At 32.4% G+C, this 72,089-nt stretch overlaps 4 protein-coding genes and 2 long non-coding RNA genes across 8 annotated transcripts in view; 3 read left to right on the top strand and 3 right to left on the bottom strand.

Moving 5' to 3' along the window:
• Positions 1 to 13,554: 13,554 nt before the first annotated feature.
• Positions 13,555 to 17,234, top strand: LOC136273501 (uncharacterized). Its single transcript, XR_010711664.1, has 3 exons — positions 13,555 to 13,702; positions 14,423 to 14,494; positions 16,887 to 17,234. It is a non-coding gene; the product is annotated as an uncharacterized lncRNA (long non-coding RNA).
• Positions 17,235 to 22,882: 5,648 nt separating this feature from the next.
• LOC105346871 (uncharacterized) lies at positions 22,883 to 32,235 on the top strand. Of its 2 annotated transcripts, none has more exons than XR_010714994.1 (3): positions 22,883 to 23,063; positions 29,925 to 30,114; positions 31,896 to 32,235. It is a non-coding gene; the product is annotated as an uncharacterized lncRNA (long non-coding RNA). The 2 variants fall into 2 exon arrangements; XR_010714995.1 differs by lacking the exon at positions 22,883 to 23,063 and adding an exon at positions 27,641 to 27,847.
• Positions 32,236 to 39,640: 7,405 nt separating this feature from the next.
• On the bottom strand, positions 39,641 to 42,757 carry LOC117688243 (uncharacterized). The gene is made up of 4 exons (XM_034466099.2): positions 41,934 to 42,757; positions 40,814 to 40,946; positions 40,516 to 40,682; positions 39,641 to 39,781 (listed from the first exon to the last, which is right to left on the bottom strand). The coding sequence occupies exons 1-4, from the start codon at positions 42,628 to 42,630 to the stop codon at positions 39,777 to 39,779; spliced, it is 1,002 nt and encodes a 333-aa protein (XP_034321990.2). The 5' UTR covers positions 42,631 to 42,757; the 3' UTR covers positions 39,641 to 39,776.
• A 10,838-nt stretch (positions 42,758 to 53,595) lies between these two features.
• On the top strand, positions 53,596 to 65,792 carry LOC105329193 (uncharacterized). 2 transcript variants are annotated; one of them, XM_066088721.1, is made up of 10 exons: positions 53,596 to 53,710; positions 54,138 to 54,214; positions 54,334 to 54,483; positions 54,655 to 54,776; positions 56,016 to 56,175; positions 56,319 to 56,429; positions 56,586 to 56,774; positions 63,000 to 63,299; positions 63,396 to 63,492; positions 64,444 to 65,792. In XM_066088721.1, the coding sequence occupies exons 2-10, from the start codon at positions 54,157 to 54,159 to the stop codon at positions 64,889 to 64,891; spliced, it is 1,635 nt and encodes a 544-aa protein (XP_065944793.1). In that variant the 5' UTR covers positions 53,596 to 53,710; positions 54,138 to 54,156; the 3' UTR covers positions 64,892 to 65,792. The 2 variants fall into 2 exon arrangements, with proteins under 2 accessions (XP_065944793.1, XP_065944798.1); XM_066088726.1 differs by having other exon boundaries at positions 64,450 to 65,792.
• Positions 65,793 to 65,880: 88 nt separating this feature from the next.
• On the bottom strand, positions 65,881 to 68,640 carry LOC105329171 (deleted in malignant brain tumors 1 protein). Its single transcript, XM_034466104.2, has 4 exons — positions 67,955 to 68,640; positions 67,430 to 67,565; positions 66,916 to 67,082; positions 65,881 to 65,990 (listed from the first exon to the last, which is right to left on the bottom strand). The coding sequence occupies exons 1-4, from the start codon at positions 68,556 to 68,558 to the stop codon at positions 65,986 to 65,988; spliced, it is 912 nt and encodes a 303-aa protein (XP_034321995.2). The 5' UTR covers positions 68,559 to 68,640; the 3' UTR covers positions 65,881 to 65,985.
• A 1,564-nt stretch (positions 68,641 to 70,204) lies between these two features.
• Positions 70,205 to 72,089, bottom strand: part of LOC136275727 (uncharacterized) — a 2,440-nt gene continuing 555 nt past the window's right edge. The window contains exons 1-3 of the mRNA XM_066085583.1: positions 71,962 to 72,089; positions 70,888 to 71,023; positions 70,205 to 70,394 (exon numbers count right to left, since the gene is read on the bottom strand). The exon at positions 71,962 to 72,089 is cut by the window's right edge and continues 555 nt beyond it. Coding sequence (XP_065941655.1) covers positions 70,205 to 70,394; positions 70,888 to 71,023; positions 71,962 to 72,089 — 454 coding nt within the window. The remainder of the gene's footprint in view (positions 70,395 to 70,887; positions 71,024 to 71,961) is intronic.

Genomic DNA, 72,089 nt, shown 5'->3' on the forward strand with positions numbered 1-72,089 from the left:
ATTGAAATAACATCATGTATTTTAATTGAATTTGCTTTCTGATTACTATTTGAAAATACCAAAGACGTTTTTTTCTCCTACTTTCGTTTTTTAGGTTTCATCTCAAATCGTAGCCTGACTTACTCATACCCAGGTCATTTCGTACCCAGAATTCAAATTAATTATTTAAAAAAAGACTTACCACCAATAACTAATTCAATAAAAACAAAGGATAATCAAAACTCAATTTTGTGGACATCATAATCTTTGACAGACACATTGTAAAATATTTCCCCATTCTAATTCTCCCCCTCCCCCCCCCCCCTCCCCAAAAAAGTAAAATAAAATAAAATGTGTAAACCATTCATATATGATTAAAAATATAATAAATGTTCAAATTCCTCCCAATCTGCCATGAAAATGAAAGCAAATAAGGAGATTATTTGGAGCAATATGCATTATAAATACTTAAAAATTATGCACAATAGGAACTACTGATTTGCATTTACAATCATGAATTTTAATATGCAATGCACACTAAATGTAAGACATTTGTCAGACAAACTAAGATTAAATTATATACCCGGTATGTACAATATACATTAAGGACGTAATTTGTACCTTATGATGTGAATAAGCTAGGATATATCTCAATTTTTTAGTTTTAATGCACAAATCAATCATTGAATAATTCAGTGTTTGGATGACAAATTTTAGTGAATTTAGGGACCAAAAAAATCTCAATATCTGTTCATACAAGTGAAATATTCTTGAGATAAATTGATTTTCCTGTTTTAAAAAAAATATACGTCAGTCATTACTCTTTAACGAGGCCGGGTCTAATTTGTTCTGCCCTAGATTTTTTTATGAAACTTTTTACATGAATTTCTACCGATATAATTATCATTTTAAGATTAAAAAATAAGACATTTACCACACCGTTTGTTTAGGGGGTCATTTCAAAGTTTGTAAATCTTTAACATAGGACCCTATGGGATTTTGCTTGAAATGTATCAATTTTGCATATTTTTTACATTTTTTCAAAACTTCTGCCCTAGGGATTTCTTTTTCTGTTCTACATATTAAAGTTATTGCTAAAGGGCATCAAATGGTCAAATGAAAAAAACATTTTACCTCCTGGTTTGTTCCAGGGGTCTTATCAAAGTTGATTTTTGTATGCCCAATTTCCCAGATTTGTCAGATAATGGCTATTTTTTATTTGACAAAGGCGAAAAAGGTGATCTATATAGTATTATTAAAACATTCAGACATATTTAGGTAATAATAAATATATAACATCACATTTTAATGGTCATTAATATAAAATACATGGTTACAGTCTTGAAATGTATGAATTAAGCTATATTTAGGCGGGTTAAGAAAACGTGACAGAGGGCTAGGCTTGCTGAACCCTCTTCACGTTTTCGACCCGAGCCCAAATATAGCTTATACTTCGAGACATTTATGTTTATTTCACAAAATAACATTATTTTTACGCATCAAACGAGATATTTTCAACAATTTTCGCTGAATATCTGCAGTTGAAACTATCACGCCATGACGTCAACCAAGCAAAAAGATGACGTCACAATACAAATGAAACGCTGCGCGAAAGCGTGCGTACTCGTTCTGTACTCGGCCTCGTTAATTCATGTTTTATGCACACATTTAACATGTTTAAAATAAGGGAGTAAAAAGTTAAAATACTTCATGCTGAGAAATTATCCAGATATCTGCGATGTAGATACTACATGTAGCTGCAGCCAGGTTGTAGTATTCCGGAATTGTCTTTGTCTAATCATGTTGGTTTTATCTGTTATTTGTCATTGTATGTTTTCCGCCCTAATAAACTACATGTGTTTTGTGTGACTGAATTCTGACTAACTTTTTGGACAGAACAGTGGCGACGAGGATTAAAGTGTCAAGAAGACAGCAGTTTTCGGGAAAATAGATTCTTTCGAGGAGGGCAAAGAGACATGGGAACATTACTGTGAGCGTCTGGGACATTATTTCATAGCAAATGGAATCGGTGACACCGAAGAGGCGGATAAAAAAAAGAGGCGGTCTATTTTGCTCAGTGTGTGTAGCAGTAAAATATATAACTGATGAGTGACCTATTAGCACCAAATAAACCAGGTACGAAAACTTTTAATGAACTTGTAAAATTAGTGCAAGATCATTATGCACCCAAACCCTCGGAAATAGTCCAAAGATTCAAATTCCATAATCGTTTTCGCAGACCAGTAGAGCCTGTGTCCTCGTTTGTGGCCGAATTACGTCATTTAACGGAACATTGCAATTTTGGTGCGGCTATTGAAGTGATGATTAGGGACCGTCTGGTTTGCTGGATCATGGACGATAAGATACAGAGACGCCTGCTAGCGGAGAAGGATTTGACTTTAAAGAAAGCATATGAAACTGCAATATCAATGGAAACTGCAGCGAAGGGAGTACTTGATCTACAGAGTGGAACTCCACATGCTGAAACTGTAAACAAAGTGAGTGATGGTGAAAACCCACAAAAAGACAAAAGTAGCATAAAGTGTTATTATTGTCACTTGTGTGGACACTTTGCCGCAGAGTGTAGGAAAAAGAAGGCCGACCAAGTCGCTAATCGGGAAAAAGGAAGAGGAAACTCGAGAGGCAATTTTTGGAGTAACAAACCAAGGGATCAGTTCAGAAGAGAAAATGTGCACAATGTATGTGATACACCTGATGAAGAAGAAGACCCCACTGAGTATACCTTGTATCATATGATGGAGCCGGGCAAGCAGCCACCATATCGTGTGTTTTTAGCATTGAATGGAGTAGATCAGTCTATGGAGTTGGATACGGGAGCCAGTAAGACCGTGATTAGTGAAGAAGTATACAAGACTTTATGTAAATCTGACTCTCGGTTGAACTTAGAACCTTCATGCACAAAATTGCGTACTTACACTGGGGAACTTATTCCCATCCTAGGAACAGTACAGTTGATTGTGAAGTACAAAGATAAACAGTATGATCTGAAAGCAGAAGTGGTAAAAGGGAAGACACCGTGTTTACTTGGCCGTGATTGGCTTGATGTCATTAAACTGTGCTGGGATGAAGTATTTCAGATTAAAACAGAAGTACAGTCTGATGTGGAACAGATTCTGAAAAAATATGAAGTTGTGTTTAAGAAAGAATTGGGGACAGTCCAAGGAGTGAAAGCAAAAATATATGTTGACTCTCAGGAAAAACCGAATTACTTTAAAAGTCGTTCACCACCTTTGGCCTTGAAAGAGAAAATTGAACATGAGTTGGACAGATTAGTTCGTGAAGGAACTGTTACACCTGTAGAGTTTTCAGAGTGGGCAACGCCAATCGTACCAATAGTAAAGAGCGACAAGACCGTACGTATTTGCGGTGATTATAAAGTCACAGTGAATAGAGTTTCGAAGCTGGACAACTATCCTATTCCAAAAACGGAGGATCTATTTGCAATATTAGGGGGTGGCGAACATTTTTCCAAACTCGACCTGAGTCAAGCCTATCAGCAGTTAGAGTTAGATGAGGAATCCAAGAAATACACCACTATTAACACACATAAGGGGCTTTTTCAGTATAATCGTCTACCTTTCGGAATCTCATCTGCTCCTGGCATATTTCAGAGAACTATTGAAAACCTGCTCCAGGGCATATCCAGTGTTATTGTTCGATTAGATGATATACTTGTGACTGGAAAAACCCGTGGTGAACATTTACAAAATCTTGCGGAAGTGTTAAAGAAGTTGGAAGCAGCGGGAGTTCGACTGAAAAGAGAGAAGTGTGTTTTCTTGGCAGATGAAGTTACATACCTTGGACATCGCATAAATAAGCATGGAAGACCAGCCAACTGAAGACAAGGTGCAAGCGATCAAGAACTTACCTGAACCAAATAACGTTAAAGAATTACAGGCTTTTCTTGGAATGCTTAACTACTATGGTTGCTACTTACCAAATCTGTCAACTGTATTAGCACCATTACATGAACTCTTAGGAAAAGATGATGCATGGTCTTGGGGTCCTAAACAGTCAAACGCAATGCAGGAGTCAAAAAACCTTTTGAGATCTTCATCTATACTAGTTCATTTTGATTCAGCCAAGAGGCTTGTCATGTCCTGTGATGCCTCGCCAACTGGGTTGGGTGTTGTGTTGTCACACATTACAGAAGAAGGAGAGAAGCCAATAGCTTATGTGTCACGAACCCTGGCACCAGCAGAAAAGAACTACTCTCAGTTGGAAAAGGAGGGACTTGCAATTATATTCGGAGTGAAAAAACTTCATCAGTACCTGTTTGGTCATCATTTTGTTATCTATACTGACCACAAACCATTATTGGGCCTGTTTAAACCTGACCGAGCCATTCCAACCATGGCTGCCGCTCGAATTCAGAGATGGGCTCTGATCCTGGCCGGATACGAGTATGAAATATTGTACAAGGAGGGTAAGAAGAATGGTAATGCAGATTGTTTGAGTCGTCTTCCACTCAAGGAGAGTGTGGATGTACCTGTACCGGGGGAGACTATTTTAATCATTGAACACTTAAACAGTACACCAGTACATGCTGAAGAAATTGAAGAATGGACACAGTTGGACCCACTCCTGCGTCAAGTAACCTTTTGTATAAAGAATGGATGGAAAGAGAAAAATAAGGATGAGGAACTTCGTCCTTATTTTAGCAGACGAAACGAACTAAGTGCTCATGAAGGGTGTATTCTATGGGGAAGTCGTGTGCTGATCCCAGAACCAGGAAGAGAAAAATTATTGGATTTGTTGCATGAAGGACATCCTGAAAAACCTGGCAAGGAGCTACTTGTGGTGGCCAGGAATTGATGAAGCTATTGAGACCAAAGTACGAGGATGTGAAGATTGCCAGGCACAAAGCGCCATGCCGGCAGTGGCGCCCTTGCATCCCTGGGAATGGCCAGATCGTCCCTGGTCTAGAGTACATGCAGATTATGCAGGACCTTTTATGGGATCCATGTTTTTGATCCTAATTGACGCTTATAGCAAGTGGATTGAGGTCTATAAGTCATCTACTTCTACATCTGAAGTGACCATCGAAAAATTCAGACAGGCATTTGCAACACATGGAATCCCTGATGTACTTGTTACGGACAATGGGACCTGTTTTACAAGTCATGAATTTTCCTGTTTTACATCGGAGAATGGTATTCTACATGTGAAGACCTCACCATACTACCCCGCATCCAATGGGTTGGCTGAGCGGGCTGTTCGAATTTTTAAAGAAGGGATGAAGAAGATGGATAAAGGCCCTGGATCATTGATGACCAAGTTGCAAAGGTTTTTGTTAAACTACCGAACAACTCCACATACTACGACTGGTGTAACTCCAGCAGAACTCCTCATGAATAGGAAATTACGAACAAAGCTAGACTTCGTCAAACCTGAAATTCGAGAACGAGTAGAAAATCGACAGAAGAAATTCAAGCACTACCATGATGCACATGCAAAAGGACGAACCTTTATGGAAGGAGATGCCGTTATTGTGAAAAGTTTTCCAAGTTGACAGTGGAAATGTGGGGAAATAACACAAATGACAGGACCAGTATCATACAGAGTCGCACTACCAGACGGAGGAATCGCACGCAGACATGTCGATCATATCAAGCAGCGACATTTTAAACCATCTATGGAACTGGACAATCCTGATGGAAGCGACTATACTCATACCCCAGTAACCATAGAAGAGAGTCCTACACCCAAAGCATCCGACTGCGAGTCCGTGACCGATACGACTTTACAATTATCCACTACATGTACTTCAACATCGTCCAGCGCTCCAAGCGTAACCAGTCCACGCAGATCTCGTTCTGTTAAAAAACCAGCCTATCTGGACGACTACGTAACTCCATAAATAAACTGTTGAAATGGAAGGGACAGATTTGTGCCTTTATGTTGTGTGTACCCACCTTTTGAACTGTTAAAGTTAACGATATAATAACTATAATTTTGAAGATATTGCATATACTGATATATATGTAAGTAGTTTTAATATGTTTTATTTACAGTTGATGATCTAGTCAAAATCATTATGAAATTAACTTAAAGGGGGAGGAATGTAGTATTCCGGAATTGTCTTTTTCTTAACATGTTGGTTTTGTCTGTTATTTGTCATCGTATGTTTTCCGCCCTAATAAACTACATGTGTTTTGTGTGACTGATTTCTGACTAACTTTTTGGACAGAACACAGGTATTATCCAATATATGTATAAATTACTTCAGACTAGTCATTAAGACATCAAAATAATACACATGTGTATTGATAGAATCAAAATAATTTTTAACTGTCCCAAGATTTTTTGCTTCATCATTAGTTTTTCATAAATATCCCTACCTTTGCTAGCCAAGGGTTTGTGATCTCCAGGAGCGGCGCGGATAAGAAACACTTGGCTTACGTAGATGAAATATTTTAGGGTTCAAACAATATTTATTTACATACCAGAATGAAAATTCGTTTACAGGTTTTTGAATTTGAATTTCTCTCTTTCTCTCTCTCTCTCTCTCTCTCTCTCTCTCTCTCTCTCTCTCTCTCTCTCTGACTTGTTCAGCTGAAAAAGCGACTGTTAAATAAAAATCTATGGAGATTTGTATTGCAAATGATATAAATAAGATCTGGATGATAGCATTTGAAAAGTGCGTGAGGTGTTCCAAGAAACTTCCGAATGGAAAAAAGATAAATCTCCATAAGAAATCTGTTTTTCTCTCCTGTGAAAATCTCTGTTTAAAAAATAAAAGATGTTTTAATGAAGGATTTCAATTGTATTTCTTTAAGCTGTGTACATTTCTATAACATTGTCAAAATGTGATGGAAACAGTACATAGAATTGAATGTTTTCGCTATTTTGTAGGTTAATAAAGGGAGAAATATGTGCAAATAACATTTGATTAGATAATTTTGTAGAATTAAAATAAATAACATGATTAATGATAAGTTATACTGTCATAGTACCTTGTAGCTGAGCATTTATTGTGAGTCAATATCCCTTTCAGGAGTACACATACAAAGAAAAGAGTAGGTCAAACACCTGCTTCTTGATCAACGTGTCAGTTGTGTCCAAAGCTTAAAATAGGTTAGTTTTAAACATGTTTATTGTTACCTCTCTCAACAATTACATATGTAATTAGGGAAGGCATCGAATTATAGTAAAAGACCGCATATTTACGCAATTCTAGTTTTCTGAATTACAAATACACAAATAAATGCATCAAATTCGTTAAAGGATCTATTTTTGAGGATAGTGTTAACAAAACTAAATCATAACGAACAATTAAACAGCAGTAAGAACCAGCAAAAAAAATAAAAAAATTAACGCACGAGTTTAAATGATGCATGTACCACAGTGCAGTGTATATAATCAGCCCTGGTAAAATATTGAAAGCCCAATGCTTGACAACAATGTGACTATCATGTTGTATCAGAAACGACAACCCAAGCTTTGAGTTCATCAATCTCTCTTTGCATAAGACGCATTCTAGTAGCATCAAAGCTTCGGAAAAGTTCGTGACTCTCCGATTTTGAAGTTTCTGAGTAAGCACATATATCTTTCCGATACGTTCCTGTCCGTCTGACGGTGAATAACTCTTAAAAGAAGTTGCCTGACGTCTGTCGATTTTGGAGATGTTTTATCCATATTACTACATGTACATGTACATATTCAAATGATTAAACGGTTTTCGTCATGTATAGCTTTTCTCAAATAATGAAAGGGTCGATTTTAAACTTCTGTTATGACAATCCCTGTTTGGCACTTACATCCGCATCGTTCTTAAATGTTCAACTATATAACCTCTGAATGAAAAACAGGGCATAAACTGGTTATTCAGAATATATGAATAAAATATTTTACGTCTAAATACAAATGTAATGTCTAATTTCAGCATAAAAATAGGATAACAAATTGCAGGATATTTTTGTGACCCCATGCAATTTTAACATTTTGTTTTCCCCTCACTTGTTTCTTCTTCAATAAGTATATATCATTATTATTATACCCGCACTTTCTAAAGAAAGTTCGGGTATATTGTTGTTACCCTGTTCCGTCCGTCCGTCCGTCTGTCCGTCCGTCCGTCCGTCCGTCCGTCCGTCTGTCACGTTTTACTTTCTCAAAATGCTCCTACATCTTATAAACCAGCAAACTGAACTCTTGGAGTTTGATTGTTTTGTAAAAAGGTTTCAAAAATTCTCTGTTAGTCCTGGGGGTCAAATAATTGGTAAAAAATGACGTTTTTTTTCACAAAAAACCTTCTTCATCGAACTCCTCCTACATTTTCAACAGTAGACATATCATCTTTTGGAATATGTTTTAGGGTATCCTATAGATGCGCAATAAGGTTTCGGAATTTTCAATTTTGTCCTGGGGGTCATTTAATGGTTAAAAAATGACGTTTTTTACCCACAGTAACTGGTTTTAAAAACGTCATTTTTTTTTGGCAGTAGCCAAATGATCTTCTAGAATATGATTGGGGGTGTCATATTGAGGCGTGATCAGGTTCCAGAATTCTTTTTTTATAAAGGGGATCAGTGGGCAACAAAAAATGACGTTTTTTGGCAAAAAAAAATATGGTTTCCAGAACTCCTTTTACAACTTTTGGAGTAGCTACGTTATCTCTTTGGATATAATTGGGGCTGTCCTATAGATGTGCAATAAGGTTTTAAAAATTTAAATTTCATCCAGGGAGTCAAATAGTAGCAGAAAATTGACGTTTACCACTAAAAAAACCAACATTGATCCAAGAGCTCCTCTTATGATTTAATGGATAAACAATCATATCTTGGGATATGATAGGGACTGTTCTATAGATGTGCAGTAAGGTTTTCAAAATTTAAATTTCATCCATGGAGTCAAAAAATAGCAGAAAATTGACGTTTATCACTTAAAAAAAAACATAGATCCTAGAACTCCTTTTATGATTTAATGGATAGACACATCATATCTTGGGATATGATAGGAACTGTTCCATAGATGTGCATTACGGTTTTGAAAAATTAAATTTAACCCTGAGGCCCATTACCTAACGGTATATACCTTTAGATGCCCTTTAAGGATCAAGAATATATATGGTTAAGGGGTGGGGATCTCAACCGTTTTCGAGATATTAGTGCACTTCCTGTTCAAGGGGGGTCATGACCACCCACAGGGCCCATGACCTACATAACATTTGATGCCCCTTGACATCAGAAACATGAATATATATGGTTTAGGGGTCATGATTATAACAGTTTCTGAGATATATGGTAATTTCAAATTCCTTGGGGGTGGGGATGACCCCAGGGGTCAGATCTAATAAACCCTATATATTGCCAGTAACAGCCAATATATGGTTAATATGAAAACCCTTTATTATTATCTTTGTCCGTTTTCAAGTTACCATTTACAATACAGTCTACGATTCAATGTTATACCCCTCACCCTTTTGACACCCCCCCCCTCTCCCCCGAAAAGTGGTTGTCTAACCCAAAATGAGAGAAATCAAACCAGGGTGCACAACTAGATGTGCAGGCCTATTATATCCTAGAGTTTTGTACAATTCTGTTTAGCCATTTCTGATAACCAAGTTCAGAGCAGGAAAGAAGAAAAAGAAGATGAAGAATAATAATACATGTATTAAGAACCGTACAAAAACAATAAGTCTCCAAATTTCATTTGGGAGACTTAATAATAAAGATTAAATAGAGATAGGATCATCAAACATCAATGACTTAAAGATAATTGACAATTTCTGATTCTAAGGGGGTCAGGATGACCCCTTAGGGTCATAACTTACATGCCATAATGATCTGATGCGCCTGCATGACCTAAGGGGGAATAATATCTTTGGATTAAGGTGGGGATCTCAATGGTTTTTATGATATTTAATAATTTCAGGAAGAGCACTTGGGATTATGACCTACATACCAATCTTAAATGCATTGAACAAAGAAACAATAATATGATACATGTATGTACATGATATATGATTCAATTTAAGAACCTAGATATAGATCATCTGCTTTGTAATACTTCCTATGTATATATACATGTATATGTATTAGTTTGTGTTTTGTTCTATACTATTCATGTTCATGACTGTAGTATGGCTTAGTCTTATTTTAAATTACATTAAAAAATTGTCAAATATATGACTTGGAACCCCCACTCCCAAACAAACTCAAATATAAACAGTTCTCACCCCCCCCTCCCTTGTCGAATAATCTATTAAAATCAAAATATAATTTGGGTGTCTAAAAACTTTTATAAACTGGTAAAAAATGTTATTCTTAAAATAAATTATATTACACTTTGCATAATTGACAAATGATCTATTGAGATATGATCAGAGGTCATATTTCTACCTTGGGATCAAAGTTAAAGACAACACCTGGGGGTCATTAATGTACTATTCACCATTTGATGCATCATAATGACATTAGAAGATATTTTGTATTTTCCTGTTTCGTGGGGTCAGAACAGTCCCATAAGGTCATGACCTACATTGTATTTGATGCATTTTAATACATTAAGAAAGAAATACTCCTTCCTTCCTATTATAACTCATATAAAAATGATAAGTGTCTACACCTACTTACATGTAATACACAAATTTAATAAAAATTGTTTATACAGGGTCAATATGTGGTCAACTCAATAGTGCATGCAGTCTGACAAATGAAAAAAATAACTTTTGCAACTAAAATGACAGAAACTTTACAAATGCAATAGGGTAGGTAACGATGATAAGCTTATTTAGATATTAAAAGATGATGATACAGTATGCTGTCAAAGGGAGATCACATTTAGAAAGTAAAAGTAGAACTTATTTATGTATGCTGGCATCTCATTATATTATGCTACTGCTACTACATGTATTATGCTTACCTAAATTGGTCAACATCATAATGATAATCCAATTAAAACACAATAATGAATTCCTTTAGCTGATCTTAACTAATCCTTTTCTGCATACGGAAAACACAGACATGTATGTATGGGTGTTGCTAAAACGCCGAACGGAAAACGGAACGGAATGGAAAATATCATCACGTTTATCGCTTAAAAACGGTATAGACTGGCCAGAAACAATTTACTTTGTATCTTTTATTTATATCTAATGAATGATTATCAACATGTTGTTATCATATTAATATTCATATGAACGTCTATCAACTATAGCATTGTATTCATTCGGCTTTAGTTGAGTATGGAAACGGAAAAGTCAAATGTATACGAATTGTGAAACATTATCATGATTAAACGAGCAAATTAGCTACAACTTTTTACTTATTTTTCTTATATGGTATTGCTAGCATATCAGCGTAACGTACGCAGTTAGTGAAAGCGTTTTATGCAGTATCAGAAGCAGACGATACAGTATCATTGAGATGGAAGAAAAAAAAACCGTAGGACTGACGACATTAAAAATTAAAACAGTAAACATTAAAATACCCGGTAATTTGTGAAACTAGTAATTTGGGAAACAAGTATTTTTAGAAATGCAATTTTGTTTACGTTTGCATTACTAAGCAGTTGTTTATTCCAGCAGTTATATACATATGATCCGAATAGAGAGCTCTAGACGTCGCCTGGTTTGATTTTCCGATTATATAGTGGGACTATAGTCTGTCGATCCCAAAATATTCATGCAGCACATTTGGACGATTTATAATGGAAAATGTTGACATCTTTTCTCCATTTGTAAGTCACTCAGAAGACCTTGCACAATTTTTCAACACTATCATCCGGGTCCGTTGAAATGCAAAACCCCGTAGACTTCTTTATTTTTAGCCGTGTATTTATACCAGCTGATAAGCTAGAGAGGACGTTTTAAAGAAAGAATAATGAGAATGTTTAATGCTTCTAAAAGAGAATTGCTTGAACCCTGAGGTATATATAAATATACAGCAAAAAGTGAATCGAGGATATTTTGGGACAGAATATAGTGGTCAATGCATGTACTGTTAATTTTGAGGAATTAAATATTCTTGAATAAATAATCTAATATTGCCAATCTTTAAAAAAAAATTAAAAAGGTACCTAAAGTATATCGATTTAGCATGATTAACAAATCTATGAGGTAAATAACATTAGATAAGATTTTCTGTTTTCCCTTCCGATCCGTTTTTCGTTCCGCGTTTTAGCAACACCCATGTATATATACACGTGAACCCATCTAATCGAAGAGCTGGGTAAAACTAGTACCCGCTAATGAGACATGCAGACCTGTGTTGTGTACGTAACTTCAGACAAAGATCATTCATTTGTAACATGCATGTATTTTTATGACCTATTCTTCAAATCCACTTGCACTATTTTATTAGGTAAATAAAAGTTTTAAGGTGGTGCAGGACACCTGCATATTGTGATGTACATGTATACTTTCTATTTAGATAAACAATAAAGTATATTAAATATTGATTAAATATCTACCCCCAAAATATTGTTACCTAACATTGAAGCGCAATGGGTTTGAGCGTTTACATGTCTGTAAGAGCATTGGGGTCCAAGGTGTATTTTTGGTAATTTTACAATTGATATAAATGAATTTTCATGGGGAGGGGGGGGGGGGGGGGGTCTGGACCCCTCACTCCCACCCCTTCTCTAAATCTGTGCACACGATGATGTTCATGTAGGCACACAGAAGCAAATCTAAAACCCGCAACCGCCACGGGGAGGGGGCATAATTTAATTTTTAATTTTGTTTGTAATAATTATGTAGACCATTATACTTTCTATGACATATAGTGTTAAGTTTATTGATTAACTGAAAATTCACTGCAAACAGTTCTACCCCAAATTGCACATAAAGTGCTGCTCATGTCACGATGTGTATTATCATATGGGAAGGGATCTCATCCTTCAGTTATGAAAATTATAAATTTTAATTGTATTACCGGAGCTTGCATATAGCCTTCATTTTTAATTAAACTGGTACAAAACAGTGTTATTTAGGGGCAAACACATGGTGCGGGTATTACTGTCTAATGACAGCATCTAGTTAATATTTAATTTGATATAATAATTTTTAGAATTTTTATTGTTTCAACAAAAAAAAAAACATGTACACGTATATTAATTTAACAACGATAACAACACATACATGTACCAATATAACCAGTTAACAGACATTCGATTTACCTTCAGTTTGTATATATTTCATTCATCAGGATTTTTTGTGCAGGTTATTTGAGTTTAACATAAAACCTTTGTATAACCCTCCCAATAATGATGACATAATTTTTGTAGCTGTCGCAGTTACTTTAATATTTGAAGAGGCAAGATTTGAAATCAGTTTGGTTTAATAACAACAATGTGCACAATTTGATAATTTGATAGTTCTATATCACAAAACAAATCCAACTTCGAATATATGTTTCTTTTTATTATCACGCACTGCATTCAAATTATATAATGATTTTGATAGAAACATATCTCGTAACAAGTGTGGTCTATTTATATTTACCATGTGTGCAATTTGACAAAACAATTTCAGATATGAATCGTATTCCAATTCAACAAATGGAGTTTGACTATGAAACATATCCAAACATGAACACAAGTTTCTCTCTCTAATGCACAAAAAAGCAAAAACGATCTCTGGTGTAAATCTTGATGATGACAAGTATAGTTATATAACCGTCAATATATTCTGTTGTGTCATAAGTTCTCTTGAGTGGTGAAGTCCTTAGCGTTTATGGTTACTGTATTCACAATAGTAAAGGTACGATATTTTCAGAAGTAATTGTTGTGTAAATTGCATTTTAAAAATTACCTTCGAATAGTGTGAACTTTGTTTTCGTATGTCATTTGGTACATCATTCTTCACGAATGTATTCAAATAGCAGTTAATGTATCGGTTTTTATGTTTCCAAAAACATTAAGTAAATTTTAGCATCTTCTGGAAGTCTTTCATCAAAGCAGTTTTTGTTTAGGAAATATCAAAATGTAGTCCCAATAAAAAACTGTTTTGTTTCAAAAATACCTTTCATTATTGTCATTTTTTATATTACTGCTTTCCTCGATTTTTTTAAACTCTTTTCTTTGAAATTAATTATAAAGACAAATTTTATGCATAGTAAACTATACTTTTATACTAATTATTTCATCATGAATTGTGTATGAAATTCTTCAAAATATGCAGTATCCTATTTTTCTTTATAAATATTGGCCAAACGAATTTATGCACTGGTTAGCGTTGAGTTTTACCTTATGTGCTTCTTATTCAAATCACGAAAGTATTTGCTTTAAAAATTGACAGTAAAGAACCCAACAGATGTATCTATTTTTTCGTATGTTTTTTTATTCGTCATACTTTTTTTATACTATTATTTAGCAAAGACAATTTCCATAAAGCAACAATCTATGTGCTTTTTCTATGTAGAGGATGTTAAGGTAAGACGCAAAATCAATAAAGAAAAAATATTTCTTTGTGTAATTTTAGAGGAAGTTCGTGCTCTTGCTTCTCATTTCCTCTGTCATACCCAGCGTCGCAGTCGTTATTAAGGCGCCCCCAGTACGTATATGTTCATAAATCTCATTATTCAAAAATTCCTTAACACTATAAGTTCAGATACTAAAAAAGTTTGTATATTTTCTTTACTAAGAGAGTTTAAAGCTAATAATTTGAATCCAAAAATGTAAGTATCTTGATTCAGTTCAATATTTATATATTTTTTTGAACAGCTGAACAGCAAAGCAACTAAAAGATAAGGTCGCCGTGACACATCATAACGAAATTAACATAGTACATGTATTTACTCAACTTTTAGTCTTTTGAACATAATACTTATATAGGAAGTAAATCTTCAAATTTAATGTGTGGGTGTATGGATGTATCGATGCTGCAGTTTAGATTTTGGGCTAATTTATTTTATGATAACTAAATAAAAAGACTGGCTTGGATTTTTTTCGTGTTAAAGCTAAATTTGAACAATGCAATAGTGTATACCCATAGTATATATATATATATATATATATATATATATATATATATATATATATATATATATATATATATATATATATATATATATAGGAAAAATAGGATACTGCATATTTTGAAGAATATATATATATATATATACACACACACAGGTTATATACATCAACTCTACTAGCTTCAAGAAAATACACCATCTGGTTCTAATGGGGGATATCTAAAAATAGAGATACGTGTTCATTTACAGTCGAAATATATAGACAATTGTAATTTCATTACCTCTCAAAGTCAATGAGTTAAATTTCAGACAAGACCGACGAAATATAGTTGGCTAACGATTACGCCGTCTAGTGAGGGTTCTCATTTTAAACTTCCGTGACCTATTGTTCTGACCAATTAGAGAATGCGTTTTAAACATAAACATTAAAGCAATATAGCTGATCCCATGGGTAAGTTGTTAATAGAGATATGATGGGTTCACTTGGATTACAAATCAATAGCAGTTAGTTAATTACTTTATAGTTTGTCTCAAAATTATTTGAGAGCGGTTCAACGTTAATCAATGCACAGTTTAAATTATTCTTTTACGATGTTCTTTATTGGATCATGCAAACTGTTTTGACACCAACAAGCGAGCGAGGTTTCTAAGTCATACTCTGCCTACTGGGTCAAATGTTTACATGTGTATAGAGCGGAGCGGATCAGAAATTCTTGACTTAGAAAGATGGATTTCCTCACTTTAAAGCAGATTTAGAAATAATAAAATAACGATTATTTCCAACTTTTAATTGTGTAAAATATACTAGGTCTAACATTTGGTTTCATGCTGGTATCTGTTTTTTACTTTATTTTTTTTTCTTAAATGACACACTTGCATGTTTTTAATTTTTTTTTTTTTTTTTGGCAATATTTTTGGGAAAAACCGTTAAGAAGCCTTAATTGAAGCAAATTTGAATTACTGTAATTCTGAATAAAATTAATATGCTGGATTAATTAAAGCCGTATTTATTTAAAAAGGAACATTTTACTTTTGTTTGCTTTTCATGTTTTTATATAAATTACTCACAACACTTTGTTTGCTGTAAACAAGCAATATTTAGCCATAATGTCAATTTCAAATTTACAAACGTGTTTAACACGTATTGAGAATTTCACCAGAAAACAATTTGGTAACAAACGTATACATGTATTTATTTAATAAAACTCTACAATAATTTTGGGTTTTTGGCGTTTTCTAATGAATCGGGATGTCGTGGAAAACTAAGGCAAACACGTTGGTCAGCTTGTTTCTTCGGCCGTACGTGCTAACAACTTTCCACGGTTCTTTCTTTTACTTCACATTGTAATAACTACAGTGTCTTGTTTGGAAAGAAATAAAAAAAAAACATGTTTTTCTTAATAAATGTTTCCTCTGCAAGTGCCCATCTCCTGCATAAATCTGTAAACGTCTACATGTATATTGACTTACTTTTGTCTTGTTTCTCGCTTATTACACCGAAATCAGCAACCATTTTGCTTTTCCACAAACCTCTGATATCTTGGCTTATCCAGCAACTAACGTTAGGTAAATGACAGAGATCATACATACTGTACTTATGTTTTCTGCGTAGGTGAGCTATTGAAGAAATCATTTATATAAAATATTTTTTTTTTGTCTAGTAAATCAATTGATGATGAATACTAGATGAAGCGAGGCGGTATAAAAAATAATGATGATTTTTCTTGTTTTTCCCTCCGAGGTGCATTTTTGTATACACGTACTTGTGCGTGTTGACTTCTTGTTTTCTCTTTGAAAAATAAATAAGATTTTTATGGAACTGAAATAACAACTAAAGGCGTTCAAACTAATAAACAAGACATATAATGTTGTTTAAAAGATGAAGTTAGTTTTTAATGAGTGAAAAATTATTTATCTAATTTTTTTTTTAATTGTGTGGTTTGCTTATTCAATTTTCATGTATTTCAGGCATATTTAAGTGATTCTGTTGGATTTGATTGGTTTGATAGTTGTGGTTGGTATGGAGGAAAAAGAAATACTGATGATGTCACAACGCTAAACAAGCATGAGAACATTGATAAATAAAAATACGGAATCGGTCAATAGGCAAGTGTCTTATAAAAAAACGAAATGGAAATTAATTATTGCTTATAATTGTACATTGTAAAAGCTGGCATTTCATTTGTCACAAACTTGTTAAGAAATTCCCCCTAAAAACATTGCTGTATTCGTGATTTATTTTTCAGAAGCTAGAAGAGTTTATGTTTCTCTCGTAATTAGATCACAATAAGATCTTAAATAAAATTTCATAAATCATCAAGTTGTTGTCAATATCAATGTGTATAAATCAACACCAATTTATGATATTTCTCGCGTAAGAGGAATGACGTGACAATTATTACGCTATATTTACCTTTACAACAAACGTTGATTTAAGTTACAAGAAAAGAATCTGAATATAAAGCAAATATAAATAATCATAACTGAATAAAATATTATGGCCTAAAATAACTTATCTTAAAGATTATGGCAGTTCCGAAATGTTATTTATTGGTCACCTAGCCTCGTTATTTTGAATAAATGCAAATCATTACAATAAATCTGCCAGTAATGTTTTTGCACAAATAGGTCAAAATCATTTTATAATGTTATCTGTACATACTGATGTTAGGCTTTAATTTTTGCGAATAACCTTTATCAGAATAAGCACATGACATGAGATTTTTAATAATTGAGAAAAAGGAAATTTATAATCAGCTAAACGATCGTTCAAAATTACAAAACAAAATTGCAATAAATGCAAGAATTAACACTTAGCTACCTCAGTTAAAAAAAGCTGTGTTGTACCTTTAATTCAATCATGACGTTTCTGTAAAACCAACACCAACATGACCAAAGAGGGTCGATTTAGCAAGCTCTCGTTCAGTCATACTGCGTTAATGAAATAACAAAAAAGGCACGCCATATTTGATCAGAAATGTCCATATAGAACAACAAGTCCTGCTTCACAGATATTCTTGTACCAAAAAGCATAACCAAATAAGAAAACACGCTTTTCAATTTAAAGCACAAAATAGTGAAAGTGATTCCATGTCCAAATACGAATGATTGTATCATTACACGTAGTCATATAACACACATATAGCTCTGTTGAATCATTCTCGTTTACAACAAGAAAGTCCTCAGCGCTATCGCTGTATGGAAAGTGCTTATCGAAAATGTGGTTGATTTGGGTGACTAGCTATATTAATTTGGGAACTCTTGTATATATTTGAAAGTGCAGAACTTCGAATGGGACAAAACAGGCTAAATAGTTAAGAAAAGTTAGTTTTGAGTAATGTTTTTGTTGAATTGTTACTCGATTTTACTCGAAAAGCATAACAGAACTTAAATGAAATGTGTTTTTGTAAGAAAAAGAGCTACTATTTGTTTGGGTCAATGCTAAAATTTGTTTGCAACATTTTTTGCGATTGCTATACATTTGCCCATCCTTTCAAAACACATTACCTGAAGTTTTATTCATTGGTATGATATTTTAAGAATTCTAACATTTACGTATATATGATATAGTTATTGATAATTAATAGCGAGACATTATTAGTTGGAAAATGATAAAACAGTATTAACAATCGTATAATTTGATTTTATGGCCTCTCATTATTAGTGTTCTTGCGATGCTTGATTTGCATTCTTGCTATTATTGCGTTTTGTTGAATGAAAAAAGGTTTTGCTGAATTGGGTATGTATCAGTTAGTGTTATATTATACTTACTTAAATCTTAAACAGTGTAAGGGATATTTTCAAATGTACCTATTGTAACATTTTTACTTCAGCAACACATTGTATCCCTATTGATATTATCTTAACTTATTTTTATTAAGGACAAATTACATTTTAATTAAACAATAAGATGCTCTCTTTGGTGATTCATGCAAGACATGAAAGTGGCGACATTGCATTGTGCAATGATCGAATCCTTTATAACCCGCATAAATCATCAGAAAAACATTTAATTGTTTACATTTTCATCTTTCTTTTAACACAAATTAACAAGCTGAATGTAAAATTTTTAATAAAAAGTTAACTAAACTATTATTAAAGTACATCCGTGTGTTACAAAAAATGTACATAAAAGAAACAGCTAAATAAACTTTTTGGAAACTTGTGTCTTACATCATCATTATCATTTATAGCAGTCCGTGATTTTTATAGGTTTTTGAATGTTTCAACCAGTCGACAAACGGGGTGTGTAGATTTTTTCAGGTTAATTTGTAGATTTCTACAAAGCTTTGAATATACATATGTTTCTGTACGAGATATAGATGTACTGAATATAAATATTAATAAATAGACGTAAAATATAACGTGTCTCTATTTGTGTTAAAAAGTATCACAAATTTGATTTTATTATAGCGAGTGCGGCAAGCTTAATTTCGAGCGCAGCGAGGCGGTCCGAAGCGCCGCTCGCGTAGCAAGCTCCATAGACAACGTGAACGAACGGAGGAAATTCAAGTCGAAATCTGCACATTGTTCAAAGAAAATTTTGTGGACCCGCGTGAAAAGGTTCTACATATCCCAATAATCATTTGCGGTGCATAGCAACATGGTGGAACAGGAAGAGTTTCTACTGAAAATTCTTACCTCTAAATCGCATACATCATTTTCTTTTTAACAATAAAAAACCCTTTTGAAAACATTAAAGTAAACAACACATACGCTTACGTAAAAAAAACTGTACCTATCTGAACTTTTGCTGACATATGACGTAATTTCCTTCATCGGATATGTCCGACAACCTACGTTATCTATGACGTCACAGTGATCTCGCGTTTTAATTTCCTGCGAATCATTTAGAGGTGGATCAAGCATCTGTATTGGATGTTAAGTGTAGGAAGTACTCAGTATCAGTGTTAACAGTGACTCTTTGGCTGATTAGTTTTCTTTTTGTACTTAGTAAATACACATGCAAGTTCCATGCTAAATTTACCGTCTTATGGATCCAATCATATATGCATACGTTAGGTAGGTGACAAAAAGTTAAAAAAGAAAAGTCCAATCATTATTAGAACTACGTGCAGCCACGTCATTTTGTAATGAATAAATAAAAGAAAAAAAATAAACTGTTAAAATATCAACATGTATTTGTTATAGTTGCTTATGTGGTCAAACCTTTCAATAACATTGGATAACACAGACTAAAAAAGGGTGAGGGCACATGTCTACAACTCTTATATAGCGTGCAAAAATTAAACAGATTAAAAACAGATTAAAAACAAAATTGATGTCACAGAGGAAAATAAAACACAGGTAACAACTATGAACAAAATGAGAAATAACACAGACACACTGTTTACTGATTTGAATGATCATTATTGGACATTTTCGGTTGGGTGAACATTACTACAACTTGCAATTATCGATAATCTGTATGGAACCCAAAATACACTAAAATTCTGCATGTATTTTGTATAAATGTTTTTGAAATGCTGTATTTTTTTAATATGGCAAATAAATAAGTTTTTCATGTCAAAGTTCATAATCATACACTAAAAGACAATTGAATTTAGATAAAAATTACAACACTAAAATATTTAATTCTATTGAAAGCGGGAGGTAGCAAGGCGAACGACTTTCTTCATTAGAACTAACTCCCAGTGGAGTGAAGTGGAAGAGATGTTTGTCATTAATTCTGTACATCCATGTATTCATTTTATGAAATAACTGGCGAAATTCCCGATTCGTTCGTCGATATTGCTCGTGATATGTTTGAGTTTCGAAGCGATGCAATCCCAGCACATCACCTGATTACGTCAAACAACAGAGCACTGCTCTTCTTAATTTGGTTGAGATGTTACTCTACATATCATATGCGATCATCTTTATTTAACATTTATTTAGCGTAACAACATTGAAAGAGGAACTATCATATCTTATCGAGTTATTTCAAGTGTATTGTTTTCAATTTGCATCTTGGCCAACCATAAACAAATGGGGGCAGATGTTAATTGTTTGGCAAAATTGTCATCTGCAGTAGGTGCAGTAGATGGAAGATCCTTTAAAATATACAGACCAAAGAGAGACCCTAAGAACTTTATCATTCGGGTTATAGACGTTTACATGCTATTTACGCACAGGTTGTACATGTATTGACAATTTGTGTAAAATACGGCATATTCGGTTTGGATTTCCAGGTCCAAATGATTCCAAGCAGTACGCCCTCCTCTCTAACTTTGTCGGGAAAGAACTCCCCTTTCCTGGGGAGTGCGTTTTACTTGCTGAGAAAATTTGCTCAAATCGTTATCCAATTAGGACTTCCTTCACTGATCATGAACAGCAAATAAATAGAGAAACACCACAGGGTTAGACGAAAATACAACAGAATTATATCATCAAACAGAGATCAACCGCAAAACTGAAAGCCTATGAAACAATATATTGTTACTACTCCCTTGTTTTATGGGGGGGGGGGGGTTGCTGTCTATGTGTGTGCACAATACTTAAGGTACCAGTTTATAAGGTTGTCATAGAATCTAAATGATCCATTTTATATACATGTACCTGTAGCAAGGCCAGAGTTTATACATTTTTTGCGGTTTAACAACGAGCACATTGTAAGTGTAAGTCATTATAATGTTATCGCAATATATTTTGTGAAACTTTTGTCATATTGTAAATTTTGAATTTACCGGATGGCAGTAAATACAAAATTTACAAGTTGTCATGTTTTAAATTTTGTATAAACCACCAACCGGTTAATGAAAAATTTACAACAAGACACTGTACATTTTTAGTGAGAAGTGCGCTCCATACTGACAGATCGTTGTTGCTGTTTAGTAAATGTTCGTCCAACCGAAAATGTCCATTAAAAGGTTATGGAATGATAAAACATAACTGTATTTACATAAAAAAAACCAAACGGCGTTGTGTTTAAAATAATGTTTAAATAAGTATGTTTAACATTTTATTAATGCTCAGTGGTAGTTTGTTTAAGTGTATAAGCCTAGGAAGGGACCATTGGAATAAAAGTTTGACAACTTCGGGTTCCTTGCGGTGGTAAAAGTTTTCGAGACAAAGCCAAAGTTTTTTGGTAAGGGCAAGTCCATTTAACAATGATGACAGATGTGTGGTTCCTTCTGCGCTCGCTCCGACGGTCACACCGTAAAATATAAAAGACAACGTGTACGAACGGAGGAAATTCTAGTTGAAATCTGCACATTGTTCAAAGAAATTTTTATGAGGCCATGTGAAAAAGTTCTACATATCCCAATAATCCTTTGCGGTGAAAAGCAACATGGTGGAACAGGAAGCGTTTCTAACGTAATTTCTTACCTCTAAATCGCATACGTCTATTTCATTTAATAATAAGACACCCTTCGTCAAGGACCCATTTTATATATAATGATACTTGTAAATAAGTAAATTAAAAGACTTAGGGTTTTTCTTGTTCTTAACTATAGTTTGCTACTGGCATGTAATAGAAATAAAGACAAGACGCGTTTTGCTAAATGACCATCCGTCCCTTTAGTCCGAGGCAAACCAAATTTTACAAATCTAACGTGGTTTCAAATCGCGTGAACTGCTTAGTATGTTTTTTTTTATTCTAATGGTAAAAATGAATGATGGTCCAGAATAAAGTTATAATTGAACAGTGAATTTTGCACGGTGATTCTACAGTAAAACTCGGTTATAGGCAAGTTCAAGGGACCAAAGGAATTACTTTGTGATATCTGTAACTCGTATCCGTATACTGTACATTGTGCGAGACTTCTCTGTCTTACTTTGGCCTTTTACATTATCTAATGTGTGACGGGCTTTGAATTTTAAAATGTATAGTTGACAGTTCAAATTAAATCGCATAAAATAAACCAGAGTTTTCTAGATACATGCGTGTCAAAAATGCACACAAACAGTAACTGAAACGTTTCATGACTACGCACAATAGAGTATTTGGTAAATTTAAAGGGTCAATCGGCTTGATTACAACCGGAGTAAAGGAATGGGAAGTGGTGTCTGTGAAAACTTCAAAGCTTGTTCTAGTTTCGTCGATATTGGCATGCATCCAATGAAATGATGCGTCTGCGTACAACATCGGTTTTTTTATTACTAGGAGCACTTTTAATTGCCTTAACTCGGCCAAATGAACATGTAAGTACATTTTGTTCAATAACAGACACCTAATGTGCTTGATAAAAATTTAAGCTGGATGAATACTTGTAATACAAAAATTGTCACAAAAAAAGAAAAATGCGTCATGAAATATAAATGCATATTTCTACAAACAATATATTTGGCTCTGAATAACAACTTTTGATACCTCAACACTATAACTGAGCTACTTGGGTATAGTCCACTAATGCATTTTCCATAGGCGGTAATGTTAACGTTATGGTTCATAGCTCCGGCCCTAATTTTCGTTCAGCAACGAGGGACCTCTTATATGAAAGCTCATCAAATTGTCTCTTTCTTGTTAAAATTTCGTGGTTTGAAGTCAGATTCGTTTTCCGCCAAAACGCGTCTGTATTGAAAAACTCTGAAAATGAAAGTAAAAGTAGGGAATTTCTCAGTTTTGGAAAGGGTGTACATCAAACAAGTTCAATTCTTTTCTTCAAATGATAATTCAATTTTGACACTTGTTTTAAAAATTGCAAATCCTCTTTTCTGACATGTGTCAAGCATTCTGATTTAAAATGTCCCAATAAATGTATATACACTCTGCAAGTATAGGGACTATTTTGCTTAAAGGCACTTCTTTGTTGTCCTACCGATTCTAAAAATAGTTAGAGGGATATACCCACTTGATCAGATGAATAGAGAACAACAGTGGACACACTATGAGGAATCTATGTATCAAATGACATCTTGCACTGAAAAAAGCGAGCTCCGTAGACAAAGTAAACGATCAGAGGAAATTTGCTTTGAAATCTGCACATTGTTCAAAGAACTTATTATTGAGCCAAGAAAGAAATATTTTAAATTGCCATGGTGGAAGTGGAATGGTAAAAGTCCTACCTGTAAACCACATACACCTCTTTCATTTAACAAAACACATTTTCAACAGACTTCTTTAGAAACTACCGAGATTTTTATCGGGAAATATTCCTTTGTATTAATTGAAAAAAAAAATGATAAAAAGTATGTAATGAACATGTTTTTTCAAAACATATGTAGGATTGTTCTTAATCCCTAATATTTATTTTAATCTATATTCCTGGCAGTTCGGATCATTTTTATACTTTGACGGAAAAATGTCGAATGATGCCTGCTCCATTAATATGACGTCACAATATCTACACTAAGCTTGCGACCTTAGCATAATTATTAAATATATATGGCGGATCAAACTGTCCACTGTCCACAAAATTATTCATGTTAACTGGAGCGTAAACTATACTATTTTTATTCATTTTTTTATCACGTTGCTACATCCATTTGGTAAACCACGTTATTAATTATCATTATGAAACATATGAAAACCTGTATATATTTGATTCAAATGTATGCTGCGCTTGCCCAAACGCTTGCACCGCAAAACATATTTAAACATACCGCATTAAACGATTATGTTATAATAAAATTTATCCATAAATAATTGAAGGTACACATGCACATGGGAATCGGACTCATACTTTGGATCCGGGCTTTGGTTTAGAATACAAAAATAGATATCCATGCACTAACGTGCACCTGTCTGCATTTTGCATTGTACGCTTAGGAGGGTACGTAGCACTCATTGGGTTCTCGAATTACCTACCACTTTCTTTCAAAACAGACATTTTCCCTTTTATCAACATATAGAAGAATTAATGTTGGACAAGCAGTTACCTCCTTCTATAATGTTTTATTTCTAGTGTGTTTGATTTGGAGCCTTCGACAATTGAAAGGGAACAATACACATTGTGCTCGGAAACATCGAGGGCCTTTCTCTTAGGGGCTGAAATGTTTGGGGTCATCTACAAGTGGTACACCTTTACCACTGTAAAAAATTTGTTCATCTCTTGTTTCCGAGATTGGAGTCCTACTGTAAATACACTATCAATTGAAAGGGGATTTGAAGCATCGGGCTCGAAAACGTCCCTACTTTGGGGACTTAGATTGTCAGGGTCATCTACTAGTCGTAAACCACTACCACTATAAAAAAAATGGTGATGTAGTCATCTTAAGTTTACGAGATTTTCGGCCATACTGAACATACACTTTTTATTTTGAGGAGATTTTAAATACCGGAATCATCGAAGACTGCGAACCTGGGGGCTGCAATTTTTTCAGGACTACCTACTTATTTGTAAATCACAACTACTAAGAAAAAAAGGTAGACTAAATGTGGTCTTCTATAGATTACTTTTCTATAGGGCCTTATTTAGGTACACCTTTTCATTATAATGGATTTTAAAACGTCGGGTCGGAAAATATCGAAGGCCGCTACTCCAGGGTTTTAAGTTTTCATGATCATCTACTAGTGGCACACCACTTCCAATTTGAAACAATGATGAAGTGGTCATATGTACTTTTTTAAGATATAGGGTCTTATGGATAGTACGCTAATCATTATAAGAGGAGTTTGAACATAAGGCTGGAAATCATCAAAGGCCCCTACCCCAAGTAAACAACTATCATTATAAAATAATGGTGATGTGATTATTCTATATTAAGTTTATGGTATTCGGGTTTAACTTATAGTACAATTACATGTATATTAACATTAAAGCGGCATGGTCACGATTTTAGTCAACAATTATTTTTCCGGTTTAATGTTCACAATGCTGCAGTGATGCTTTTTTATCAGGCAACTTACCGTGTAGTAGTATATGTAAATAAATAGTATTTATCTCAATTTTAAGAAGATTAAAACTACATGTTTTTATCTTAGATTTAAAATCTGATTTACACATTCTTTATTGTAGCTCTTTGAAAAATATTCAGATTAAATCGCTTTCGAAATGAAGTTCATTTTTTCCAAGACACGCATGAAAATGTGCGCTTAATAGACGAGAGTGTATTGAAAGGACACAACTCCCTGAAATGACAATGTCCTACAACATTTGTTAATTTCGCTGTTAAAAGCCTTAACTTTGCATATATTAGAAATAATAAAATCAAATAATTCTGAACTAATAGCTAAAATTAACAATTTACAATTATTATACAATAATTATTGCTTTATCAATTGTTAGTAAAACATATTACCGCCATGTGAATTCTTTTTCATAGACATGAAACCAACTCACCTTCATTAGCACTAAGAAACTGATCTGGACATTTTCCTTATTTTTTTTCCAACCAGTCCTTTAACTGACTTATCTCTGTACATTTATCAGTTAATGTCTTTATTATTATGTTGCTTTATTTTTAACGACATATATAACAGCCAATCAGGAAAGGTCTACCCCAAAATATGATGTGATTCATTCATTTTTGGTCTCAATTTTCTAGTTTTATCGATTTGAAAAGCAATTGACTGAATTCGGAGTATGATTTTCAATGGAAGGAACGGTTGTACCGTAATTCATGTAGATGATGCATGAGTTTACACAAAAAAGAAGTAAGTAGCGAACGAATTTATTTTACGTATTAATTTTATATGAGTCGCTGCAAGAAAGTCGTGACAGATAAGTCGGTCTATAAAAAATCAAAATGGCTACCGTGACGAACTTTTTTTATAGTTAGAGTACTTGGAATAATCTTATTGTAAAAAGAAATAGTTAAAACGTTAGGTTCCTGTGTCTGTTATCGGTATACAAATGTTAACTTTGTTCGGTAATTCAGCCTTTTGAGAGTTTTCGGAGTTTTCATAAACCTTGTATAACAGATACCGTCCGACTTGTGGATTTTCCCTTGGGTCACAAAATTAAATAAATGATTTAAATTATCTACCTAAATATAGTTGTTTTGATTTTCCCGATTAGTTGTAGTTTTTAGAATTTTTCCTTGGGGTATTATTTTACCAAATATACCGTTGTGTCAATTTTCTACAATTATTAAGAACAGTCCCGTCCGGGATTTAGTAAAATTTAGACAAAGTATCAGGCAATTGCAAAAAGCCGAATTTTAACATACTAGATTAAAACAACTAATTCAAACTGATAATCTTTGGAAGATATTCGAGGAAAACGTGGACATTACAAGTTCAAATTTTCAAAACCCCGTCTTTCAGTACTCTGATTGAGTGTTCTAAATGGATTCCTCGACACACTGGCTCATACATTTAACTATGGGAAGATTTAAATCTGCACTCTTCTTGATTAATATCTTTCTACGCGCTGGTTTCTGGTATTTGGTTTACTAAGTTTTCACGTAAGCGTTGCTATCAGTGTCATAAATACCTGTTATATCTGCCACCTGTAAACCAAATTAGGAGGGTTTGTTAAAACAAAGTCTCAAATTCCCTCCTATCTTGTAGGAAATATCATTTTCCAGTCAATATCTGGCAAGATCGAATCTTTCCCTATCCATATCGCTGATGTTTTGTGTAATTCTACAAACTGTATGATATCACTGCAGATCATTTGAGTATGGGAAAATCTCTGTTTGGTTGCACAATGAGACAACAACAATGGGTTATTTGTCGACCCCTTTCAATTTGCACCGCAACTAGTTCCCCACCACATACATGTGCGGTAAACCTCATTGATGAAAAAGAATTTTGTGGATTTTTAGGATAAGGAAGTCTTAATCACATTACTCTACATGTTTCTTGTATCTATTACAATTTGTGTATATACATGTAGTCAGACACAACCCTTTTATAAACTTCTTGTTTATTTACCTGAATTGAAATGAATACAAAGTGTACGTGAAAAAAAACAACCTACAAAGCCCTTTTTATTTATTCGATTTTTGCATGCTTTGATATGACGAGGCTGGATATACAGTTGTGGGTTTTTTTTCTACCAGGAATACTTTTAATCTCCTTAACCCAGCGAAATGAATGTGTAAGAACCAAATTCAATTATGGGCTGCTAGTGTACCTTTTTAAGAACTTTAGTTAGATGAATAATACAAAGATAGTCAAAAAGAAAAAACAAACATACATAGATTTTAAAAATATACAAAAATAAATGAGACATTGATTTTGAAGGGACTCATTTCGACGGCAGTTGATAAATAACTATTAAGTATTTTTGTCCTGCGAGTACATGTAGTGTTGTTCAAAATAAATAGGATGAAATCTATACTCATAAATATACAAAGTTTGTCTAAACTATGAACTACCTTTACCAAAGCTCCTGCTTCCACTTATATTCCAACACTATAATTGAGTTTTATGATGAGTAATCATTATATATGCTTTAAAATCCTACTTTCATTGTGATGAACGATATAACAAATAAGAGTACAGGGAACGCAATGTCGGATTAAAGTCACTTGGATTTTGTATCAAATGAAACTAGCACTTGTATAGTATTACACAATGATAAACAGAATGAAACCGTATTAAACAAAAAATTAGGGTACACATAAGAATTTGGTTGTGACAATTTCGAGTAAAAAACCCCGTGCTGATTCGTTTTATATACTTGATTTACATTTCTAGCAAATACTCAGAATCGATAATATTAGGTCAGAAAGTGTAGGGCGAGTTTATAAGGTATCGGACTCATACCTTGGGTCGGACTCCTTTGATTTTCGTGCATTTGTAGAAAAAAAATATTTTAAAAATCCGTCAAGTGATGTACGCATAAAAGATTAGCGTAGTCTCAGTTGGTTTTGAAGTCCTCTTTCCACTTTTATTTAAAGAGAAATTTACACAATTTACTGTACGCAAAAAAGATTAATGTAGTACTCAGTTGGTTCTGAAGTCCTCTTCCCACTTTTATTTAAAAGATAAAGAACTGCGAACGCTAACGCCCGTTTCCCGCCCACATTTAACATCCAAATATATTTCGGAATTTCTGTGAGATATTCTAAAACTAAATTTTCTACAAAAAAGTAAAATCATATCCTTATCAATTTATATCAAAATAAAATGTGTAATCAAATTATTTATTTTTAAGCAAAAGTTTTGGTAACGCGGGTTCTAAATTATTTTTATTGAAACCGGTCTCTATGAGTGAGGAAATTTTATTTAGCAGCCAATATGTGCATAAAAACTTAATAATAACATATTTACGATATATATTTAAGTAAAATTTCTGTTAATCTGTTAATTAGTTTTCGAAAATTTACAAAGCAAAATTCTTTTTTTGGAATGTATTTCGGTCTGTAGACATATGTCCCCCCCCCCCCCCCCCCGTGAAACAACAAACCCTTTGGTAAAAAAATGCTAAATAACAATAGTTAAAACCCCTCAAAAGGAATTTTTGTTTCATGGGGGGGGGGTGTTTTAAAAAGCATTTCCGTTTTCCGTTATTTTCAATTAGGAAATGAGCTATTTTAACCCAAAATACGAAGTTATCTCTCTTTGTTCGACCAAATCTTTTATATTTAATGAAAATATACATAAATGATTACATTATTATAAAAAAAATTAACTTTAATTAGACAACTTAAAAAAATGACTTTTAGTTAGGCGGCTAGACAATGCTATCGTTCGCAGTCCTTTACACTAAATTCACACATTGAAAAATTAATTTTGAAGGAACTGTTTCCCAAACACTTTTCAGGACAGTTTTAAATGTTACAGTCAAAATAAACTATCTCTCCTCCCCAAACCATCAAGTTTTGGATAAACTGTTGTTTCAGAATCTGTTTAACTCATGTGTTACATTTTATTTGTACTTTAGTCATTTGTGATATGTTTTAAATCTTGCCCTTACCGACCTTTTTGCCTCTAAATTAAAACGCCAAAGATGTGTCATATAAAGAAATATACCTCGAACTGTTTAGAAATCAGCAGCTTATATATAAAGGGTTGTAATAGGATATAAACTTAGATAAAAAATATTACAAATAGTGTTCAGCTTCCAAATGCGTTTACAATAACGTCTAACAAATCAACAATCTTTGAGTAAAACAATGATATGAACTTGAGAATAATGTAATTTAAAATTATGTATTTGTTTATTTCAGATAAGATTGGAAGGTTATGAATTTCCAGTATACTCGACAGATTCTTGTCCTGGAAATGACAAAGAATGGAAAGAGAGGTCTACCGCTATAAACTGCACAAAAAATAATGGATATATGTGTTTTCCAAACGAAGACATCACAGGACTGTTAGAGTTCTGTTATATATACACTCAATTATTGATTACAAAAGGTAATTGAAAAAAATGTATCCATATGTATTAAAGAATATTGTTTACTGATGTGTTATATTTTCCAATGATGCTAAGAGGGCTGTTTGAATGTAATTTGTATTGAGGCACAGCATTGTAACGTTTTTTACGATTTCATTGATGGTGTTACTCGTGAATAACACTATCTAATACCTTTCAAAAAGTATTCTTTAGTAGTTTTTAACTTAAAGTCATTTCAATAGAGGTAGTCGTTGACCAGTGTTGTAAAAATGGTTGGACTTATATAAAATTTTGCACAATACATATTTGGTAATTACTGAATTGCGGAGTTAATGGGTCAAATAAGGTATCTTATCAAATAGTTTGTAGGATGACAAAGGAATTCCTGACTAGCCCCAGAGTCATTCAAGCAACCGGAAAAGTCAGGCCGACCCGTAACAGTTAATGCAAATGTCTTAAACGTCAAGAAAATACAGGATGAGAAGGCGGATACACAATTCGTCATATTGTCTATGCTGTTAGCACATCGTGTTGGCGGGTGCATTTCATTTGATCGTATTTTGATAATACAAAATACTTATGCCATACAGATACCGCATATATTGACAGATGACATAAAAACTGGTTGGAGTACAAAGATAACATGTTTCACGTTCAGAAGTTCAATCATAGACAATTGTTATAAATATTGTTACTGGTGACGAAACATTGGTTCACTTTTTTGAACCAGAAAAAAAATTGGAAACAAAATGTGGCAAACCCAATGACATTACAAGTTATTATCAAAAAAATCATTAGCAGAACGATGTTTCTTAATTGCATATTCTTCTCATGTAATTACAAATCCGTATAAATTCCGGTTCTTATTTGCAAACGTGTTACAAGTTTGTACTACCGAAAAATAATATAAGAAAAATCTCAAGATATATGATAAAAAGAAACCAGTGCGTCATGGTTTTACCCAATCAGCGTACCTTGATACATTTCAGAAAATGATTTTAGAGATTGGAAATATGTATTCAAAGCCGCGAACAGTGCTTTGAAGGGAGATGATGTTAATTTGAATCCATTTGGGATGTCGTACAATGCGCATTACATATGACACGACCATCATATCGCAACGATTCTATCAATCTAAGGTGAAGTTTTCGAGAAAAGTGTATGTCATACGACATTTTATGCATTTCATGTTTGTTAAGTATCATCTTGAAGACTAATATCTTTTTTTGAAAATAAATCAAAAAGAAAAAAAAATACAGGAAAATTGTTTAATGATTTAATGCAGGTCAATTCGTTAAACGAATCGTGGATAGAAAAATACAAACATGTATATATTTTTAAAAAGGCTGCAAACGAATCAAATAAAATTTTAGAATTATTTTCATTTAAAGATTGATACCGAGTATTTTTATGTATTTTTCAGAGAAACTTTACACAAAAGTTTTGTTTTCATTGGTATTGATAATATCCAAAATAATTTATTCTAAAGAGTTTATTTCATATCGAAATGGACAGAAAATCGAATTAAATGGTTTTCTTGTTAAAGTTGTCCATATTAATGCAAATTCAAAATATTCTACCATTTGTTTGATCCATTTGTTATCACTTTACAGGTTAAATACAAAATATTAAAAATTGTCATCAATTCTGTTCTGTTCATGAAAACTTCCATTTTTCTGTTCAAAAGCGAAACTTTTTTAAAACAAGACAGTTCTTATAAATAAACAATATGAAAAAATGGTGTCATATCATATGTCAGTTTTGATTTGATTTTTAATGCCATGATTTGATTATATTTCAGATACTTGTCTCTTCTTGAACAAACGTCATTCAAGAGTGGATTCCGTCAACTGTAGCCATTTTACAAACGGATGTCCTTATTCTCCTTACTATTCATATAAGATATTTGACCGTGAGTCTCAAGTATTTTTTTATGCAACATTAGAAGATCAAGTCGTGATGTGCATGCATATGCAGTTTCTCTAAAAAAAAATTAAATCAATCGTTGGAAGGGCTCAAGGGATATCGCACTTTATTTAACATGCATTGTTAGAGAAGAGTCAAACACATGTATGTATAAGTTTGACAACCAATCTCTGATAACAACTTATTTATCTTATCTTTGGGCTTGAAGATTGAGAGGAGGGATAAACTTTAATTTTATTTGTTTGTTTTTGTTTTTGTTTTTGTTTTTTTTGTTTTTATAAAATAAATATGAATTATATATATATATATATGATACTTCACAAACATGAAATGCATAAAATGTCGTATGACATACACTTTTCTCGAAAACTTCACCTTAGATTGATAGAATCGTGGCGATATGATGGTCGTTTCATCTGTAATGCGTATTGTACGACATCCCAAATGGATTCAAATCAAAAATTCAAATGAACATCATCGCGGTTTTGGATATATATATATATATATATATATATATATATATATATATATATATATATATATATATATATATATATATATATATATATATATATATATATTAATATATATATATATATATATATATATATATATATATATATATATATAATGAAATAACAATTATACATAATTTATAAAAAAAATATCGAATTACTATTTGCAAATTGATACTTGAAATGAAGTACATCCACGACCTTTACATAAAAAATAGCATAAATGTGATATGTAAAATGAAATTTATTCCCAATACTGCACAGTTATTCTTGTACTGAAATACATCTATACAATTACGATTATCATAATATATTTCAATAAAGATGATATATGTTATATAATATTTTAAATGGTGTTTGTATTTCAATAGTGGTTGCAAATTATTTCTCATAATAAGCTTCATAACCCACCACTATTGAAGTAATTTATTTCAATAGTGGTCGTAATAAACTTCATCCTCAACCACTATTGAAATAATTTATTTCAATAGTGGTCGTAATAAAATTCATCACTAACCACTATTGAGATAATTTATTTCAATAGTGGTCGTAATAAAATTCATCACTTACTACTATTGAAATAATTTATCTTAATAGTGATGTTTATAATTACATGTATCCTTAATTGATTTATTTTAATATACAGGGGGTTTGAGTTGAAGTTCCGGTAATTTCCAATGTGTTAATTCTTGTACAAATGATTAACGATTTTCACATTATATATCAATAGAAAGAAAAAGGTAAAGAAAAAAATATGAAAACAATTCTATACATCATTCTGCGAGATTTTTTTTTTATTTCTGCACAACAGTAAAAATCCGAAAAGAGGTACGTTAAATTCATAGTCTCGGTTATAATTACTGTAAAATATAAGTCTTTAATACCTTTTATTTGCATTTTAATTTGCGTGAATTGGTTATATATTTTTGCACACCCGTGAAAATTGTAACATTATACCATATTTCCTTTTAGTCTTGATTATTAATACCGTAAAATATGCAAGTATAATACCTACCTTTTGTATCTGATATTGTTCGTTAGATAAAGTGTTGCTTGCGTTACAATATTAATAACAAAGTAATATTTCTAAAAAGTTCATTCTCGTCTACAATAAAAAAAAATAATGAAACATTAGTCTTTAAAAGTGTCTGTAAAGTGACTCTTAAAATGAAATGCATCCCCAACTACTATTGATATAATTACTTCGATAGTAGTTGTATTTCAATAGTGGTTGCAAAGTGATTCTTCAAATGAAATAATCCCCAACCACTATTGAAATAATTTATTTCAATAGTGGTTTTATTTCAATAGTGGTTGCAAAGTGATTTTTCTAATGAAATGCATTCCCAACCACTATTGAAATAATTTATTTCAATAGTGGTTTTATTTCAATAGTGGTTGCAACAGCCCTATCATTCTGATACACATGCATATAGTTACTCAGGCATTCACCGTGCAGTATGAAAAATATTAGTAAAGTAATCCCAAGGTCTGCATTCTGTTTAATGCCTTTGAGTAATGTAAAACAGTTTTCATATCTTGTCAATTACTTCTTTTTACGTAAATGTGTGAAAAGTTTCCCGGCCAAGTAGATTCGGTTCATTTATTTATTTATTTATTTATTTTTGGAGGGGGTATACATATGAAAACAAGGGCACACGTAAACGATGACGAAGTTAATGAAACAAATGATTGTACTACCTTTATCCAAATCACGTGATACTTTTGCTTTTTAAAAGCTTTTCAAAACATTTAGCCCTTATCTCAACTATATACATAAAACGCTCAAGCAGTTGTCTGTCCGAGATGTATGTTTAACACTAAATGGGGAATTTGTCAGCACATTCAATTTTTTTTTTCATTATATTTTAGGTTAATAATAATGATTATAATTCTTCAATTCAAACAATACAAGTATTTTATTTCTCGTATCTGTATCAAAATCCTACAAACCTTGACCGAATTTTTATGTAATGCTATCTTATAGAAAATGAATGCAGAAAATTTAAAACAAAAAACCCAACTGAATTGTCCTTTTATAACCAACCACACAGGTTTGCCATGATCTAATTCTTAACAAAAATCTTAATATCATGCTAACAAGAGGCCTAAAATTTTTCGATTATGTTATATTAAAGTTCAGAGAATTAAAAACTATCTATAATAAGGTTTAAAACTACAAATAACATATGCCAGCACTGTTTGATAAAACCATGCGAATGTACATTCAAAATGAGAAATCACCAGTTTATATTTTTTAAGGATGTGATAATTGCAATTGTTTTTCGTCTTACCGTTATGCACTGCATTACATTATGCCATTGTTAACAGCGGAGAATTGTAACAGAACTTTTAAACTTTTAACTGATGCACCTGATCCTACATCAAATGTAATGGAGGTTCGTGTTGGCTAAAGTCGTGTGTTTTGACCATTGCGGGCAAACCTGGTCATCGGCTTTTCGTCTTTATCTTATTTTGACATTTTCCCGATTTTGACATTACCTTGATTGTGAAATGCCCAACTGTGACAAGGAACACACGGCGGGTGTGACCGGTCAGCAGAGGATGCTCACTCCTTCTAGGCACCTGATCCTACCTCTATCTTTTTGGAGGTCCGTGTTGCTCTGCTTTGAATTTGTATTTAATTTTATGGATTTTTGAGATGGTTGACGGTTTGCTATTGAAATTGTTTCATGATATTGTTTCATTATTTAGTATAAAATTGACGTTTCTACTACGACTGCTTATTAACTCATGGATGGATGTGACTAAACGTTTCTATTCGTTTCTAATCTAATCGTTATTTAAGGTCTTCCATTTCCAACGGAAGACCTTATTGTTATTGCTTTGTTTCTTTTTCCCTTTTATTATTTTTTTTTTCTTACGCTTTTTTGTACAAGCGATTTTTTGAAAACGACTTGACCGATTTTCGTGAAAATTTCAGATCTTGTAGATATTGATAAAAACCTTATACATAATTTTTTATTTTAATGACGTCATTTCCGTTCGGGAGATATTGACGTTTTAGTGATTTTTAGAGGGTCATTTTGTCCTGCTATCTCCTCCTAAACGAAAAAAGATATTGAATTTAAATTTTCAGGGATTGTAGACAAAAGATTGTAGATGTGTTTAAAGGCATTTGTGGTTGTCTGGCTTCAAAGGCGTCGAAGCTCGCCTGGACCCGAAAATCGAGTTTAAAAAAACGACGTAATTTTTAATGGTTCTCGTTCTTTATCTCCTTTCCTGAAAATATTTTACCATAACATATAGAGCAAATAAAATTTATATTTACAGGATCTTCCGTTTGATGACAAGAAAAAGGGGCTGGTCCCTTAAATAAGGGGCCAAAAGGGCTCTAAAGTCTTTCTCCCATAGCACTTTACTGAGAAATATTTTGTAATATGTTTAAGAAGCAAAAATGTTCATCTTTTACTAATTAAACTATACATTATAAATTTTTTATTATGCGTTACGTAATTAGGGGTTTTAAGGGGCCAAAAATCCAAAACTTCGATCGAATATATCTCAAAAAGGACAAATATTTTGAAAAGCAATATAGAATAAAAGATGCTTAGAAAGATGTTTTAAACAATATTCAATCCTAAAATTTTCGTTATCTGGCCCCAATAAGGAGATTAGGGGTCGGCCCCTAAAATGTCCTTTCCCAGATAGCTCTTTAACGGCAAAGAATTTCTAAACCCTTGTTGAACAAAATATGTTTAATATCAAAAGAACTTTCGTATGATGCCAAGAAAAAGGGGCTGGCCCTTCAATTTAGGGGCCGAAAGGGCTCTAAAGTCTTTCTTATATAGCACTTTACTGAGAAATGTTTTGTAATATGTTTAAGAAGCAAAAATGTTCATCTTTCACTAATAAAACTATACATTATAAAAATTTTATTATGCGTTACGTAATTAGGGGTTTTAAGGGGCCAAAAGTCCAAAATTTCAATCGAATATATCTCAAAAAGGACAAATATTTTAAAAAGCAATATAGAATAAAAGATGCTTAGAATGATGTTTTAAACAATATTCAATCCTAAAATTTTCGTTATCTGGCCCCAATAAGGAGATTAGGGGTCGGCCCCTTAAATGTCATATCCCAGATAGTTCAAAAACGGCAAAGAATTTCTAAACACTTGTTGTACAAAATATGTTTAATATCAAAAGAACTTTCGTATGATGCCAAGAAAAAGGGGCTGGCCCTTCAATTTAGGGGCCAAAAGGGCTCTAAAGTCTGTCTTCCATAGCACTTTACTGAGAAATATTTTGTTATATGTTTAGGAAGCAAAAATGTTCATCTCACATTTATTTAACAACATATTATAATAAATTTATCATGTGTTCCGTATTAAGGGGTTTTAACTGGGGCCAGAAGTACCAAACTTTGATAACATACCTCAAACAGAACAAATATTTTAAAAAACATTATTTTGAAAATCAATATAGAATAAAATGCTGAGAATGATGTTCCTAATAAAATTCAACCATCAATTTTTTTGTTGTTGCCCCAATAAGGAGATAAAGGGTCAAATATCAAAGTCACGGTCATATAACCTTCAAAAAATCGCACGGAAGACCTCCTCGTTGCTCGCAACGAGATCGTGTCTAGTTCTTTTTTTATAATTCAATAAATTGCAGCTACGATTTGTATCTAAAAAAGAATGGTCTGCTTTTTTCTTATCATAGTAGCATTTTGAAGGTGTTATCAAATAAACAAAATGCACCAATAAATTGCATCAACAATGGAAATCTTTCGCTAGCATACTAGAATAAAAATTAAATTGAAATCAATACAAAAATTTTAAGTGGTTACGTGCATTAATCCTCTTGTTAATAAAAAATGAAATGAAATATATCATTTACTGCAGAAATTCGGAAAACATAACGTTTTTTAAAAGGTAACAAAACTCTTCTAATAAATTTGAAGGTGTAAATTGACGTTTTACAGCGTAATTTGAAGGAAAAACCGCACTTTATATTTTTCTAAAGTGTGTTAAATTTGGTTCCAATTCAAAGCAAAAAACATGAAAGTGCTTAGAAATCGTCGATTTTTTTGCATATTGAGAAAAATGTTCATAGTTTTGTTAATATTTGATACGTTGATATACAATAGTGATTATTATAATTTTGTTAAGCTCTATTGAATACGATAAAAAGAAACCCAATGGATTATAAGCTTACATAACAGACGCGTAGCATTGCTTTTGAAAGTGGGGGGGGGGGTCATAAACAAGAGGGTACATTACAAAATCCTGAAAATCCTAAAACGTTGGAAGGGGGGGGGGGCAAATATACCTTTAATCTCACTGGGTTTTTTTTTTACCTTATTTCAATTCATTTTTTTAACATGACCCAATAGAAGTTGAGGGGGGGGGGCAACTCCATGTTTAGTTTGAGTGTAAATTTAAGAAAAATTGTGCAAAAAAGTGGGAGGGGGCAGCCCCCCCCCCCCCCCCCCCAATTTTCGAATAATTGGCATCACTAGTATTTCAGCTGCCAACATCCTTAACATGATCATATGTGACGCAATATGTATATTGGAAATAAGTGTGCCGGACATACATGTAAGTATATATTTATTAAAGACAAAATCAATACTAGTCGTTCCAACAGTTTTTGTAATAATCAAAACGTATACACGATCATATATATTTTTTTTAATTTAAAAAAAAAAGTTTAAATAATTATTTACATATGAAATCTGAGAAATATATGTACTGTATCTTGCTTATAACTTTACAGTTGACACTCAAATTTGGTTGATCATTAGAAATGCCTAAATACAGCGCTTTCAATTAAACACGCCATAAACTGAAGAAAACCCCTCTGATTAGAAATCACCACCTCTTTATATTTCTTTCCATTAACACAAAAACGTTTGAAACGGAATTAAGTTTAAAATAATTTAATTATGGAATCCAGACAGTGGATACATAATTTTATCAATATTTAATTTTCAATTAAGATTCTTTTGAATATATCTAAACAGATCTACACGCACACACACTATTTTTTCAATTGCACAAAATTTGGTTTTGTACCTTATCTTCTTTTATAGGCAGTTAATTACACGATAAGTTTGGGAGCAAGTACCTTTAAATTGAAAGATAGAACAAACATGATCATCAGAAGAAAGCGTTCAAAAAATTAAAAATAAAATAGAAAAAATATAATATTAATAGTCCCTGTTAACATTAACAGATATACTTAGTCCTTCATTAAAGATGATTTTGCTATATCATATGGTATATTCCAAATGAAATACAAAACTCAGACGCAGTGACAATTAGAATTTAAGATGAAGAGATGTGGAACTTTGAACTAAGTTCAGTGTAACTCGTGTTTTATTTTAATGGTTTATATAAAGAGAGGACATGATCATCAGAAGAAAGCGTTCAAAAAATTAAAAATAAAATAGAAAAAATATGATATTAATAGTCCCTGTTAACATTAACAGATATACTTATTCCTTCATTAAAGATGATTTTGCTATATCATATGGTATATTTCAAATGAAATACAAAACTCAGACGCAGTGACAATTAGAATTTAAGATAAAGAGATGTGGAACTTTGAACTAAGTTCAGTGTAACTCATGTTTTATTTTAATGGTTTATATAAAGAGAGGATAAGTTTTTAAAGAAGAAAAACATCGAAAAGAAAAGCATCTCAGTTCATAGAAGTGAGGATAAAAGAAAAAATTCTTAATTAAACAGCATTCTTATGGAGGATTTAGCTTCAAAAAAACTAAACCACATCCTGGTCACCCCCTTCACCCTCAACAAAAAAATCAAATGAACAGCCCCTCCCACGTACCTTAATATCACCTTAAACCGTTGTTTTGTCAATATAATTTTTGTCTGCGTCAGTTATTTTACTGATTTACCCCAAGAACGTGAACTGATATGAATTTTACGGAGACATTAACGCTAGACTATTGAATTTTCTTTTTCTTTTTTTTTTTTTGGGGGGGGGGGGTGGCAAGAGTTCTTCATTTATTTACACTGCATTGTTCAGGACTGTAACCATGTTAGTAATACATGAAACATAAATAAATTCTTCAAAAAAATCAAAAGCTTTAATGATTCAATTATACATATTCATTATCAAAGAATTACAAGATAATCGACACAGTGCGAAACACAAAGAACATTAAACACTTATCTTAATAAATTTAACAGGTATATCTCAAACGGGTTCTACCGTTTGTTCATTTCTTCTCTTCATTTTGTTCAAGTTTTATCCTGTAAAGGTATATAAAAAAGCTATAATTATTAGGTAAGAGTATTTGACAGAATGAAATTTTGCATATTATGATTTTTAACTTGGTAGGTTTTTAATTATTTCTCCGAAAGGAATAGAAGATATCAATAACAGTCATTATCGACTCCATTGCATGGGTGAAATTCGATGTGATGGTTACATTTGGTGCTCAGAAATTTAATTATATCTATTATTACTGTCTAACGCTTGATACAAAAATAAACATTTCATATAGGATATAAATTCTAACAAAATTATAATGCCTACATGTAAATCATCAGTTACATAAAAATTGTGGATATTTAGCAACTTCCCAACTTAAAAAATATTAAAAATTAGATGTAAGCTGCTTTGAATTTGTATTTCGTTTTATGGGTTTTTGAGATGGTTGACGGGTTGTTATTGTCAATTTTTCATGTAAGCTGCATTGTTCTGTCTAGACCTATATTGATAAGTTCTGAATAAAGTATATTTGCACGTCTATAGCAAAATCCTATTCAAATCTACAAATGTTTGCAAAGAACATACGTCAAATATGTTCTTTGAATCTGTTTGTGCATTTATTTTTAAATGAGCAATGACCTGCGTACTCTACTCAGCTTCATACAAATTAAAAACAAACTTTCAAGTTATATATAAATACATGTATATCATAAATAGAGACAATTTTCAGAAGACTGTAAAAATACAACTTGTAAAATCTATCGTATCTTACCACAGCTCACTCCTGCGTCTTCATTATGACTACAGTCATTATGGCCGATATATCGATGATTACAATCAAGCAAGTTACTTTCATATCCAGTGCAGCTTAAATCGTCTAAGAGAATAGGTCCACCTCCGTGACCAAAGTGAGCACGTCCATATGCACGTGCACTGGTCCTTTAAATTCAAACAGTATCATAATACATAAAAGGAACTCTGAAACATTTCTCAATCATTCAATTTTTTGTAGAGAAAAAAAATAAAGAGAAAACATGTGCTTCAAACGTATAAAAAGAAATAGATATTACGTGCTCCTCCCTAGCATTCGACAGACGACTTTAGCTTCTTTGTCACCAAAGCTGTCATCGCATACTGTTTCCCACGTTCCCAATATGCTGACCTCTACTCTTCCACTCGAACCACCTCCGCTTAATCGTATATCTAAAATGTGATTAGTAAAATCATGCCTGCTAAACTTTTAATTTTTGATTGCAGTTTTCATATGTTGTATTATTATTTTTTTAATTGTATTTTTCTTCCTTAAACACAAATTTCTATTTTACACAATTACACATTCGACTATATTTGTCTGTATGTTTAATTATGAACGGGTCACAAAATTTGGTAAGGTTCTTAACAACAACAGAGAATTACTAGTTACCACATGTATCAGATAGCTTTACAAACATTTAATTTGTATATTTGTCATCCCTATCATTGCTTTTGGCGTCTTTTAGTAACCACAATATCAACATTCTTATTGGACATTTCATGAATATGAAATCAGGGCTTTGTTTTTCGCTACTGACTGTAACATTTTCTTATAGAAATCAAAAAGGTGTTAATAGATTGTTTAATATGAAATGTGTTCATGAAATAATATGCACGAAAACTGAAAATATTTAAGATTTAGTCGTGAGTTCCTTCGTTAAACGCCATTCAGGAATGCAAGACTTAGTGTTATACCTTATTTAGAGAAGGTTTAATGATGAATATAACAAAATAACTATACCCTGGTTTGCATACTTTTTATTGTCTACGAGAAAAAAACTTGGAATCTAAAAAAAAAACAATTTTCCCATTAAAGAGCCCATCTGAGCATAAATACTGGTGTTTTTATTTTTTTGGTGTAAGACTGAATGGATGCACGTTAAAACATATACCCACTCGATTTTTTTTTTTACAATTTAGCTTCAAAATAAAAACAACTTGGCCAGAATTAAAAAATATTCAGATGTGATGAAATGTGGACCAATACTTGTAGACTTAAGTGGACCTATTTTCATATCATATTATGGCGGAAACGAATAGTTTTGAAATTACTTTTGTCATGTGTAATGTCAGTAATGAAAATGAAAATAAAAACAATGTAGGATAAAAGGCCAATTTTAAGACATAAATAACAAATTAAAAGTGAAAAGCACTTGCCAATCGGTTTCAATTTGCGAAATAATGTGTCCTCCAAATTGTGCAATTCAGTCTGTATTGTTCCTATGTTGGAAGAAGTTGCTGAAGTGTGTGCAGATACTTGAGACTCAAGCCGCTGGATATCACTAGACTCGGTTGCTGTGATCGTTGTAATTTCACTGTGCATATTTTCGAGTAGTTTTATAAATGTCTTATTTGTACTGCTCAATAATTCGTAAAGCTTTGTGTTCATTTTCTCAAATTCTCGATAAACTGTCATGTTGGTAGCTTCATCATGAATCTCGTGATCTTGTTGAGAGATTGTCAAATTTTGGATAGACTTCGCCATGTTGTCCAGCCTCGCTTTCATAACTGAAAGTCCTGTTTGGTTGTTGTTCTGGTCAAACTCTTGTTTAATTATTCCAAAGGAAGTTTTAATGTCTATATATTCTGACATAACTTTATTCACAGTATTAGCTGTTGCATTGACCACAGACGCTTGTTGGATCTTCATCGTTTGCATTTCTTGTTCTTGACTTTTAACTCGAGCCTTTAGTTCCAAAACCTCCTGCACCAGTAGAGAGAGTGTTGCATCTTTTCCTAGTGGTCCAAGGGTCGTTGTGGCTTGTCCTGGGATGAGGTCTCCGTGAAAGAGAAGGGCTGTGTTGTGTGCAATAAAGCACAAAATAAACAATGTCTGTCCTACTGAAATTGCCATACTGCTAATGAGATTTTTTTATGTAAGATGACTGAATTTAACGTAAAGTAGAATGTGATAAGAAAACAAGCATGCAGGTACGTGCCTACTTTGTTTGCCTGTTGTTTATTTTTTATATAGTCTGTGGTGAAATCAATAACTCCGTAGTGAGGGAGTAGTCCATTTGATTGTATTTCAAAAATAAGACTGAAGACTAAACCATTTCCGATAGAAGAAGTGACCCTTCGTCATGTTTTTTATTTCATTTTATTTCTCTGGGTCTTTGACAATGAAACATGTCTGATTTTAAAGCACTCGATCGTTGACGGAGATAATTGGTTCCAGCATACGAACGAAGCAAGGTTGTTTAATCATTCAGGATAATCCATGCTATTAATAGATACGTGATAAAATTTAAACATGTCTTCAAAAAACACAAATGGGCATAAATTAAACTTAAGATATTCTTTTAAGTCCAATTAATTTATTTATCCACAGGGAATGGATTTTAGTTTCTCAGATTTGTTTTCAAGTTCTGTAGATTTGATTTTTTTTTCGAGAGCATTTTCAGGCAAGCTAAAGACCTAGTTAAATTGACCTATAAAATCAGAAACAAACAACATTCTTCAATCACCAAAGAAACTGAACTATAAGTGTGTCAGGTCTTATCATACCAGTTTGAATCTACAGATCGAAAATACTGATTTCACGCACTTGCCCCACATAAACAGATATCAATGGGTATATGTATGGAAAATTATATCGTTGTTAAGGTATCATCCTTGTGAAATATACGCACATCAATGTTTTAGGAAAAGGTATCTGTATTAATGCGTTTTTATACTAAGTTAAATAAAAAATACAGTGTCATTTATTACTAATACAACTGGGTTACTTTTGTAATATTAAAATATTATAATAACTTTAAAGTTAACAACACTGTAATAACAGTACGAGAGAGAGAGAGAGAGAGAGAGAGAGAGAGAGAGAGAGAGAGAGACCGATGCCAATACTTCAACAAAATTTCTATACTTATAGATTAAGACATTTTGCCAATAAACTACAAACAGTCTACATCAGTGTTAAATGCTTACAACCTTGGTATTTCAACGCGTGTGAGATGGTGTTCGTAAAGTACAAATGAATTTTACATGATTTCCTGACGTCATGACGTGAGGCATATTTAAGGTTTAAAATTTGGCTTCTCCAAAACAGCGCCGACAATGGGAGCAAGCATTATCAAGGTTTTTTTCACAAAAAGATTAACCGATGCATTTTAAATGTGTCAGCATTTACATTCACGGTTGAAAAGAATGTTATATAAGATGTAATAACATCAGTGAGCAAGAGTTTTCAAGTAAAAGGGATATTCACCATGCACGTGTGTTATCCTGATTTAAAAATAAACTGACCATATTTGAAAGGTTGAAAAAGTGTGTGTGTGGGGGGGGGGGATCAAGTTGTTACATATTGTCTATTAAGGTACAATGCAAGTAATACATGTAATTGGTGTTGGATTGTCTTCATTACCAAAGAATCATCACTTTGGATTAAAAGAAATATATATTCATATAGCTTTAATGTTAACTGGGGGAACTAAATCGTCGAAGTGGGGTTTGACCAGATTTTCGATCAGTAAGGCGATTTCATTCAACTTGAAAGGGGGACAAAACTCGTGTGTCTTACTAAATGTACACTAATACTACATTAAACAATTTCTAGTCAGGTGTGTGTGTTAATTCGATGGATATCTTCCAAAACATTCGATCCAAAGTATGATATATTTAGTTGTTACGAAACAAATGTCAAAAAATTCATTTTACACACTTCCCATGGATCAATACCAATGGCCGAGTCCAAATTGGGATCACAGAGGAATACTCCAGCACACCATGTGTACACATCGCAAGCACGTTGCAACGGGGGTGTGTAGTTGGGGGGGGGGGGGGGGGGGGCTGCCTCCCCTTTTTTTGCAGCAGGAACTTTTCTTAATTTTACAGAACTGAAAATAAGGAATCTAATTGAATTGAAGTTACAATTAGGAATTTTTTTTCATGATTTTGAGAATTCACCCTTTTATTGATTGTTTGTCAAGATGTTTTGGATGAAGCTGCCTCAACACACTTTCAAAAACAATATGTGCTTGAATATCCTTTCCTATTTCCTATATAGTCGGACATTTAATGAAATAGTTTATTTTAAGTGATATACATATAAATGCACTATAATGTATGATCAGCAGCAAACAATTAAAATTCATTTCTTATTAGATTGCATATCTGAAACATGCATATGCTTCATTGAATAAATTTGTTTAGTCAAGCAACCTTTTTGGAAAGCTATTTCTTTTAAGAATTTAGTGTTAAATTTATTAAAAACCTACTTTCATTTTCGATAAACCATCCCGAAATAGCAAAAATGAGAGTAAGGTGGTGGACACGCTTTTGTGGATCTAAGTCAGTGGGAGTTTGCATCAAAATATATACTTACATTGTAATGATATTAAATTATTACATATATATTACATAAATTACATACATATTACAAACAAATAAGTTCTGTAAATTTGATCGACAGGGTTTTTTGTATAATTGCAATCGTGTTCGTTCTCGGGTTGGTCTGTCGATTCGGGGTACAGAAGACAGTAAGAAATGATATTCTGCATAACAGTGCATTTTTTTCACAAATTTCTACAAACCGGTAGGGGACGTGTATCGCTTATTCAATACTTTCAGAATGCTTGTTTAATATTATCTTAATCTTCCAACTGATGATTATGTATTTGTTTCTTACAATCTGCTTTACAATTTTACATGCTTAAGTGAATTTGAGTTTCTTGTGCTTTGTTTGAAGGATGCTATTCCGATTCCATCCAATCATTGCCAGAGATTTTGAAAAAGACTATGATCACTGATTCTGTTGGAATGTGTCAAGAATTTGCTATCATGAAAATATAGATAAATTTGCTGTAAAGGTATAGGTATTGCACAAGATACAACTTACATACTAATCAGTTTGTTGTTTGTTTCAATCAAATTTAGTCTGCAAAAAATATGAAATATTATTTCTTGATTTTACGTAAATTAAGAACTGTTGCATTGCATTGAACGCGACATCCAAATAAACCTCTTCACTAGACATACATCTGCTTGCAACTATACATTCGAAGATACTTCAGACGATATATATTCAACAGATTGTGGCGGAGAAAACGCTTACAACATATATGAAACTCAAGGATGTACAAATAACACGCTATAAAAAGATCAAACATCATGAATTGTAAAATTAGAAAATCATAAATTCTCGAAACGTCGATCATTCAAACGCGCTTATTATTCCATACACACTTTCATTTCTTATCAGTTCATTTTAACTCGGTGGAAACATGCCTTTTTCCACAATGCTTAGTGGAGACACACGATTTATTTGGGAAAAATGTTCTGAACCCTTTGACTACGTGTGTGGAAATATGAGTAAGTCTGCTATTATCAATTTATTTTAATTTGAGTATGCATTATATGCATTGCATAATGATAAATTGAAAATGGAATGATGCTTTTGAGTTACAGTGAATATCATTTTAAAAAACATTACGATTTTACCTTTCTTTTTAGAATTACCGGATAATAGTTATGGAAGTAGTTGGAGTTCATTAATGGAAGAATGTAGAAAATCATAATTCTCTTCTTTTTATTGGAAAATATCAATCTGAGCTACCCTTATCTGGTTTGTGAACGTATGCCTGTTTGGTTAGGCGTTGCACGACAAAAGTACAAAAGTATCGATCAACGTATGTATATGATTTATAATGGACAAAATTGTTAGAATAGCATTAAAGTTTCACTAAACTCATTGAACTTTGTTTGTTATTTGTTACAATACTTATTGAGTCTCAGATAATTGTATGTATTAACTATTTCAATGCAATATTATTATGTATAAATATTTCTATAGGTGAGAATAGAGGAATATTCTTATGTGTAGTATTGGTGCTTTATAAAATGCATTTATCTTACACTTCTTGGAATTCCATCTAACACAGAACATAAAAATATAAATGATTTGAGTCTTTTTTTTTACAAGCGTGGGTTATATAACTCACTAGGCCGTGTAGTCAAAATGAATACCGCAGATTAGCGTGGTATTAAAATTTGTCCCTTATAATTCCAAAAATGAATCATTTGATACTTACATTACCAAATCCAAGTAAAGACTTCTTAGAAAACTTCGAGAGAGAAATGTACCTTTATCTTTGGGGAAGCAAAAAACACAAAGTAAATAAACAAACTATTATACAAGACTATAGATCTGGCGGTCTTAAAAAGGTAGATTATAATGACTTTAGTTTGGCCTTGAAGTCAAGCTGGATAAAGAGACTTAACTCACTCAAAATCTATATGGGTTAATTTGTTAGAGACAAGTCTGAATATAACAGTGAACAATTTATGATTAAGAGGATTTTCTATCCCGACTTGGTAATATAATGCATAACTGTTCTTGGAAAGAAGCATTTTATAGCTGGCAGAAAATAATAGACATTTCAGCCCTTAAAAATGAAAACATTCACAGTGAACACATATGGTATAACCCACATATTAGAGTTGATAGTAATTCAGCTTTCCTAAAAAGTTTTTTAAATGCAGGCTTCATATTTATAATTAATCTTTTCGATTCAGAAGGCAATTTCGTAATTCTTGAATCCCTTTATAATTTACATGTAAAAACAAACTTTTTAGAATATGCTGGACTTAAAAAGGCTGTGTTGGATAAAATTGGTACTTACAATATTAAAGAAACAAGAATTAAAATACAAGCACATATACCAAATACAATTGCAATTTTCAAGAAAGCATACAAACTTAACACATGCAACTTTTTCCGTAAATAATTGCTTCATAAAAGTTCGATTTCAGGTTTGAAATGTACCGGTTTATATTAATTTGTTCGGTTAAAATAAATCATACCTTATGCTAAGTTAACATTTGAATATGATTTACTATTCATTTGTTTAAATTTTATTTAAAACAGAAGGGGCAAAATGACGAACACTGATAGAACTACAAAAGCAGAAGTCAAATATGTACATGAAAAACTAGTACTCAATAGGGAGTATACATCACAATAAGCAGGTGTCATGTACCACCTTAAAGCTGGAATGAGTGATTTTCATAGTTATTTACCTAATGAAACAGTGCAAGGGTTTTTGAAGAATATGTCATAAAAATACATGCATGTTACAAAAAACTGATAATTATCTAAAGTTACGTACACAACACAGGTCAGCACGTCACATTATCGGGTATAAGTTTTACCAAGCTCTTTGGTTAGATGCGTTTCACGTGGTACGTGTTGACCAATTATATAGGTAAGCATAATACATGTATAGCAGCACAATATTATGAGAAACCGGTATGTACATAAGTATTACTTTCAATTTTTAAATAAGTGATCTTCCTCTGGCAGCATACTGTAACATCATCTTTTAATATTCAAATAAGCTTATCATCGTTACATATCCTATCGCATTTGTTAAGTTTCTGTCATTTTAAATGCCAAAGTGTTTTTTTTTTCATTTGTCAAACTTTCACTATTTAGTTGACCCCACATTGACCCTATGACAAAATTGTATTAAATTTGTGTTTTACATGTAAGTAAGTGTAGAGCCTTATCATGTTTATATGAGATATAATAGAAAGGAATGGGTCTTTCTTTCTTAATGTGTTATAATGCATCAAATACAATGTAGGCCATGACCCTATGGGATTGTTCTGACCATATGAAAGAGGAAAATGCAAAATATCTTCTAATGTCAATATGATGCATCAAATGGTGTAAAGTACATGGCCCACAGGTGTTGTCTTTAAACCACCCCCCCCCCCCCTTCTGAAATAGGAAATGATCATACACTATATTTTGAAAAGGTTTGAGATCCCAATCCCTAAACCATATAAGTTATTCTTACTCTTTGTGTCATTGCACATCAAATGGTATATAGGTTAGGCCCCCTTGGAGACATCCTGATACTCTAGAACTGGAAATAATCAAGTATTTCATATTATTCATATGTACTGGCGTGCGACCAGTTCTTGCCAAGCACCATTTCTCGCCAGTGCATTGGTACGTCATTTTAGCAGCACATAAAATTATATACGAAAAATGACGTAACAATGCACAGGCGAAACGTGATACTTGGCGAGAACTGTTCGCACGCCAGTAGTGTTTAACCCATGTGGGTAATTCCTAGCTTAATGATGACCCTGCTTTGTTTAGGAGACTTTACAATTGGCGAATACACATGCATATAACATTTTATTCCTCTTAAAAATTATATTTAGCAATTTCCAAAGTTAATGTGCATTGGGATAGCAATCAAAAATGATTTAAAATTTGCTACTATAAACATGTAAAAATGTGAAAACATTGAAACTTTAGAACCACGTTTGAATTTATTTTTTTTTTTTGGGGGGGGGGGGGGAAGTTGATGTGGACTATAAGCATTTAATTTGAATCAATTGCTGTTATTAATTGTAACTTAAATATTAGTTATTGATTCACAGGTAGAAATATGACCTTTGGTCATATCTCAATAGATCATTTGTCAATTATGAAACGTGTTATGTGATTTTTTTTAAAGAAAAACATGTTTTACCAGTTTCTCAAACTTTTTAGACCCCATTTGGTTTTTAATAGATCATTCGACAATTAAGAAAAGTGTAAATGTAAGGTTTTTTTTAGAGTGATAAACGTCAATTTTCTGCTACTATTTGACTCATTGGATGAAATCTAAATCTTTAAAATCTTATTTTACATCTATAGAACAGTCCCTATCATATCCCAAGATATGATGTGTCTATTTGTTAAATCATAAGAGGAGTTCTGGGATGTAGGTTTTTTGGTGGGAGTGATAAATGTCGATTTTCTGCTACTATTGGACTCCCTGGATGAAATCTAAATATCTAAAACCTTATTGCACATTTATAGGACAGCCCCTATATCATATCCCAAGAAAAAATGTGTCTATTCATTAAATGATAAGAGGATTTCTGGGATGTAGGTTCACTTCAAAACATATTCCAAGAGATGGTTTGTCTATTGTTGAAATTGTAGAAGGAGTTCGCGGAATAAGGTTTTTTTGTGAAAAAACGTCATTTTTTTTTACCAATTATTTGACCCCCAGGACTACCAGATAATTTTTGAAACCTATTTACAAAACAACATGACACCCCTACAGTAACTAAACTCCAAGAGTTCAGTTTGCTGGTTTATAAGATGTAAGAGCAGTTTGAGAAAGTAAAACGTGACAGACGGACGGACGGACGGACAGACAGACGGAACAGGGTAACAACAATATACCCGAACTTTCTTTTGAAAGTGCGGGTAGAATAAGTCTATTCAGAGTTATTTTTTCCGCGAGGAACTCATCTTTTGCATTGGAACAGTTATCAGAAGATATCAACGGGAAGTATAACGAGAAATTAAAATCCTTAAAGCAAACAGGAAGGTGTGAATTACTATTTAAGGGACAAACATGCAGATAAAACGGACGGACATACTATTTATCAAAATCCCTCAATAGATAAAACCAAGATACGTCCGGGTATGACACCATTGTATACATTAAAAAACCAGGAAGAAAAGGCTATCTACGATCATTTACATTAAGATGCAAACGAAACTTATTGATGTGATGAGTGTGTGTCTACAACCATTCGACTGACAATCCGTACGATAAACCTGTTTGGAATTATAGACTTTCAATCTATATTTTGCTATTTGTTCTAGTATAAGTTCATTTAATATTTATAAGTTGCTTACTTTCATTATAATTACAAGGCATACTATTCTGTGTATCCTTTTTCAGATTTTACTTTTACAAAATAAATGAAACGATTAAAAATAGAAAGAAAGACTAATTCATTACACTAAACCCAACTTACCGTTGATTTAAATCACGGAAAGCTTTATCGATTTAAAATGTGTATTCTTGTGCCAGTTGATAACGTCACGTTTTACAGATCGACACACATACCAGCCAAATTATGCCGATTACAGACCTAAATTTGTTCATATTATTTAACAAATACATCAGTTAAACTCAGTAAATGAATGTAAAATTAAATATTCAGTGCCTTAAAATGCATCGGACGATGGATAAGCCCATGTTCAGTTCACTCATTACAACATTACGTGCGTTTGTAAACACAAAATATGGTTTATCAGTTGTATCAACAAACACTACAATAAATGTGACAGGGCAAACCTAAAACCTTGGAACCGGTTACATAAAAGGTTATTGGTATGCTATATGTCTAACAATTCAAATTCAGAACCTACATCAAGTGCCTAAGTCTTTAGTTCTAGAGTTTGTAAGTGTTCACTGTTTGTATGTATTTGACGTGTTATACATATTAACTTTTTTCACATGTCAAAAAGTAGCATTTTCAAAATGGCATTCAAAATCTGAATCTGAATACTATAAAATGATACTGAAATTTATTTCAATATAACACACAAAATAAAAATGTGCATAATCTGTATTTAAAGAGAAAACAAACAGAAAAATTACAGTGTTGGACAAACAGATTACAAACAAGCGTGACAAGATGTAACAAATATGTTGAATATATTCCCTTTACATGTACATGTATATGTATGTTGCTTATATTGGAAAGCACTTAACAAATAAAAACAAATATTTTTTTTCAGCGATTTACCTGTAAAAATATATCATTTATGACTTGCTAGTCACTTGCTTTTTGTCTCGTATTTGCTAATACAAAGGTCAATTTTAATAGTTTTGAAGTAGTTAATGTATATGATGTTATTTAAATATTGTCGCATTGTTTTAATTTCATTGTAAGCCTGCTTACTTTCTAGCTAATTGTGTCTTCATTTGTTTAACGAAGTGTTTGATATTGTAACAAAAATAAGCCGACAGACGTTAATAGAATATAAAGATGATATCTATTTTGTATAATTTTATTTTTTGCTTTATCCATCGCGTTAAAATGGTAATATAATATATATTCGCGAGGCTTATCGAACTAATATAACCATTATACTATAGAACCTAGTTAGGTGTTAGTGCTTGCGTTCAAACCCACTGGATATTATATACACGTGTATTCAATAAGAAATGTTTATACCAACCATTACATCCAGCCTGATAAAGAGAATATAAATATGTGTTCTATTTATTTCATACTACTCGGTTTATATTATAAAGCCCGTAAAATGACATGATTTTATTCTTATAGCCACCAAAGTTTTATTTTGCGGTTTATATTATGAGGGTTTTGAGACGGCATGTAAAATAACACGAATTTACTTTTTTATCCACCAACGTTGTCTTATGCGGTTATTATTACCTTCCACAATACAATTAATTATGTTAATTTCGGATATAAATAGATATAGTATTTCTGTTTAAATGTTTAAATTGCAAATGCTTGTTAGTTTGAATTAACTTAATCAAGGAACAATTGTTTGTGCTTTATAAAATAAATATACTCATTATTTGAAGTGAAAAATGCTGATTAAGAATGCTTACTGGTAGTGAAATAAAAGTCGTGGGGCATTTTTACGGGAAGTTTTGGTGTAGGCCTATATTAACCAACCAAAGCGTTATTTTTTTCTTCGCGGCGTCAAGATTAACTTCTTGATAGTTCACGTAATTTGAACATCAGACACATTAGTTTTCTTTCTTTTTTTGAATTAAGTTTTGGACAAAATCAATTTCAATTCAAGTTTTGAAGTAGAAATAGTAATGCAAACATACATTTTTTTTTCAAAAGCTAGGTTACTGAATCGTTGAATTGAGGAGCTGTGTCAAAATAAATTCTGACTTGAAGTTCATGTATTTTAGTATCTCCCTTTAAATAAAGGAAAGGTTTATTACATGGGTAATATACTCCACGTGTATAAGATAAATAACACATAATTTTTGCTACCTATCTCCTTGAACAAAGAAATACTTTTCTTTTTTTGGGAGTTGATTTTAATCAACTCTCCTATGCAGTCACTCTGGCAAACCGAAAGTGAAACAGTGTTTGGACCTAAGCACAAATCATCACCGCTGACAAGTCCTAGTTCTTGAATATAATTAAAAAATTCGATGTAATGTATGCTGAAGCATTGTTTTTCAAGGAAACTTATCTATTAACACTTTGAAAATAGTAAGATTTTATATAATACGAACAATTTAGATATTTATGTAGTCTCATGTATTCCTACGCCAGAGTTTAATATAGTCTCGTTCCACCAAAGCTCGGCTGTCTCCGTAAATCTCCGACAAACAGAGAGGCTCTCTTGCTTGTCGAAGATTAACGGAGACAGCTGAGCGTCTCGTTGAACGAGACTGGAGTTCAATATCAAAAGTGCTTGGATCCATACAATTTTAGAATTGTTTCGATTACTAATACATAGTTTGAAATCTTTCTTAAAATATTACACAACATGATTCATATGGGGTTTCTCTAAATTCTTGTCTGAAAAGTCTAATTAAAATTCATATTATAAAAAAATGCGTAATTCAAATACAGACTAGAAACTTATTGCCAGGCAAGATAAGTTGATTTTAAAATAAATGATAATCGATAAAATCATCTCCCGTCAGTATTCAGTACTTTGATTTAAATTGGAGACTAAAAGAATATACATATAACACAACAACAGATAATGTTTATTATTCTGGCACTTTAGTATATGATACCAGTATAAAAACGCAGGTTCACTGAACTTTGACCCAATTCAAAAATGTATGTATGTAAAGCTAAGGAGGTGCACGCTTTAAGATTGTATCTGTTTCATTGGGCAATAAAAAAAGGAATAGTTTTCGGGCAACTTGTAGTAAATTACTTTTAATCTTAATCACTTTCCTTTTAAAGTTATACATATATACATAAAATAAAAATTACGACATAACTCTTTTCCTGCGAACTTAAAAAAACCCAAAAGGGGAATCCCCAGACTGTTATTCACGAACACGGAAGTAATATTTTGAACAGTCTTACCAGTCTGTTTTTGTCGATTGTAAGGTTTAAATTGTAGCAGATTATCCTTTCTGGAGGATATCGTTTCATTATTTTTCTGTTGCACGGTAAGTTTTGATTTCATAAACATATCTTATCAATAATATTAGATCTGTAAATTATGTTTATTACATTATTCCCATAAGTATTTTTATGATTACATAATTAGAACGACTAATGAGAACAAATTACACCAACATGAATGTTGTTTATGTGTCTGACCCTTAAAATTTTACAATAAATAAAGGTATGTGTAAATTGATTAACACATTGATCAATACACAATCATTTAATGTGACAGGAAAGTTCGTTTATCTAATGTATTGTAATATGATATCTTAAGACATATCATTTCAAATATACGTACAATATAAGATACCTATACTTGTCAGTTTTGTTTTCGTTTTGCTCTTGTTTTATACCTGCGCACTATAGTTTTGGGACATATGTACGTACATATATTACGTACATATTACATATTTGTTTCTTTTTTAGGTTACACCATTAAAAATATATGGATCATTCATATCAGTTATATTTGTTTATATTATTGACAACAACACTTTTCACAGGTATGTTATTTCAAGATAGAATTTAAAAACTTTATGCATGAGGTTGGCATTTCATAACATTTGCACTCTATCCTGATATTCGACTTTCATGAATTTTGTTTCTTTTCTTTTGTGATCAGGAATCAAGCCAGCGGGCGATGTTTCATATAGTTGGTTTGATGCTCAACGCCAATGCTTAGGTCGGGGATTAACTACAGAGAAAGACAAAAGTGATCAACCATATTGGACAGGAGTATACCGCAGATTGACTCCTTGGATAAACATATTAGGTCATTATCTGCTTTTTTTCTCTTTTTTCATCATTAGTAAACATTTCATTTTATATCATATTTAACTTCAAGTTGTTGGATTTTTTTGTGGTTTTTTTTTTCAGTTTGCATTACAAGAGTAATTTCTTTTTATTCTTTAATGAATATGAATGTCGTTCGTTTTGTTTGAAGGATGCTATTCCGATTCAACCGACATTCTGCAATATGAGGTTAAGAAGACTATGATCATCAGTTCTGTTGGAATTTGTCAAGAAATGTGTTATCGTAGCAATGGTTACAAGTTCGCTGTAAAGGTTGGTATTGACAAACTAGTAGATTAGCTGTTTTTGGAACATTAAGAGGTCTTTGTACATTATTCCTTTTATTATTAAACTTTCTTTTCAATACATTCGTGTAGAAAACAACAACTCCTGTGTTACTTAAGAAAATGATTAATATGTTAAAAGATAAAGTATGAATTTTTTATTATATTGACCTTAAATTTGACCTTTATATCATTTTTATTGGCCAAGGGCAATATTTTCTTCAAATTGTTTTATGTCTATTTGATGAATGGTTCAAAATTGCCGGTGTTTTTATTTAATATTTTGAAATATAAGGAAAATATCTACTTAAAGGGGACATTGCATCTTTTTGTAAGCATAAATCGAAAGATCCTCAATGGAATTAAAGAATATTGGTAAAACATTATATCTATGAATTCAAGGGGGGGGGGGGGGGGGGCTAATATGTTACATTTTGATATGTATTAAAAAATTCAACTACAGTGTATCAAAAAGACGTTATTTTTTTTATTTATACCATGAAATGGATATGAAAATTCAAAAAAATCCGAAATTCCAATTGCCTTGATCTTTGACCTTTATGTCATTTTGATCGGCCTAGATATGTATTTTTATCCCAAGTGATTTAATGTCTTCATTGCGAGTGGTTAACAGTTGTTATAGTTTTTAGTGAAATTCAGAACCGTTCAGGGCCATTTATTTCAAGAAAAAGCATCGTATCTTTTCGCTATGAATAGAGTAAATGAGACTATACATAAACTAAAGACATTGATAAAGTTTTCCAGTCTTTAACTTTTAGTGGATAAGAAATACACATTAACAGCGTTTTATACAAAAAAGGACAACGACTGCCTGACCTCTTTAGCTTATCGTGAAGGGGGCTGTCTGTTGCCATAACTTTTAATGGTCATTTACATAAAGAATAAATGTTGCAATATATCAAATAATAAAAAACAAGCGACCGCGAGAAAAATATTAGTAAATAATGATTAGATGAAAAATAAAAAGTACAAGAGGTAATCACCTGTAGTGTAGACAGGCGTAAATATAACTAAAAGTTCAACATGACTTGTAAAAACACATTCTCTGCCATATTTCTCTTGCATTACCCTATCCCTACAACCATTTTATAAACCGGATATGTTTGAACATTTCAAAGTATTTAGCTTTTAGTTAGTTCTATTGGGTTATTTAACTCAATAAAAATAGTAGGCTAATGCAGAAATAATTTTCCCCCTTTTTACGTAGATGAATACCTGCTTATGCATTGAAAGTGATATCCATGTAAACTCATTCAATCGACTTTTACCCTCTGATTGCAACTATAAATGTGAGGATAACACAGACGTTATATATTCAGGAGACTGTGGTGGGACTAGTGCCTACAATTTATATGAAATTCAAGAAGGTACTTCATCAATCAATGAACAAAATCTAAAGATGCATTGTCACAACAAACTGTGTTAATACATGTAAAAAGATTATAAAGAAAGTCGTTGAAAAAACATTTATGCATCTCTTTTTATTTACACTCTTTTATTCCATTCTCAGTGAAGTTAAGCACGGAAGATACATGCCTAAGTTTACAATGCTCTAAAAGAGACACAAAATTTATTCCGGAAAGATGTTCCAAAGATCTCAGTAGAGTTTGTGAAAAGATAAGTAAGTTTCTAAGACAATATCATTAATTTGTTTAAAAATCATATGCCTCATTGTATCATGATAAGTTGAAATATTCCTACGGACACTGTGGGTTAATGTTATTGTTATTCAAAAATTCAATACTATGTTAATAGATAACGGTTTTTTTTTCTCTAGATATAATAAATACTGGTTTTGCAAGTAACTGGACTCTATCAATGGAACAATGTAGAAAACACCATTCTGGTTATTTATTTGGAGACGTTATCCTGAATAATCCTCGCCATCTCTGTTCGCAAATAACATCTCAGATTTTGGTTGTTTGGGTAGGCGTAAGACGACAAAAATACAAAAACGTCGATCAAGGTATATACGAATATCTTATTTACATATTGACTCTTTTTATATTAGAAAGAATAACACTTTCATGCAGATGATTTTTTTTGGTTCTTTAATTTCATTTACCCAGTACACCCCTGCGAATGTTATTGTCGTTTAAATGTTAGACCACGTGATTTTATTTGACCCTTTCAGTTTGGCAATAAAAATCGTGCCTCGTGTTTATAATCTGTTTCATAGAATTTAGGTACCTGTATCAAATATAAAATCTAGACGTTTATTGATTTAAACTTTATCTTCATTAATTGTTGGATAAAATGAGTTCTAGAAATAAATGTTACATGTACAAAAAAATAAGTTTTTTTCCTGCTGTTGCAGCAGTTAACATGTTTAGTAGCGATTCCCAATAAGGATTAATTTTCCATCTGGGACTGACCTAGTAATAGCATCATTAGTAGTCTAGTCCGATTTAGTCAAAAACAAAATTTTAATGGCAAATAATTATTATTTGGTCCAGCATGGTTTTTAAATATAATTAAAATGTGCTGATTCCAAAAACATATGCTGGTGGTCATGAAAATGGCGTTAAGTAGCTCAAAATGGCGATTTAAATGGCGGACTACCAAATTTTATATTTTTTTCTTAAAGTCTTTTCATTATTGACAAACAATAATGGAATGATCAAGCTTAGTATTTCATCATATCTTAAGTGTGCTAAGTTTGAAAAAAATTGCTGGCCTTCCCGAAAAAGCGTTAATTAGGTCAACATGGCGATTCAAAATGGCAGAGACCCAGATTTTATAAATTTTTTCCTAAAAAAATTTAAACTAGGGAAAAACGCATAAAAAACAATAATAATTCAGTCCAGCAAAGTTATTTTTGCATATTAATTAAGGCGTGTTTAGTGTGAAAAATATGCTTGCTATGACAAAAATGGCGCTAATAAGGTAAAAATGGCGGTCAAAATGGTCGACAGGCAAATTCTATAATTCTCTTAAGTCTTAAAAATTGAGGTAACAAACGATTTTAAATTGGTTCAGTATAGCATTTTATCATAAATAAGGTGTGCTGAGTCCAACAAAATATGCTTATCGCTATAAATAGTTAAAAATGGTGGACGGCCAGATTTCATCATTTTTCGTCTCACAGTCTCTTTAATGGAAAAAAAATAACAAAACAAAATTACAAATTGGTATATATTTATCATAATTAGGATGTGCCAAGTTTGATAAAATGTGTTGGTCTTCATGAAAATGACGATAATTTTGTCAAAAGGGCAATTCAAATTGGTGTATACTAGTAGCCAAATTTCATTCATCTCTATATAGACTACTAAAGGCCTCTTAAATGGGAAAAATGTTTGAATATCATAATTTCAATACTTATGATGTAACTGACAATCAAATTTGAACACTTGTATTAATAGAAAAAACTCCACCAGCTTTTTATTAGGGAAAAAAAAATCTGTTTTCCCTTAATAAGCACAGCATTTAATTAAGTTATTTATACTATCTTTTTTTTAATGATAAGATTGTGATTTGAAATTTGCAAAATTAATGTCTTTACCCGGGAAGTAGGCACGTTTACATTCAAACATAGAGGTTCTGCAACCTGTGGGGCAGTTGCAAGCTATCAAATCAAAGAAAGCTTTAGGTATAAGATCTTAAGGTCATTATTTCCAGCAACAAACAACCATTACTTATTTTTTTATATCCCATCTCGGCTGGGCATGGTAATATGGGCATGCTTATATATGCCTGTCTCCCTATCATTACGTTGGTGTGTGTTTGTTTCATAAGCAACGTAGTTGGGACATATTCCCGGGCTTTGATTTTAGGAAGAAAGCAAATTTAACCGTGTCAGTGGGCAATGTGTCTTAGTTATCCATATAACTAAAGAACTTCTCGAACTCCTTGATTTTCTGGTCAGTTGATTCCCCTTTTCATACTTGTTTCATTTCACTTATTATGTCGATTTTTTCGATATGCTTTAGAAATAAGAAGTTGTGTCACATCATATCAGTGAATGAAATGAACCAAGGTCTAATTCAAAGTTCTAGAAAAGGGGAACATTTTCTCTTCAACAACATTGACAGGGATGTTTATCGGCTTTAAAGAGGTTCATACATCAATCAGCAAACTTAGTCGTAATGATATGTTGCAAATTAACACTGGTATGGTCTAGCATAAAAAAGCCTCAACTTTTCCTCTGAATATGGACACGCATTGCTATACTTTCTCCGCACATTTGGCCAAACATATGTTACCAATTTTGCAAGAGGTTCTTTTATCTTTAACGACGACAAAGACAGCTTGATTCCTTATACAATATATAAATTGTCCCTATTAATGTTAAAAAGAGTAAAATTCTTTGGGGTTGCCCAAAACATATTGCGCATACTAATTACTATACATAAAGCTGGACAATATGTTGATCTCGGCTCACTATGAATCACGAGCTTTCCCATTGTATATGATGATATATTAGTTAGATTTATTTGCTGGAAAGGTATTAAAGGAAGAGACAGACATATACAAGAATAGTTCTTCATGTCGTACACTGTTCCTTAGTACCTGATTGTATCTCTGTTATCATATAAGCTAACATCGATGTCTTTAAAGCCTAAAAACACCAGTTTTATAGTGCAGAAATATTTCTCCTCTCTCAAACTTTGCTTTGTAAGCATTTGTTGTATTTCACAAACTTGCAGGTCGAAGAAATCGGTACATAAAGTATAATTTAAAAAACCCAGAAATGTTTAGGGACAAGACGGGTATTGAAAAGCATGAACACAGAATGTTTAAATAAGATACCGGTATACGCCTTAATAAGACAAACCTTAAAAAATTAACAATTTTTAGTAAAATATGGAACTGTTCTTTTTCTTCATTAAAGTGTTCCAAACAAATTCTTCATGTGCATATTTGTATAATGTAATACTTACACGTTTCATCCCTGTAAACGGCTTTAAAAGAGAATTATGAAGCCTGGCTGTCGGCCATTTTGAAACGCCATTTTGACCCAAATAACGCCATTTTTGTAAAAGTAAGCATAAAGCATCAAACTCAGTAAACCCTAATTATGAATAAAAACTTTTTGTTGGACCGGACTATAATTGTTTTAATGCGTTGTTTCTTGTTAAAAACTTAAATAGAAAGTGATGAAATCTGGCTGCAGGCCAAATTAAATCGCCAATTTGACCTATTTTACGGAATTTCCGTCATAGCTAGCATATTTCTTAAGACTCAGCATGTCTTAGTTATATTGATAAACTTTGCTGGACCAAATTAAACTTGTTGGTCTCATGCTTTTTTCCGTTTCAAGAAACTTAAAGGAAAAAAATATGAAATCTGGCTGTCCGCCATTTTGACATAAAAAACATCGCATTAGTGGAAACCAGCATTATTCCCCAGACTTAGCGCGTCCTATTAATGATTTTAAAAATTTATAATTGTTTGTTTCTTGCTTTTTCACCATTTAAGAAACTAAAGGGAAAAAGTATAAATTTTGGATGTCCACTATTATAAATCGCCATTTTTTTTATAAAAATGATTTATGACAATATCTTGAAAATGGCATATTATTCCTGACTATCCACACCTAGGTTATGATTAAAAACTTAGCTTGACTGAATATTCATTGTTTGTATTACGCTTTATGTAATTATATATAACAGAATATATTTATGTAACAGAAATATAAGACGAATTAACAAAAGTTTGTTATCCGCCATTTTAAATCGCCACTTTGACCTAATTAACCACATTTGTGGAAAGCCAGCATAATTTCTAAGACTCAGCACACATTGGATATGATGAAATACTATTTTGGATCAATTCATTAGAGTTTGTCATTATTTTCTCCAATTGAAGAGACTTTAATAGAAAAATTTGAAGATTGGCTTCCGCCCTTTTGAATCGCCATTTTAACCTACTTAACGCCATTTTCATGAAGGCCAGCATATTTTTTTCAGACTCAGCATACTTTAATTATGATAAAAAAAAAAACCCATGCTGGACCAGATCTCTTTTTAGAAACTATGACTAGACTATAGTGAATGTTCCTTGACAATGGTTCGATATACTAAGTTTTGATACAAAACTGACACCCATTATTTAAGGTCACCTGAGTTAACTCAGGTGACTTATTGCTATCCGTTTTCGTTTTTTCTTCGTGCGACGTGCGTCGTGCGTTAACAATTTTACATTTTTAACTTCTTAAATACTACAAGGTTAATTGTTACCATTTTTAGTGTGAGGCATCTCTATGGTAAGAGGAATCTAAATTGTGAAATTCGTAGCTCTACCATCCCTGGGACACCACAAGTGGGGCCAAATATGCGAAAATGGCCAATTTTTTTTTAAAATCTTCTGCTCTACTTTCACACATATGAGGAAAAAACTGGTTGCATGGTTATGATGTCCATGAAGCCTTCTACCAAAATTCTGAAAGTCATGGCCCCTGGGTCAGGGGTTCTGGCTCTAGGGTGGGGCCAATATGGCCATATGGTAAAAATGTATTAAATCTTAGAAAATCTTCTTCTCTACTCCCATATATTTGTAAAAAACTAAATGCATGATTATGATTTCCATGAAGCCCTTTACCAAAATTGTGAAATTCATGACCCCAGGGTCAGGAGTTCAGGCTCTAGGGTGGGGCCAATATGGCCATATAGTAAAAATGTATTACATCGTCTTCTTTACTCCCAAACATGGGGGCAAAAACTGAATACATTGTTATGATGTCCACTAACTTCTCTACCTAAATTGTGAAATTCATGGCCCCAGGATCAGGGATTCAAGACATTAGGGGGGCAATATGGCAATATAGTGTTAATGCATATAATGTTTTAGAATCTTCTTCTCTATTCTGACACATCTGTATGTAAAACTGACTTCATAATTATGTTTGCCAGGAAGTCCTCTACTAAAATTTTTAATTTCATGTCCCCTGGAGTATGGGTTTAGACTCTAGGGCAGGGCCAAAATGGATGTATAGGTGTTAATGCATATAATGTTTAAAAACTATGTTCTTTACTCCCACACACATGAAAGACTGAATTCATGATTTTGTAGACCAGGCCCCGGGGCCATAAAAGTTAGACGAGCTCACTTTTGATCTCAGTCTCACTTTTACAAAAGGAACACATAGTGGAAAAGTGAGACTGAGATCAAAAGTGAGCTCGTCTAACTTTTATGGCCCCTGGGCCAGATCTTTAAGTTTTTGCCAAAATCATAGGTTTCATAGTTTTTTTTTGAAAGATTTAAGGCAATATTTTGAGAATATTATCCGAGCACTTATGCTTCCGCTCGAAATTTCACAGAAACTGAACAAATTTCTTGGAAGTCTCGTGAACTTTCATTCAAGCACCTCAGATTTTTTTCTATACTTAGCAACGATAAAGAAAATATTCCGAACACATTCGCAGGGGTGCATTATACATTGTAGGCTAGCATATCATGAAATCATTATACAACTCCCTCCCTCAAAAAACAAATTTTAAAAATGTATGATCAGTACTATTCTGTAGCTATTTAAGTGTAAACAATGAGTAGATTTTGTCATTTCCCAGCACCCTTAAACTAATACTTTCTTCTTAGATGTTAAATTTATTTACTACGATCAAAAATGTTTACGCTTCTTGGCAAACATTGTCCATTTCAAAATGAATAATATCCCTATTTTGCAGGTTAATATTTTGCACTGATTATATTCAAATTAGTTTTTTACTTTTGTTGTCCTTTCCATTTATGTGATATTAAACATAATAGTTGTCTACTGACATTTTAAACATTCATTTAAGATGCATTTAAATATCAAATTAAAATATCCAGATAATGAGCGTTGGTATAAACTTATTATTTGCAACTACTGAAAGTGTATTAAATCCAAATTAACAATTGAAATGCGGAAACGTTGATAATTAAAAAAAGTTTTTAACACACCAAGTAAATATAAAAAAAATATTTAACATATTTAAGTTTTAAATATGTTTTCCAAAGCTTGTTTTTCTTATGTCCACTTTTTCAAAAAGAATAATGTTTAAAAAGAATATGATATCCTGGATTAAGGAAAGTAAAGTTTAAGTTATAAATTAAGTGAATATCGGTACTGTATAAAATATTACATTTTATTTCTTTAAAAATGGTGCTTTGTATCTGAAAGGAATATGAGGAATTCTTTTCTTATCATGTTCTTCATAAAACAACTGAAAAAAATACCTATTTCATAAACTTTTGCCTTTTATTGCAGGATATCAATTAAAAGAGAAAGATACAAAAACATTCCAAGACTGCCAAATGTGTAGAAAAAACGACTGTTGTTTCATAAGCTGTCATTATTTATTAAACAGCTCCACATTCTGTCAAAATATATCAGATACTTCTCAACACCAGGTAACTGCAAACATTACAATGTCAAACAAATGTTTAACTACTTCAATCCTTACGTCTACTCATTTAACATCAGATGAACTGTTTGCTTCAACGTCTTCAACTGGAAACTACGATACAAATCAATCACCATCATCTAATGACAGACAGGAAATATCAAGTAATTTCGTTTTGTCACATAAATTGAAAAAAATTGTTGCTTTATTCTGAAGGAGTGTATTTCTAAGTTTTATGAATATGATTTGTATTGTTCCAGATGCCAGTGATGAATTAGCTTTGAAAATATCATTACCAGTCATAACAGTCTTCATCATTTTACTGTTATGTGCAATGGCAGTAGTGTTTTATTCAAGGTAATAGAAACAACTCATGTTATAAGGTTGTTTATCTTACTTTGTTTATCTAAGTCTCAATTTTAGTGCATACTTTCTTTTAAAAAAATACTAGACTTTGACCCGTGCGTGCACGGGTTGACATTGCATAATTATGATATCGGACATTTGCGAAATAGATACATCCACACGCCGTATTGTTTACATCTACATAACCAAGCTTTAAGCCTACAATTCACTACACTCTGCTTAGTTAGAATAATCTAACTATGTCTTTGGACAGGTCTTCACCACAGTTAAAATGCCTTCCATATACCCGTAATGTAGCAAAAAATTGCAGAATATCTCCGAAACGATTTTGGAGAAAATTAATGAAGGTCCATTGACCAAACAGTCAAATTGTTCATAACAAACCATTTTGAGGCTGTAAATTCTTTTCATCTAAAAACTTTAATTCATATTCATAAAGAATTCAACACTTTTTCACCAACTTTTTTACTTGCTTCAAATTTACACACCGTGTTGACATTCAGAACTCTTGGGATTTTTCATATTAAATGCACTGAGCTACCACATTTTCTTTGATGAACAGAATATATATATTTAGAAAATTTTCAATGAAAATGTACACATATTTTTATTATTGCTTCTGATTGTGTTATTGTGGAAACCTACACTAAAGAGCCTCATATATATATAGCGTGAATGTAATGCCCACGTGCAAAATTGTAAAATCCGATAAATCCAGATGATTTCCGGATTTTTCAAAGGAATTTTCGTTGATTGTTAATTAGTGTAGCTTGATTGAGAAAAAATAAAAACAAATTGGTAATCTTCAAGTACCAATGATATTTGAAATATATAAAACAAAACACAGTACTCTTCCGATTACTCGGTATTAAAGCCCAAAAATTCGAGTCTATTATTTAATATAGTAGTATAGCTAATTATTTGCAATTGAATTTGTTTTAGAAACAGAAGAAGAAAAATGACAAAAGCTGATAGGACTACGAAGGCGCAAATCGAATCAGGCCCCAGGAAAAACATTGGTTCAAATGTAGATTGTGTCCAGAATAACTCCTATTTTGTATTGGAACAATGTCCTCAGTATATATCGAAGGGAAGTTATTCACCGAATGAGAGTCCTTACAACAATTCAGAAGAGGGTGTTTATGACCATCTAAGGGACAAAATATCACGGAAGCCGGAAGTGGAAGATACCTATCAACATGCATCAACAGGTGTGTCCGGAGATATGTCTGAATATGATACTATGGCGAATGCAGTCAACAAAAAACAGGAAGAATGTGATTCTGATGACTATTCACATCAGGATTCAAACGGAAATTATGCGTGTGATTTACGTGCCAAAAACAATTTGACCGATAACCCGTACGATGTTGCTGTCTCAAATGTTTGATTGTCAAACAAACTTTATTATCATAAAAAAGGTATTATAGCTGTATCATTTCAGTATTGTTTTAGATTTCCTATTAGTGAAAATATTAAGCACTTGAGAGAAAATTGATTTACCGTCAGCTTATGTCATATATAAGGGGAGTATCACATATTGCAGTGTAAATCTACAACCGATGATTTTATAATGCACTTTTATCTAAAAGACGTTCACGCTTTATACAGCGATTGACTCTTCCACAACAAACATATTGCTCTGTGTGTGTGATGTGTCTAACAGTTTAGTGTTTGATTTGTAATCTCTTACTTGGACTTTGAGCTGAATTGCTGTCCCAAGTATATGATATAATTTCATTGCAGAAGAAAACCAAAACGATATAATTGTATTTATCTCATACTGTGTACTGTGGTTTCAATATTCGTTGAATACGAATTTTCAAGGATTTCTTTACTGATCTCATTCATAAATTGAAGAGGTTTAGTGGATCAAGAAACAATAAATAATACAACTTGTATTTATTAGATCATTGGCAGCAGTAAATTTACTTATCCTTTAAACGAAATTCGCGAAATATGATGAACAATAACTTTGTTGAAACCACAATACAAACACATTAATGTGTTCTTTTCTTGCATGATTTATATATTTACAAAGATTCATAGTTTTAAAGCCTTAACACAGATAACTATGACAATGGCCAAAACATTTGTTTTGTAGCTTCTATGATATTTGTTTCTTAACCATTCATTCTGTATAAATATTTCATCACATATTACGTAGCTTTGAGAGATTATTCAGTGAGACTGTATATTATCAATTTGGTTTTTTTCCCTGTGATATAGGAATTTTTCCTTTATAAGAATAGCTTAATAACATTACTCCAATTAAGCGAGAACGAGCATAAGTCTATATTTAACAAAAATTACTTATAAATAAGTTTAAATAATTTGGTGACTATAAAAACCTGCCGGTCAAACCAATGACTGAAAATATAAGACAAATATTTATTGACGAAAATGCAAAACAAAAAATCAATGCAGTCTGATATATTTGAATAATTTTTCATTTTTTTCCTTTTTTCGCAACTTGCTGCATCTTCATCCTGAAAAAAAAAAACAAATTTTAAACTATGTTTATTAACTTTTCACCTGTAAAACGATAACATATGTCGCAAAACAAATTTTAGCGCCTGTTGCGCAACTTCCCCCAGCGCTAAAATGTATATGTTATGTATTCGCTCTAATTAATGTTTCCGAACAATTTCTTCAGTCCCTTTTAACTACTTAAATGTGTTCTTTTGTAATTTCAGATGGTCCATTCTATTTGTTTATACAATCGTACAAGTGAGTTGCCAATAAAAAAAAAAATATTGATTGACAAATCCAATTTTATTGCTTAATATTTACATTTTTAACTGTCTTTGTCTGTGATAACATTACGAATTTTTGAACCCTAAAACCCAATAACTTCATAAAACATGAGTGATACAAAATGGGCGTGTCTTATAGCATAACCGAGACACGGTATTGGCTGTGCTGCAAGTTGTTTTTTTTTTCTCCCGTTAAGTCTAGGAAATCCTCTTGCTTTTTTTAAAGTCGAGATATCAAATTCAAAGTCCGATAACTCAGACTTGTTTACTGACAACAAACAGAGCATCGCCGACAAATGACGATTGACTATGGACAAAAAACAAGTTGATTGTCTCTATCAACAGCTACCCGCGTGTGTGAGTTACAAAAGAAGGGCTATTTGTTGATGTGCTAATGTACAGAATTAAATCCAAGCGTTGTGTTGATCAAACATTTCGTTTTTATTCTTTTGAAATTTATTTGCGCCAACATATAAACACTTGCTTTTGCACTTATATACGTTTGCACCAATTATTCTAGTTTTTCAGTACCTTACAAATTGAAAAAAAATTGAAGAGATTGCTCAGCAAAAGGTATTCGAAAAATAAAAATAAAAACCCCTTTAGAGATGATTGTAAACATTCTTCTTTATACCGGGGGTATCTAATTTTGACTTACCACAGCTTACTCCAGCATCCTCAGTATGAGCACAGTTGTGATGACCGAGTTCAGCATGGGGACATTTAAAGAGGTCGGGCTCGGACCCTGTACAGCGTAAGTCGTCATACACTATAGTTCCGGTTCCTTGTCCGAAGTTTGATCCGCTGAAAGCCTGTGCATTAGTCCTACAGATAAAATATTTTTATACTGTCATTAATAACGTTTATTTTCTACACTGTTTGCCTTCAGTTTGGTTAAATTGGAAAAATGATCGGAAAATATTATTCCTATGATATTTTCAAATCCATTAGTAACTAAGATTGATGATTCTTATATCATTTTTGAACGTCTTGTTCTTTTTTTTTTTCTTCTTTTTCTCTTCTTTTACTATATAAATTATTCATTTATTTATTTTCTGCTGCTTCTTTACAACATTAAAAAACATTTAATTTTGTTAGTATTTAATTTATTTTTTTCTTAGTTAATAGTATATATTTTTGCATGCATTCAAATGATAATGGTGTTTTCTAACGTGCTCTTTCCAAGCATCCGGCAGACAACTCTAGCTTCCTCTATTCCAAAATCGTCATCACAAACAGTTCCCCAATCTCCAAGGAATCTAATCTCTACCCTACCGAAGTTGGCATCTCCGCCGGTTAATCTTATACCTGAAATATATTTGGTTAAAAATGTTCAAGTTTATTTTTTAGAGTGCAAAGACAAGTGACAAGATAACGATGCCATTTGTTTGCATGACAGCCCGGTATCTCTGCTGGATATTTGATAGTCATGCCACATGCTCTAACGTTAACGTGCACAACTGATTGGACAAACAGGTTGACAATAATGTAATCCTTTTATACCAAAAACACTTTTGCCAAACTTTAGGAGTTTTTAATAAAAATATCGATTATTTGTAGATAATCATTGACAAGAGATAAAGAAAGAGAAAGAGGAAAAATTGTATACATGCATATTTGCGTTCAGAGCGATATATAATGTAAACCCCAAAAAAACCTGGAAATATATAATAAAAAACAAATGAGAATAAACTTGCCAGTTGGTTTTAATATTCCTATAAGGGTGTCATTTAAATGCTGCAGCCTAGCCTTCAGTCCTGCTATCTCTATCCCTGTCGCTTTATGCTCTGCTAAAATCAGGCCTTCAATCCGTTGTACATCTCCAAATTCCTTTGCAGTAAGATTCGTGATCTCACTCTGCAGTTCTTTGTATACCTTCATAATTGTTTTATTTGTAGTGCTTCTTAATTCTGAAAGCTCCGAATTCAATTGATCCAACTCTAGGAAAATCGTCCTGTTTGTCTCTTCATCTCGAATCTTGTGATTCTGTTGAGTCGTGGTTAAGAATTGGACGGAATTTTCCAAGTTTTCCAACCAAGTTTTGACGGCCTGAAACCCAGTCTGGTTGTTAACATCCACTAGCGCTTGTTGGGATTTCAGAGCTTGGATTTCTTGCTCTTGGCTTTGGAGTAGGACTCTGAGATCAAACACCTCCTGCACTAGGTATGAGAGGGCGGCATCTTTGTCAGGCGGTGCTAGGGTCATGTTTGGCGTTGGGTGTCCAGGGACTAAAAAGCTGACACAAGAGGTAACAAGACACAGGAAAAACAGCATTCGCACATTTAGAGCGTGTACATCCATTTTCGCAAATGGTCCTTTCGTTTCAGATTACTTGAACTCAAACCAAGACCAGGAAGTACTAGAGATAAGCGGATGAAATTACCCCATACCTGGTTCCAAGAGTTACCGCATACCTAGTTGCTACATTTTTTTCTTTGCATAGCTTTTAACCTAATGCAAATTTATCAGAACATAGATAACATCATTATAAATGCCTAGTACATGTTGTAAGGTTGTCTTTTTCTGGCATTACTCTGTATGCTAGACGATCTGTGGATTTAGCTGAAGGATCATTAAAGACATTGGCTATACCGTTGATGTGATTAGCTGTAATTCTTCCTGCACCATGCAACGTATAGAAACTTAAGTATTTCATTACATTTTTTTTGGACGGCAATGAATATATATATATATATATATATATATATATATATATATATATATATATATATATATATATATATATATATATATATATATATATATATATATACAGCACTTGTAAAAAGAAGAAATGATAAAATTGGTAAAGAAGAACCATGCATGGGCCTGTAAAAACATCGTTGACTTTAGCTTAATAGTTTGAGATACAGTTTTCATGTGAATTTGAAGTGTATTCCCCACGGATGTTGTTTTGACATAACACTGAAATTTTAGACAATCGTAGGTAATTTATAAAAAAAAATGTGCGTAAATACAGTTGTACCTTATTGAAGACACGCAGTGGATGATTGTATTAGATTGGAATTCGTAATCAAATTCTGGCTGATTTTAAAGCCCCCTGGGGTTTTTTTTTGTATAACTGTGGGATTTGTTTTTTATTGTTTTCCGTATGCCTCACCTTTTGTGGATTTAGTGAAAATCGCAGTCTCAAGAATACGTGAATACGTGACCAATGATCGTACTAGAGAGGACATTTGATTTAGCGAATTAGATCTAACTGAACAAAAATTTACACAAGGCCTTTTTTATTAGATAATTCATGGAATGAAATGTACAACAAGAGAATGATTTTGAGAAGTCAACATTTACAGTAAAGAGCTTTCAACTTCATATTTAATCGAATCCCTCTTGCATTTTGAGAGAAACATTTTTTTTTAATGGAGCAGCATTTTCTGCCATGATACTAGTTATAATACGAAATTACATAATTATGAAAGGTTCTAAATCTCAGTTCAAATGCTAAAAGCTCATAAAAACAATTATTATTGCTATTCTTTATATGCCTAAATTGTACATAAAACTCTTATTTACCTTGTAGTGACGAAATAGTTTGTGGTCAAAACACTGAAATTTCATGTATTTATGGAGCAATTCTTCTTCAATAGATTCAAATGTTAAGAAACTCGCCATATCTAATATTCATAGGATTTATTGACATTTTCAATATTTACTCAACAGAAACATAAAAAGATACATTAAAATTACATATTCAATTTAGATTAATTACAGGTTTTCTTCTTCTTCAAAGAGCTTTATCCTGTAATGGATAAACAATTTTCGATTATACATGTATATGCATAGTATGTCATTATTTATTTTTCAACAGTTTATAGATACAACAAATCCTGAAAGGTAATTATTTCACATGTGCGATATAATCATAGATAGCAGTCAATACAATTATCAAAATATCTAATTATACAAATAGTCCATTAACTTAAAGATTATTGTTGAAGAATTTCCTTACCACATTTAACTCCAACATCTTCATCATGTCCACAATTATCGAAACCTTGTCCAAGATGATGGCAATTTGATAATTCCGCTTCAGATCCCGTGCAGACCACATCGTCATAAACAATAGGTCCAGTTCCTGCTCCGAAGTGTGCGCTTGAATATGCCACGGCATTTGCACTGTCATTTGAAAAGCAAAGTTAACAAACAAAACGATACTTTGAAATATACATGTATAATAATTTAATAGCGTGAACTTTGGCTTATTTTATTACAGTCATAAATAAAAAAAAAAAAAGATAAAACAAATGAAAATATCGTATACATAATAAGTTATTGATATTAATTTTCATCATAATTTAACCGACAATACAAATATTTACGTGCACAGACCCATGCCGTCGTATGCAACATATGTAGATCTAATGAAGAAAACATCAATTGAAAGCCCAATGGGCATTCTCTTAATAATTTTCTGAACTATCAACCGAGCTACTATGGCCACCATAAGGTTTGAGAAGCTACTGCAGTATTATGGAAAACCCTTATATAACACCGGTTTCAGCAAGTTGAGCTTAATACAATGTTATAAACAATATTGTGGAACTATCCGTTTCAATAAAGATGTTTAACAATTTAACCAAAAACAAAAACAAAAAAACGATGTTCTTACGTGTCCTTTCCGAGCATTCGACATACAACCTTAGCAGCATTGTTATTAAAATGGTCGTCACAAACAGTCCCCCATTGCCCATGGTATAGAACCTCCACTCTACCAGAGCTTGTATCTCCGCCGACTAGTCTAATTTCTTGAATTAATGGTTCAAATAATTAATAGGTTGGAAAAAAAACATTTAGACGCTTTTTTATACTTTTTATCACGTACATAAGCACATTTAATAAGAACACTCCTGCGAATGTTATTGTCATTTAAATTTTAGACTACGTGGTTTTATTCGACCCTTTCAGTATCGCAGTTGAAATTGCGCCTCGTGTTTATAGTCCATTTCATAGAGTCTAGGTTCTTGTAGTCAAATTTAAAATCTAGAGGTTTATTGATTTTAAACTTTTTCTTCATTAATTGGTGGATAAAATGTGTTCTAGAAATAAATGTGACAATACAAAAAATAGTTTTTGTCTGCTGTTGCAACAATTAACATGCTTAGTAGAGATCCCCCTGAGGATTAGATTTCGATCCGCGCCTGACCTAGTAATAGCATCAATAGTGAAACAGACTATACTATTTTATTCAGAATGTTCCTTGAAAAGTTTTTATGGAAAACAAACACCCATTATTTTTTTAAACAACGTATTGCTCACCACAAGCATCAAACACGGCTATGATTTTATTAAGCAACCCAATGTTTATATTTTCAACCACTCTACACGTGGTTGAACATGAACGATAACTCTGTTCTGAATATTATCGTTTAATATAAATATATAACTACTAGATGGTGAATTAAGACATACATCTTCAAAGATTTTCATTTTTAAACATAATTCAAAGTAAGATTTGATATAAAAAACGACCAGTACTTGCGTATTTTGAGAATATTATCTGAACAATTATACTTCCGCTAGAAATTTCACAGGAACTGAACAAATCTCGGTGAAGTCTCGTGGACTTTCATTCGAGCACCTCTGGATTTATTACATACTTAGCAACGATAAGGAAAACATTCCGAACACATTCGCAGGGGTGAAAAATTAATTGGTTGGAGGCGAAGAATGTAAAGAGACTTACTTAATAAAAAGTCCACGGCATTTTGTAACGAGTTCGAAACATTCTGAAGATGAATCTGCTGAAATATTGCCATTTCCGATTCCAATGTAGTAAGGTTTGTCTGATGTACTGATAGAATGCCTTCGAGG

The sequence above is a fragment of the Magallana gigas genome, chromosome 1 (genome assembly GCF_963853765.1).
Source record: "Magallana gigas chromosome 1, xbMagGiga1.1, whole genome shotgun sequence".
Lineage (NCBI taxonomy): Eukaryota > Metazoa > Mollusca > Bivalvia > Ostreida > Ostreidae > Magallana > Magallana gigas.

Excerpts from the sequence above, each read along its gene's own strand:
- LOC117688243 (XM_034466099.2), bottom strand. The coding sequence starts at position 42,630 with ATGGCAATTTCAGTAGGACAGACATTGTTTATTTTGTGCTTTATTGCA. Across the intron at positions 40,947-41,933 it reads TCGCAAATTGAAACCGATTG|ATATACGATTAAGCGGAGGT; the intron begins GCAAGTGCTTTT and ends ATCACATTTTAG. Across the intron at positions 40,683-40,813 it reads CGAATGCTAGGGAGGAGCAC|GACCAGTGCACGTGCATATG; the intron begins GTAATATCTATT and ends TTGAATTTAAAG.
- LOC105329171 (XM_034466104.2), bottom strand. The coding sequence starts at position 68,558 with ATGGATGTACACGCTCTAAATGTGCGAATGCTGTTTTTCCTGTGTCTT. Across the intron at positions 67,566-67,954 it reads AGGAATATTAAAACCAACTG|GTATAAGATTAACCGGCGGA; the intron begins GCAAGTTTATTC and ends AATATATTTCAG. Across the intron at positions 67,083-67,429 it reads CGGATGCTTGGAAAGAGCAC|GACTAATGCACAGGCTTTCA; the intron begins GTTAGAAAACAC and ends TTTTATCTGTAG.
- LOC105329193 (XM_066088721.1), top strand. The coding sequence starts at position 54,157 with ATGGATCATTCATATCAGTTATATTTGTTTATATTATTGACAACAACA. Across the intron at positions 56,176-56,318 it reads TTTATATGAAATTCAAGAAG|TGAAGTTAAGCACGGAAGAT; the intron begins GTACTTCATCAA and ends TTCCATTCTCAG. Across the intron at positions 63,300-63,395 it reads TGACAGACAGGAAATATCAA|ATGCCAGTGATGAATTAGCT; the intron begins GTAATTTCGTTT and ends GTATTGTTCCAG.